The 71,456-nt window shown below is 43.2% G+C and overlaps 3 protein-coding genes across 4 annotated transcripts in view; 2 read left to right on the top strand and 1 right to left on the bottom strand.

The window, feature by feature from the left end:
- The first annotated feature begins 32,802 nt into the window (after window positions 1–32,802).
- On the top strand, window positions 32,803–43,273 carry LOC311029146 (myosin-6-like). Its single transcript, XM_084034116.1, has 38 exons — window positions 32,803–32,817; window positions 33,066–33,277; window positions 33,360–33,503; window positions 33,596–33,752; window positions 33,861–33,888; window positions 33,968–34,073; window positions 34,157–34,249; window positions 34,455–34,518; window positions 34,612–34,710; window positions 34,815–34,918; window positions 34,999–35,137; window positions 35,258–35,376; window positions 35,471–35,620; window positions 35,699–35,869; window positions 35,974–36,283; window positions 36,394–36,461; window positions 36,541–36,746; window positions 36,971–37,094; window positions 37,183–37,319; window positions 37,419–37,674; window positions 37,763–38,005; window positions 38,501–38,677; window positions 38,762–38,907; window positions 38,995–39,085; window positions 39,177–39,566; window positions 39,783–39,909; window positions 40,033–40,151; window positions 40,236–40,432; window positions 40,670–40,853; window positions 40,961–41,126; window positions 41,219–41,343; window positions 41,433–41,741; window positions 41,824–42,027; window positions 42,112–42,408; window positions 42,485–42,589; window positions 42,682–42,777; window positions 42,876–43,010; window positions 43,123–43,273. Exons 2-38 carry the CDS (start codon window positions 33,074–33,076, stop codon window positions 43,141–43,143), a joined length of 5,811 nt encoding a protein of 1,936 aa, XP_083890242.1. The 5' UTR covers window positions 32,803–32,817; window positions 33,066–33,073; the 3' UTR covers window positions 43,144–43,273.
- A 5,474-nt stretch (window positions 43,274–48,747) lies between these two features.
- LOC311029053 (uncharacterized protein) lies at window positions 48,748–59,694 on the bottom strand. 2 transcript variants are annotated; one of them, XR_014598841.1, is made up of 5 exons: window positions 59,495–59,687; window positions 55,202–55,323; window positions 54,894–55,080; window positions 53,276–53,321; window positions 48,748–52,627 (listed from the first exon to the last, which is right to left on the bottom strand). XR_014598841.1 is itself a non-coding variant. In XM_084033928.1 (4 exons), the coding sequence occupies exons 1-4, from the start codon at window positions 59,587–59,589 to the stop codon at window positions 52,624–52,626; spliced, it is 408 nt and encodes a 135-aa protein (XP_083890054.1). In that variant the 5' UTR covers window positions 59,590–59,694; the 3' UTR covers window positions 48,748–52,623. The 2 variants fall into 2 exon arrangements, 1 of the variants encoding a protein (XP_083890054.1); XM_084033928.1 differs by lacking the exon at window positions 53,276–53,321 and having other exon boundaries at window positions 59,495–59,694.
- A 2,303-nt stretch (window positions 59,695–61,997) lies between these two features.
- The window catches only part of LOC311029193 (receptor activity-modifying protein 3), a 25,476-nt gene continuing 16,017 nt past the window's right edge, over window positions 61,998–71,456 (top strand). Inside the window, exon 1 of the mRNA XM_084034202.1 lies at window positions 61,998–62,308. Coding sequence (XP_083890328.1) covers window positions 62,257–62,308 — 52 coding nt within the window. The 5' untranslated portion in view covers window positions 61,998–62,256. The remainder of the gene's footprint in view (window positions 62,309–71,456) is intronic.

The following is a 71,456-nucleotide window of genomic DNA, read 5'->3' as shown; positions in this document are numbered from 1 at the left end:
TGTCAAGCATTAGGACCAAGCGGAAAACGTCCGCTCAAGCTGAAGCCTGTTTCCCTTAGTTTATACCGCCCACAAGCTCCTCGATTGGCTCTGCCGTTTCTTGTGTGATTGGCTGTGCCCGCTGTCACTCCATATTGCACACCGACGATCTGCTAGTCTGCGGTCAGGAGTCCTACAGGAGTCCGCTACTATGCGTTGGGAGTTTGTTCTGCCTGGTTCACTTCAGCTAGAAGGATTGTAATATCAGAGGTTTCATTTACATTAACGTTTGAATCGGTGTCCATTTGTGTATGTGTGTGCGCGCGTATGTGTGTTTGGTAATTAGACGCAGCCAGGATGTCTAAAAAAAGAGAAGTGGACATAAGAGACTTCTTTAGAAGTCAAAGTCTAAGTTACTCAAAGAAATGCGTTACACCCATCCTGCAACACCTTCACTGGCTCCCAATAAAGCAGCAAATCCACTTCATGATCCTCCTCATCATTTACAAAGCTCTCAATAATCTGATCAATAAAATGTATTATTATTGTTGTTATTACTATTGGATTAGAATTGAGTGATAATGTTTTGCTACATGCTTTACAACCAGTCAAACCAAAAAAGGGAATAGTCGACTTAAAAGTAGCATTAGAAAACTAGAAGAACTACTAGAAAACAGAGTGAACTGAAAGAGTTAGTTTTATTTAAAATACTTGTGTCCCCCCCACCTTTGAAATCAAAATTTCGTCCTTGGGCAGAGGGTCCTCCTCTCTTACAAAACTGCTGTCCCAATCCTGCGCCACCAACAGACTTAAGAACTCGTTCGTCGCCCTGGCCATCAGACTATACAACAGCTCTCAGTGATGGCAGGAGGCACAATAGACAATGGATACTTGGTCACTTTATAGTTGTAATATAGTTTATAGTTGTGTAAAATAAAACATTTCTAGTCACTTTCTATTTTATATAGCTTTTGTATAGTTTCTAATGTATGTTTTGCTACCGGATGCTTGAATTTCCTTCGGGATCAATAAAGTATCTATCTCTTGAGAGCTTCCATAAGCATCAGTGCTGTTTCACCCCAGGCAAGTTGAAATACTAATCATTTTAAATATTTTGTTAATGGCATCTGTTACACCCCACCCTTTGGGAGCCCTTTGGGGTGAACAACAAACCACCATTGACCCCAATAAAAAACAAAAAGACACCTCTTAAAACCATACTCCACAGGATTTAATAACAGCCAAATGCAACGTACACATGGCCGGTATTCCACAAGACGTGACAAAAACTGCACACGAAAAAAGGCAGCAAGACCGGCAGCGTCTGCACAAAAGGCCTCCCTTCTGCTGCCGGCACTGACGCTTTTAAAGATCTTCCTCCCAGGACAGTACACCTCGTTGTGGGATTAGGCTCACCTGCAGCCACTGGAGGGGAAGGAGGGACAAGAACACAGGGAAACATACAGCCGTAACACCTCCACCCTTAAAACAAATAATAAATATTTTGTCACAACAACGAATTACCACTATAACATTTATTAATTGAAATTAAATGTACTTTTAGACTACTACATTTAGTGTTACCTACTTAGGCTGTATGTTTGAGTGGAGTGCATATATCAAAAGCCTTCTTATATCAGTAGTTGAGACTAATCAAACAATTTCACTCAAGTCGGGAACCAAGTGTTGCTCGGAGTACCAGTACCAAAACATACTGCCAGCTTCAACATGAGGAAAAGATAAAAAAGATCAAACTTCGGATCAAGTGTGGACAAGATCTTATCACATACACGAAAAGGGCCAACTAAAATTGCTGCCAGTATTGGCAGCAACCACACCAGTAGCCAAACACGTGGAAACTCCTCCTACTCGGTACAAGATGGCTACAACCATGAGGTGGAACAGGTAAACCACAAAACACAAAGTTGCATTTCCTAGCACACAAAACAGTAAAACAGGTGACCAACCCAAAAGTTGAGTGCAACAGCCACAGAGCTAAAGGATCACAACAAGTAGCCCAGCTACAAAATGTGCTGCCATACTCAGCCGTCTCACCGTCTCTGTTAAGCTGTGTATTAAGTCTAAACATCTGTAGATAAAAGCATCTGCTAAATAATAATAATAATAATAATTAATTATTAATTGAATGACTAAATGTAAATGCATGTTGTCTTAACATTCCTTTTTTTTTTGTGTCACCAATACTTTGTCTTACCAGGGTGGAGATGTAATGCTCTGCATACACAAATGTATATGCTTGAGGGGGTGTCCAGATGGAACATTAATCAGGCTCAGCAGGCTCTGAATATGAGTGTTACGTCACACACACGGATCTATGATGTTCGTCTTATGTCCAGTGTGAACGCCCTCAGTAACAAAGTTTTGGGGAGTGCACTTCTGCCAGAGTTTCAGCCCCCAGGAAAACCTACTGGTAAGATTCTCATGGCAACAAAAGAACCGATGTTGGACAATATTCTATTAATGACCAAGCTGCCAGATCATGATGGTTACACCTCTGTTCACTCACTCTACTTCAATTTCTACTTCTATTTTTCCTGGTGACTACTAATGGCAGGTGAGCTTATTGCGGTGGAATACTTGCTGGCCCAGTCCAACAGAGATCTGCTGAGTGCGCCTGCAAATGTCAACCAGCCAGAGGTACCGGAGGAAGTTCAGGAGGATGAGGATGAATGTCCTGATGTGACAATACCTCAGGCCACTGATATTCTTATCCAGTCTACCTCTCAGGTAATGATTATGTGATAGCCCTTTGATAATCTATCAGAACATTTTCACTGTAAATCTAATTTGCGGAGGGCAATTCCTTTGTGTTACATGGGCACAACAAAGTTCACCTCATTGTACCCTCATTGTAACCCTCTCACTCACTCCTTACAAATAATTCCTTTAGGAACCTACAGTTGCATCTCAGAGTCCTGTCAGCTCCCCATTTGAGGACAGTGGGCCTATGACTTCAACTCCGGTAAAGTGGCTAATGTCTGACCATTAGAAATGCTTGTTCCTTCACTGTGTGACAAAGTGGGTGAGACCACACCATTTGTCCAGTTACATTTAATTTCTATTTGAGTTAGTATGCTTGTGTAGTTTGTAGGGGTGTAACGGTTCACCAAAACCACGATTCGGTTCGATTTCGGTTTTTGACTCACGGTTCAGGTCAAACCTCGGTTTTTAAAAACATACTGAAAAACCTTTTGGAAAACTTCCAGAAAAAATGTCTGGATTTTATTAAAGGATATATCAAGAACATGAACATTAGTTATATTAACAAGTATAACACTTCTCTTTAAACAAGTCCACAACAAAAACTTTTTTTTTTAAAAACACTTCTATTAATCTCTTAAGGAATACAAAAAATAAACATTTGTCTTAAGACCAGTCTACATTGTCTAAATAAAGTAAAAATGAAAAACTTCTTACACCAGTCTGAGGTATAACAAAAATAAATAAAAAGCACTTCTCTTAAAGTGTAGGTCCAGAGTGAAATGGACCCTAGGTAATTTCCACCAAGACCTCCAGCCAAACACCCCCTCGGAAGCATTTTTAGCGATGGTCAGCATTGGTCAAGATAGCGCGATCAGCCGAACGGCTTCGTAATAGCGCTATGGTACTTACAGTATATCTCGTAAATTTCCCCACTAATAATGCATGGAATGTTACCAAACTTCTGCAGTAGTACACATAGGGTCTGTACTCACAAAACGAGGCATTTTAAAGTTTGTGAGTACATCAGGAGTTTATTTAAAAAGAACACTTGCCTGATAGCTTCTACTGCTAAAGCTACGCTGTTTGCATAGACGGCACCGTGTTTACACAGCTTCTTCTTCGTTGGTGTTTAATGGCAGTCGCCATTTACCCAGCTGTTTCCGTGACGCGAGTTTCACGCCAGCGTATGAAAAAGTTTTGCCGATTTTTTTATAAATGCTTGTATTATCATGTCAACACTTGTCGACCTGATAATATAAGCATTTATGAAAAAAAAATTAAGCGAAACCTTTTCATACTCTCGCATGAAACTCGCGTCACAGAAAGAGCCAGGTATACGCCGACTGCTATTATACACCAACGAAGAAGAAGCTGTGTAAACACGGGGGATCTGCTAGCTCAGGTTTATTAGCCATCTTGCAGAAATGAAACTAACCTGAGTGACCTGACACACGTGTGCGGTCGGGGCGGGGATGAACCGAGGTTCGGGAAGATAGAATGAGTTTCTGAACCTAAGTCCTCTGAACCGAGGTTTTCCGTTTCGGTTCAGAACCGTTACACCCCTAGTAGTTTGTTTAATCAGTATTCCATTCAGTATTCCTTTGTTCAATATTATGCAGACACAGATGTGTGTGTGAGAAAGCTTCGATGGATTCCCATTGCGTGATGAATGAAGGTTAATAATATTGATGCTTAGAAGATGTTTCAGGAGGGAAAGGAGGCTTCCCTGCTGCTTGGGTGAGTCCGGGTGGATTCCTGTCTTGAGGGCCCAGCATGCAGGGGAAGTCAGTGAAGTGTGTGTTGGAGAGAGAGGACAGCAGGTGTGCAGGAGAGTGCACAGTGTGTCTCACTTTAAGATTGAGTTGACTTTTTTTTCAGTTAAGCTGAGTTAACTGAGTTATGTGTGTGACGGCCCTGCTAGCTGTGTGTGTGTGTGTGTGTGTATGTGTGTGTCTCTCTCTCTCCTCTAATCATCTGGTTGTGTCCAAGGTTCAGCTGATGCAGCCTGATCTGGGGCACCTGGGCCCGGTGATTACAACAGGAAATAAAAGGCCCAGCTTCCTGGAGCTCGCTCTCTTGATTTCTCTTCTCTGCTGACACCAGAAGCCCTGTTACGCTTTTGCTTGCTGTTTATTTTGCACCACAACACTCTTTACACATTTTACACACATCCACCTGCACACCACTGATGTTACTGATTTCCACACCCCATATTTGTATTTAGTTTGCACTTTATAATGGTTTTGTGTAATAAATCACTTAAATTATTGGCATTTCGTGTTGCTTCCCAGTGTTTTGTCATGACCTAGAGCCAGGTTTATGACAAAGTGGGGGCTCGTCCGGTGTGACGGCCCTGCTAGCTGTGTGTGTGTGTGTGTGTGTGTGTGTGTGTGTGTCTCTCTCTCTCTCTCCTCTAATCATCTGGTTGTGTCCAAGGTTCAGCTGATGCAGCCTGATCTGGGGCATCTGGGCCCGGTGATTACAACAGGAAATAAAAGGCCCAGCTTCCTGGAGCTCGCTCTCTTGATTTCTCTTCTCTGCTGACACCAGAAGCCCTGTTACGCTTTTGCTTGCTGTTTATTTTGCACCACAACACTCTTTACACATTTTACACACATCCACATGCACACCACTGATGTTACTGATTTCCACACCCCATATTTGTATTTAGTTTGCACTTTATAATGGTTTTGTGTAATAAATCACTTAAATTATTGGCATTTTGTGTTGCTTCCCAGTGTTTTGTCATGACCTAGAGCCAGGTTTATGACAAAGTGGGGGCTCGTGTGGCTTTATGATCCCGTTTTTGCCATGTAAACTAATTGAAACATTTGTGGGTTGGTTCAGATAGCAGTTTTCTGGACTATGGTATAGTCGCGCATGTTGCTTTGTTTTTGGCAACACTTTGGCGCTTTGACACTCTGCTAAAAGTGAGTATTTGAACGTAGCCTGTGTTTGGAGTATATTATTTTGGCTAGAATTGTTTAGTGTCGGGTTTGATTTTGTAAATTGGCACGGTAACCGGCTGGTGCGTGCGTGCGTAAAGCTGCTGTTACGCGCTGGTGGCGCATGCGGTTTCTTTGTTCAATTTGTTTCGGCGGTGAACATTGTTTTGCTCAGTCATGAACGTGGTGACTGAGGGGAATAACACGGTGCTTTGGGCTGACTTAACAGGGTAAGTTGGTAGATTCAGTTCTGGATGACTGGAATTTGTGAAACTAAGTTTTGTGATTTGTTATTGGGGCTGTATGGTGAGTTTAATCTTAAACGCCAGACGTTGTTTTGTGCTGTAAACAGGTGAGCAAGTAGAGAGATGTTTTTGTTGTGCGTAACTATTGTAAATGGTGCGGATTTTCCCTGGTAGGCTGTAGCGGCGTTTCCCTTGGATTCGTCGGGGGGATATGTGTAGTGCTGTGGCCAAAGCGGTTGAAGCATTTGCTTGGGAGCACATCCGTGGACTCCAGTTAGGTGGCTAGCTTGCTAGTCGCTTGGCTGATCCAGCGGGCTTGAGTGCATAAGTACCCTCTGCAAGTAGCTGCATGAAGACTAGGTGGGAGCTTAGTTAGTGGGTTTCTTTGTGTGCAGATAGTGGGAAAATCTAAGCCGACTGAGGGTCCGCCCTCACGTTACGCACGGTGAAGTGTCACTGCTTGCCTCGTCCTCTTTCAGCGTGAGCAGTTGTGGGATTTGGTAAGTCAAAATGTCAGAAATTGAGGCTTTTATTGCTGCTCCATCTGAGGACGCATTAGAGAAATGTACTAAGGAACAGTTACTTAAGATTGCTGAGCACTATTCTGTAGCTGTGGCGGATAAACGTCTAAAAGAAACTGTTAAATTTACGTTGAAATCAGCCTTGGTGGAAATGGGGATTATGACAGATCAGAAAGTTAACACAGCTTTATCTATACAGACACAAGGGTTGACCTTTGAACAACAGAAGGAGCTTCTCATGATGCAGATGGGTCATGAGAAGTGGAAACAAGAGCTGGAAGTTAAAAAACAACTTGAGTTAGAGGTGATTCGCCAGCAGACCGAGAAGGCGAAGCTAGCGTCACGTCTGTCTGAAAGTAGAGAGGAAAGTGGTTATTATTCTGATCCGAGTGTGCGTCGTTTTGATATGAATAATCTGCGGTTGCTGCCACCGTTTAATGAAAAAGATCCAGATACCTTCTTTACTTTGTTCGAGCGCGCTGCAAAGACTAGGAATTGGCCTGATGTAGATTGTGCTTTGATGTTGCAGTGTGTCCTGACGGGGAAAGCGCAGGAGGCTTATTTGTCTCTGAGTCTTGATGACAGCTCTAGCTACGACAAGATAAAATCAGCTGTGCTTAAGGCGTATGAGCTCGTGCCAGAAGCTTATCGTCAGCGTTTTAGATCTTGGGAGAAAAGAAGTGGTCAAACATACGTTGAATTTGCACAAGACCTGACACTTCATTTTAAACGCTGGTTGACTGCACTTGACATTACTACTTTTGACAAACTTTGTGAGTTAGTTGTTTTGGAGCAGTTTAAAAATTTGCTTCCTAGCCATGTCTCCACGTACATCAATGACAGAAAAGACATCACTGCTGCTGAGGCTGCTGTATCAGCAGATGAATACGTGTTGCTCCATAAGGGCAATTTCAGAGAACGCACTGTGCGTGATGACGCGGGTTGGCGAGAAAAGAAAACTACTGTTGCTCCATTTGAACACTCACGGCCATGGAAAAATAATGCGGTAAAGTTCGATCCGAAAGTACCACGAAACAAGTCTGACAAGACTGGACCCTGTAATTATTGTCATGAGTTGGGTCACTGGAAAACTGATTGTCCGGTGTTGCACTCGAGAGCTAAGGGGAAATCCTACGTTAAACCTGCGGCGTTCGCTACGCCTGTTGGTTTACCTGATGCTCTTTCCACTGATGCTTGTGAGCCGGATGTTTTAGCTGCATATGCTCCTTTTATCAGAGACGGTTTTGTGTCTTTGAAAGGAAGTGATGTTAAAGTACCGAAAAAGATACTGAGAGATACAGGTGCTTACGACTCTTATATTGTGGACTCTGTTTTGCCGTTATCGTCTGACACTGATACTGGTGACCGTTTACTCAGTCGTGGGATGGGTTTAACAGTTTTGCCTATTCCTTTACATAAAATGGTTATTGACTGTGAGCTTGTGCAGGGTGAAGTGGCTGTAGGAGTGCGGCCGGCATTGCCAATTGATGGAGTTGACTTCATTTTGGGCAACGGCTTGGCTGGAAGCTGGGTGTGGGCTGACACTCCTCCCTCACCTGTGGTTACCTTTTGTCCAGTTGATGCTGTCCCTGGCGAGAGCTCCGATGTTCTTGCAGCCTGTGCGGTTACACGCACAATGACGAAGTCAGAGGGGTTGCCTGACAGGGGTGATGACGTCAGCTTGGAGGTTCCCTCACTGTCAGATTTTCCGTTGTCTGTCTCTCAAGCGGTCTTGTTGAAGGAACAGAAAAATGATTCCTCCTTGACGGAAATGTTCAGCCGTGTTGTGTCCACTTCTGAGATAAATAACACAGCCACTGGTTATTTTTTGCAAAATGGTGTACTCTTCAGAAAATGGATTTCCTTGTGCGGTGATTTTGTGGGAAATGCCGTGTTTCAGTTGGTGGTGCCTGAAAAATTTCGTCACCTGGTGCTAAAAGTTGCACATGATGAATGTGGACATTTTGGGGTCAGAAAAACATATTTGAACATCTTGAAACATTTTTTTTGGCCTCGCGTAAAAAGAGACGTGTCATCGTATATAAAAACATGCCATGTGTGTCAGTTGACAGGTAAGCCAAACCAAGGCATTAAACCAGCGCCACTGCAACCAATCCCTGCTGTAAGTGAACCTTTTCAGCATCTGATAGTGGATTGTGTGGGACCGTTGCCGTGCTCTAAGTCCGGTTGTAAGTATGTCCTGACGGTAATGTGTCAAAGCACCAGATATCCTGCCGCATATCCTTTGAGGTCCATAACCACAAAGTCTGCTGTGAAGGCGTTGACTCAATTTATCTCCGTTTTTGGCATCCCGAAGGTTGTGCAGAGCGATAAAGGCTCTAATTTTACGTCGCACATGTTTGCACAAGTGTTAAAAGTTTTGCGCATTCAACATAACCAGTCCTCAGCTTACCACGCACAGAGCCAGGGTGCGTTGGAAAGGTTCCACCAGACTCTGAAATCTCTTCTGCGGGGGTATTGTACCGAGTTAGATAGGGACTGGGAAGAGGGGCTCCCGTGGCTAATGCTGGCTGCGAGGGAAGCTGTACAGGAGAGTACAGGCTTCAGTCCAAATTATCTGGTTTTTGGACATTCTGTGCAAGGGCCTTTGTCAGTACTCAAAGATGGCTGGGTGGATGCAGAGCCGCCGAAAAATTTGATTGACTTTGTGAATGGGTTTAGACATAGATTATTTGTGGCTGGTGGGATGGCAAGCGAGAAATTGCGGGCGTCTCAGAGCAAAATGAAAAAGACATATGACCGTCGTTCAGAACGTCGCGTTTTTGCTCCAGGAGACCAGGTCCTTGCGCTTATGCCTCTGGTAGGGTCGCCGTTTCAGGCAAAATATATAGGCCCTTACACTGTTGCAGAAAAACATTCGGACTTGAATTATGTAATTAAAACACCAGGGCGTAAAAAATCAACACAACTCTGTCATGTTAATTTGCTGAAACCGTATTACCTGAGGGTAACTGATGCAGACGTGGGGAACGATGATAATGAGTGTGTTCGACCAGTTTTGGCCGTTAGTTCTGTGCCTGTTGTGCATGAGGGAGACGGAGTGCCGGAGCCAGATGAAACTTTACTGTATGGGCGGTTGAAGAATTCAGAATCTCTTGGTAACTTGGAAATGCTGCTCTCTCATTTGTCTGACTCTAAATGCACTGAACCGTCTGAATTGATCCGAAAATTTCCATGTTTATTTGGTGACATTCCTTCTCGTACCAGCTGGATAGAACATGACATCGATGTCGGAGATGCGCGGCCGATCAAACAACAGTTCTATCGCATGCCACAGGAGAAGCGCAAGTATTTGGAGTCCGAGATTGAATATATGCTTCACAATGATATTGCTGTGCCGTCTTCGTCCAGTTGGGCCTCTCCATGCATTTTGGTGCCTAAACCAGATAAAACGCAGAGGTTCTGTACAGATCTGAGGAAGGTGAATGCTGTCACAAAAGCTGATTCCTTTCCTTTACCTCGAATGGATGATTGTATAGATCAGGTAGGGTCGGCTAAATTCGTTAGCAAATTTGATTTGCTTAAGGGTTATTGGCAGGTGCCACTGTCCGAGCGCGCACAGGAGATATCTTCATTTGTAACTCCTTCTGGTCTGTATTCGTATACCGTTATGCCGTTTGGTTTAAGGAATGCGCCAGCTACGTTCCAGCGGCTAATGAACCGTGTTGTGGCCGGTTTGGAGGGTTGTTCTGTTTATTTGGACGACTTGGTGATTTTTAGTGACACTTGGCATTCGCATCTGCAGCGTATCCGTGCACTATTTGAGAGGTTGGCTGAGGCGCAGCTTACCATAAATCTGGCTAAGTGCGAGTTTGCGAGAGCAACAGTGACATACCTAGGCCGTGTGGTGGGTCAAGGTCATGTTGCCCCAGTCCAGGCTAAAGTTGTAGCGGTGGCCAAGTATCCTCAGCCTACCACAAAGAAAGAAGTACAGCGTTTCTTGGGCTTAGTAGGATACTATAGGAGTTTTTGTAAAAACTTTTCTTCTGTTGTGTGCCCTTTAACTGAGCTGTTGAAGGCAAAGGCGAAGTTTGTTTGGTCGTCTGAATGTCAGTTAGCCTTTGACAACATTAAAAACTTGTTGTGTTCTTCTCCGGTGTTACTAGCTCCACGCTTTGACCGACCATTTATGCTGCAGGTAGATGCCAGTCAGGTGGGTGCAGGTGCCGTCTTGCTTCAGGGTGATGGGGAAAAAAAGGTGGTGAGACCAGTCAGCTTCTTTTCGAAGAAGTTTAACGCATATCAATTAAACTATTCGGTCATAGAGAAAGAGGCATTAGCACTGATTTGGGCCCTGCAACATTTCCGGGTATATTTAGCAGGAGGAGAACTGCTAACTGTTTATACTGATCATAATCCACTGACGTTCTTACAGTCAATTAGAGGTCCAAATCAGAGACTGGTAAGATGGTCGTTGTTTTTGCAGGCCTATGACCTTGACATCAGGCACATTAAAGGAAAGGACAACGTCATCGCTGACGCTTTGTCACGTGCTCCTCTGCACTAATGGTTGTACTTGTATGCTTTGAGCGTACAGTATAAGTTTATGCTCACTCGTATATGCTCACTCGTAGATCAGGCTGCATCAGCTGATGCAGCCTGATCTGGGGCACCTGGGCCCGGTGATTACAACAGGAAATAAAAGGCCCAGCTTCCTGGAGCTCGCTCTCTTGATTTCTCTTCTCTGCTGACACCAGAAGCCCTGTTACGCTTTTGCTTGCTGTTTATTTTGCACCACAACACTCTTTACACATTTTACACACATCCACCTGCACACCACTGATGTAACTGATTTCCACACCCCATATTTGTATTTAGTTTGCACTTTATAATGGTTTTGTGTAATAAATCACTTAAATTATTGGCATTTCGTGTTGCTTCCCAGTGTTTTGTAGAGCCAGGTTTATGACATGTGATACTTTTTGTAAATATCTTTTTTTTGTTTTGTTCACTGTGCATTTTGGTGGCACCCTTTGGAAAAAAGAAATCTCAATTTTGATATTGAACCCTGTTTTGGGAGTCTGCCTCCTACACTCCATTCACTCAGGCGAGCCCTACCACACACTGTTTCTCTTAAATTAGTTATACAAACTTTTATTGTTTTCATTTCATGTGACAGGATAGTCGGTGTGATCCCAGAGGCATTCCGGGATGGGAGGCAGTAGATGCCTTGGCAGGGTACCTTGTCTGCCTCAACCGCGTTTATATTTTTGTTGAGTATATATATATATATATATATATATATATATATATATATATATATACTCAACAAAAATATAAACGCAACACTTTTGTTTTTTCTCCCATTTTTCATGAGATGGACTTAAAGATCTAAAATTCATTCCAGATACACAATATTACCATTTCTCTCAAACATTGTTCACAAATCAGTCTAAATGTGTGATAGTGAGCACTTCTGCTTTGCTGAGATAATCCATCCCACCTCACAGGTGTGCCACATCAAGATGCTGATCTGACATCATGATTAGTGCACAGGTGTGCCTTAGACTGTCCACAATAAAAGGCCACCCTGAAATGTGCATTTTTTTTTGCTTTATTGGGGGTCTGGGGACTCAGAACCAGTCAGTATCTGGTGTGACCACCATTTTCCTCATGCAGTGCAACACATCTTCTTCGCATAGAGTTTATCAGATTGTCAATTGTGGCCTGTGGAATGTTGGTCCACTCCTCTTCAATGGCTGTGCGAAGTTGCTGGATATTAGTGGGAACTGGTACACGCTGTCGTATACGCCGGTCAAGCACATCCCAAACATGCTCAATGGGTGACATGTCCGGTGAGTATGCTGGCCATGCAAGAACTGGGACATTTTCAGCTTCCAATAATTGTGTACAGATCCTTGCAACATGGGGCCGTGCATTATCTTGCTGAAACATGAGGTGATGTTCATGATGTATGGCACAACAATGGGCCTCAGGATCTCATCACGGTATCTCTGTGCATTCAAAATGCCATCAATAAAATGCACCTGTGTTCTTCGTCCATAACAGATGCCTGCCCATACCATAACCCCACCACCACCATGGGCCACTCGATCCACAACATTGACATCAGCAAAGCGCTCACCCACACGACGCCACACACACTGTCTGCCATCTGCCCTGAACAATGTAAACCGAGATTCATCCGTGAAGAGAACACCTCTCCAACGTGCCAGACGCCATCGAATGTGAGCATTTGGCCACTCAAGTCTGTTACGGCGACGAGCTGGAGTCAGGTCAAGACCCCGATGAGGACGACGAGCATGCAGTTGAGCTTCCCTGAGACGGTTTCTGACAGTTTGTGCAGAAATTGTTTGGTTATGCAAACCAATTGTTTCAGCAGCTGTCTGAGTGGCTGGTCTCAGACGATCTTGGAGGTGAACCTGCTGGATGTGGAGGTCCTGGGCTGATGTGGTTACACGTGGTCTGCGGTTGTGAGGCCGGTTGGATGTACTGCCATATTCTCTGAAACGTCTTTGGAGACGGCTTATGGTGGAGAAATGAACATTCAATGCACGAGCAACAGATCTGGTTGACATTCCTGCTGTCAGCATGCCAATTGCACGCTCCCTCAATGCTTGTGGCATCTGTGGCATTTTGCTGTGAGACAAAACTGCACATTTCAGAGTGGCCTTTTATTGTGGGCAGTATAAGGTACACCTGTGCACTAATCATGATGTCAGATCAGCATCTTGATGTGGCACACCTGTGAGGTGGGATGGATTATCTCAGCAAAGCAGAAGTGCTCACTATCACACATTTAGACAGATTTGTGAACAATGTTTGAGAGAAATGGTAATATTGTGTATCTGGAATGAATTTTAGATCTTTAAGTCCATCTCATGAAAAATGGGAGCAAAAACAAAAGTGTTGCGTTTATATTTTTGTTGTGTATATATATATATATATATATATATATATGTTTACAGTACACACACAGTGAAGGTTATGTCATCTTGTTTTTTCGTAGATTGTTCATGGTTCATGGCCAGGCTGCCCATAGACCTGACTACACCAGGGTTTCTAAGTGTGTTGCACTCAAACTCTTCAAGGAGTACAAGGAAGCCAGAAATAGGCCAAAGGACACCAAGGGAAGAACATTTGCAATTCCTCAGTACATTGTAATGACGTATAGTCATATCAAACAATTGATTGAGGATTGCAAAGAAATCATTCAAAGCAGCAACCTGGTACTGGTGAATATAAATAACACCACAGTCTCCTCCTGGTAAGTGTATTTTTACAGCTTCATATACACATCAAAATGAAAATGTTTAGATTCATAGGAACATAATACATACATTTAAAAAAAATAATGACTGGAAAACTCTTCTGATCTCCCCCCATAGGCTACAGGATCGACAGAAGAGGGCCGACCGCGATTCTCCGCTTCAAGGGGTGGAGCTTCCTCAGAAGGTCCACATGGCAGAGGAATCCCTCCTGGAGGCCCTGGACCTACCTTCTGAGCTTGTTCCACATTGGCATGCAGATCTGGAGTTCCAGGAACCTGAAAACCATGAGGGTGAGGCGGTGATTAGGCGACGTCAAACAAAGGTGTCCAGAGAAGACACTGGAGGAGATGAAAGCTGGCCTGTTCCTTTACCCGCTTCATCTGACCTGGACTATTGCGAGCAGGGTCAACTGGGCTGGTCCCCAGACCAATCACCGCCAACACCAGAGTCTCAAAATCAGGGCTGGGCTTCTTACCAACAGCCTCCACACTCAGGCCTGGTCAGGGTCCTCATACCAGCTGCCTCCAGCATCTCACACTCAGGGCTGGTCCTCAAACCTGCCACCACCACCACCTCCAGCAGCTCACTCCCAGGGCTGGTCCTCAAACCCGCCGCCACCACCACCTCCAGCAGCAGCTCACTCTCAGGGCTGGTCCTCAAACCCGCTGTCACCACCACCTCCAGCAGTTCACTCCCAGGGCTGGTCCTCAAACCTGCTGCCACCAGTGCCAGCTTTTCAATCGCTGGGGGACTTTCTTGACCAACCACCACCAGGTCCACCACCTCAATCTCATGACAGGCCTTCTTTTCAGCAAGATCTAGCGTCCCACAATCGCTACCGGGAATGGAGATTGCAAAAGGCAGCCCTTGAGGATCAGGAGCGAGAGATGAGAGGTGAGCCCCCAAAGAAGCGACAAAGAAAAGAAAGCTACCACTATGACTGCAAAATATGTGGTAAGGCAAAAAGCAAACTCACTGGCCACACACAGCTACGGGGGAAATGGTACTGTCCAGCATCTGGACAGACCATTGAAGAGTGGAAAAGCTCCTTGTAAAAATGTAAATAACGTGTGAAACGTATTTTTTGTTAAGATTTTTTTATTTATTTGATTAGTGTTAAGTTGTCATTTTAAGTGTTACATCAGTGTTCATCGAAGTTTGCCTTTAAATGTATAGTAAAAGTGTAAAAATATAGTTGCATTTTGCAGCTTTAAAAAAAAATAAAGTTCAAGCAGTTGCAAGTTGGCAACATGTCAAAAGAAAAGAAAGGGGGTAAAAAAAAAAAAAAAACACAACTCTTGTGGTGTAACAGCAACACAGCCATCCTTTGGGTGTGTCTCCAAAACTCTGCAGCACGAGTGTTAACTAAGATCAGAAAGAGAGCTCACATCACACCAATTTTAAAGTCTCTGCACTGGCTACCTGTCTGCTTCAGGATTTATTTTAAGATCCTTTTATTCGTTTTTAAAGCTCTTAATGGCCTTGGCCCAACTTATTTATCAGATTTGCTTTTATCGTATGAACCCTCCAGGGCCCTCCGGTCCTCTGATCACGGCCTTTTAACCATCCCAAAAGTGAGAACAAAAACTCACGGCGAGGCCGCCTTTCAATACCGCGGTCCACGTTTGTGGAACAGCCTACCAGAGGACCTGAGGGCACTGGAGAATGTTGATACTTTTAAGAGCAACCTTAAGACCTACCTTTTTAGGCTGGCTTTTAGCTGAATTCTATTTATTTATTGTTTTTTATCCTGCTTAAACCTGGTTTTATTCTCTTTATCTATTCACTTCCTATTCATTTATTTATTTTAATAAATCTTGTTTTACTTTATTTATGATTATTTATTTTCTGACTTTGAAACCTCTTTTTTTTCTCTCTTAGTTAGTTTTAGAGTTTTAATATTTTATCTTTATTTTATTTATTTTACTGCCTCTAGTGTCTCCTCAGTGAAATACATCGATGATAGCGTTTCCTCAGTTCCTCAGTTCTGCAATACCTGTTGTTAATGCCCTGTTTCTTTTATCACTATTTAGTTTTTTATTATTACTCACTTATGTGTCACGTGTGTGTGTGCGTGTGTGTGTGCATGCGTGTGTGTGCGTGGTGGGGTGGGATGGAGGGGGGGCTGTTTTAACTGTTGCTGCTGCTGCTTTTAATTTCTGTAAAGCACTTTGTGTTACATGAACATGTATGAAAAGCGCTCTACAAATAAAGTTTGATTGATTGATTGATTTGGGTGGAAGATTCCAGGTGCAAATCCTGGCAAGAGGGTGCATCTTGTTGTTATTTAATAAAAAAATGATAGTAGAGTATCAATAATAATGGAATAACAGAATAAATAAATACTTAATAGAACAATAACAGAGAAATAAATACTTATTTTTGTGACAAAACATCTGATAGCATGAGAATTTAAGCTGAATTTTGTCTTTTCTTCTCTTTTCTTTTTCTCTTCCCCCCCCCTTTCTTTTTTTTCTTTCCCCCCTTTCCCCTCTTTCTTTTTTTTCTTTCCCCCACCTAGCAGTCCCTTTTGCCCCATCCTTCCTCGAATTATTATTTACATGTCACCAATATCACTCTATGCACTGTCATGAATCTACTTGGATCCCTAAGTTACATTCCTCCAGTGGGAATAGCTCTCAATCATCCAATGTCAATGCGTATGTCTTCATAAATGGCCTTAAACAAAAAATGGACGGGACATTACAATTTAAAAAACTGCGTGGTTGAATTTACAATGGCTGAGCACATGCTTCGGGAGAACTTGCTGGATGCTCATTCTTCCACAATTCTCCGTAATCTTTCAACAGTAGTTCTTCTTTTCAGCCAGTGATGTGAGTTGATCCAATGATCAAATTTTATCATGGTTTTTAAATGAGTCTCTCCTCAACTGGAACCAAAGTCTTGTGGAGAATGCGGGCATCGATCCCGCTACCTCTCACATGCTAAGCGAGCGCTCTACCATTTGAGCTAATTCCCCTCTGCCAAGATGTAACCAGTGGCCCGATCTTCCTTACATCCTTCTCCCCAAGACGCCACACTCTTCCAAACTTTCCAGGCTGATGTCAAGTCCCTGGGAGATGGCCTGGATCGGACATGATATAAAGGAAACATGTAACACCTGACGAGGTGGCCGAGAAACATTCATTCCTACAATTTTCGAGAAACATTCATCTCTCTGGTAGGAGTTGAACTCGCAAAACCTCTGTCAAGCGCATGAACGTCACATCACCAGTCACAGTAGAAATGTGCCTTCAGACGTTGGAAAATGTCAACATGAGTCACAACGAATCTGGACTCCCTCACATGTGGTTAAATGTTGATAGTAGCTGTTTGTGACTTAACCACCGACTTTGAGGCTCTGAGTTAGGCCACTTTAATGTTGTTTATGTTGTATGTTTATGTTGCCTTCCTTGAGTGTGAGCTAGGGGTAGCTGATGGGCAGAGGAGTGTTCCAGGGGTGCCTGAAGAAAAGAAGCCCAGTCTCCCCCACCTGTGTGTGGAATGGCACATGGTACAGGTGTTCTGGTACTGTGTCGCTGGCGGATTTTTGCCTCACCCTCATGGTTCTCAGGCTCCTCAAACTCCAAAAGAGTGTGTCCATGCTGAACTGGCTGTGATGGTAGGTCACGAGCCCCCAGGAGGGATTCTTTAGCCACGGCAATCTGCTGTGGAAGCTGCACGCCCTGGAGTAAAGAATCCCGTTCACTTCTCTTTTGGCGATCATGCAGCCTGCAGAGACAGAAAAAAAAAAAAAAAACAAGATTACATTTGTCAGTGTGTTAATTGTTTAAAATGTTCAAGTATCCAATTCAATTTATGAATATATTAAAGATGAACTAACAAGGAGGACACTGTGGTGTTGTTAATCGTTACCAGTACCAGGTCACTCCTGTCAATGATCTCTCTGCAGTCCTCAAGTAGTTGCTTAATATGAGAGTACGCCATGACAATGGATTGGGGTATGGGAAATGTCTTCCCTTTGTTGTCCTTTTGCCTATTTCTGGCTTCCTTGTACTCTTTGTACAGCTTGAGAGCAACACACTCTGCCTGAGCATGAACCATGAACAACCTGCAAACAGATGACCAGATCACATAGTGTTCATCATATATGCCCGTTCACATATTGACATAAATGTACCAATACAAATTCTAAAGAATACAGCTATATGAGATGTAGATACCTCTCAGCTGCTTGCTGGCCGGGAGCAGAGCCACTGCGCTTCCGTGAAGCTCTCCCAAGGTCCTGGCAAAGTTGTCTTCTTGCTCTTGAGGGTGTATCTGGTGGGGGTCTGGTCAGAGACATTTAAAAATGCGTACAACCTCAAAATCTCTGCCACTTCAGCGTTTGAGGGTGCAGTTATTGTTCGGTTGAGCCCAACCAGGTACCCTGCCAAGGCATCAACTGCCTCTCATCCAGCAACCCCTCTGGCATCACACCTAGTGTCCTGTTACAAGAATTTAACCAATAAAACCGATTTTAAACATCTGATAATATCAAGAAGCCCACATTTCTAATGGTGAAACATTATACACTTTACCAGAGCTGGAGTGACGAGCCCACTCTCCTCAAATGGGGTGAGGACAGGCCTAGCATCACTCTCCTCAATTGGGGAGTGGATGCGACTTACAGAGGCATCTCTCTCCTCAGATGGGGAGTGGACGGGCCTAGCAGAGGCATCTCTCTCCTCAGATGAGGAGTGGACGGGCCTAGCAGAGGCATCTTTCTCCTCAGATGAGGAGTGGACGGGCCTAGACTTCTACAACTTGGTCCTGGATGTCTCAGTCATACAAAGTGCTTGCGCTGACTGGTTCAAATTCCACCTCGACACACCCTCAAGCATGTACATTTGAGTGTGCAATGCATTGCACCTCCACCCTGATGAGACAAAAACAGGATCACCGATTACAACAAATTGCAATATGTCAACATTCAATAGCAAATTATACCATGTGTGTGAGGTTTTAACATGCCAGGAATGAAAGCACACTGGTGCTTATGAAAGCTTTCGAGAGAGGAGGACCCTCTGCCCCATCTTAAGACATCTAGTGTCTTGTCTCCTTTCTCCAGCCCTGACCCAATGTTCATGTAAAGCTGCACTCCTGGTGGATCCTGGATGCAGGCAAGGTGCTTTTGCTATACCTCCCACACTCGAGACATGTGCTTGTGATTGATGAGGTGCAGCCCAGTGCCGTCCACAAGCTGCCACATGGAGTCGAGAAGACTTTTGATGAGGGAACGGGTCTCCTCCACTCCCCGGGTTTTCCTACGGCAGTGCTTGGCTAGCTCTTTAGAGCTGATGCTCGCCAACACCTGGGCATCCGTTGGCTCAGGGCCCTGATGTTTCCGCTTCAGCTCTCCATGCTTGGCCTCTTTCAGACAACAGACGTCCTGCATATCCCACTCAAAGATGCAACTGGACAATTTTGAGCAGAACGTACCATACAGTGGATGGTGTTCCGTGGTGAGACCTCTGGTAAATCGCCTCATGAAGTGGAACACATCCAACCGCACAGTGGACGTCCATGGCCGAAACCAATGGAGAACTGGGCCCACTCCTGTGCAAATTCACAAGATCATAAATCATTTTTTTTTTTTTTGTAGTCAAACTGTCACCAACTGCCTTAATTTGGCAAAAACATCAACACAAATTACAGGTAACCCACCTTTGTCACTGCAACAGTCTCTATCCACATAGATGGCGTCTGGTTGTGGCTCACCAGCATCCCTGTACCGTTGGACGATACCTTGGCACAGGTCATCCAGCCCAGCCCCCTCACCGGTTGTCAGGACAGAGTTGAGTACCTGACCATACTCGTTCCCCACATTTGTCATCTATGTTGCGGTGCCCTCAATCCCCCCAGCCAGTTTTTTGGTCACCTATATTATAACAAAAGTATATACACATCATTAGCACATGTATTCTTATCCAACCCTAAAAGAATAAATGAGCTCAAGCTTATATTGTACTAGGAATGGTGAAGGAGGACCCAAATGCAGTAAAAAACAAGGATTTATTTAAATAATAAGCTAACAAAAAAACAATGTCAAACAACTCAGAGACCAAACAGGCAAAAACACTATGAAAGAACAAAATTATACAAAGCGTAGACAAAAAAAAAAAAAAACTTACAAACAATAATCCAAGGCATAGACCAGAAGACATGGGCCGGACAGAGCAGGTGAACACGCAACAGGAATAACACAGGACAATCAAACAAAGACAGAACAGAAACACACAGAGTAAATACACAGGGCTGATTAGGTTAAACGACAGACAGGTGTGGAGACACAAGGGCAGGCTATGGTGATTGGAGAGAACTAGAGGCAAGGCTGACGAGACAATTAGACAGAAGGACTACAAAATAAAACAGGAAACCAACACTACAAGAACCCACAGTCATGATGTTAGGAGTGGTCCTTAAATCAACGCACACTCATGTTCTCAGTGTCACATGTTGCCTTTATTGAAGCACGACCACATCAAGATCTTCAATAAATTCGGCTTCAAACAAAGCATTTCGTAGGGTTTCGTAGTGTGCGGTTGAACATTGTTTGCCCTTCCGCTCCCGTGAGCACCTGTTCTAAATCAAAGGGCATCCCCGCCTACAGATCACGTAAAATGGCCTCATTTATATAGCGCTTTTCTCCAAAGCGCTTTACAGTAATGACTGACATTCACCCATTCACACACACATTCACACACTAACGGCGGAGTCAACCACGCAGGGCGACAGCCAGCTCGTCAGGAGCAATTAAGGTGAGGTGTCTTGCTCAGGGACACCAGGCACTCAGCTAGGAGGAGCCGGGGATCAAACCGGCAATCTTGTGGTTGCCAGCCAACCCGCTCTATCTCCTGAGCTAAACCCCCCCACGTCACACTATCAGACTCCGATCATCATAATTATTATAATACCACCAAAAAAAAAAACCTCAACACAATACATTCCAACACATGATCAGCATAATTCACATCAGAAAATACATGATGTCTCAACATAATTGTGAATAAATAAGGCGAATCTGCGTACATGTCCCTTTTTGTCAGGAAAAGTATCTGTGATGCGTCCCATTGGCCAGGAGTTGCGTGGTGAGCTTTCATCAATGATCAGCACTATGTCTCCAGGCTTCAGATTTCTTTTGACCTCATTCCATTTCTGTCTCTCCTGCATCAATGGAAGGTATTCCCGTGTCCAACGTTTCCAAAATAGGTCTGATATGTATTGGACCTGTTTCCATCTCCTTCTGGAATAGGTGTCCTCTTTACTGAAGAGTCCAGGTGGAAGAGTGGGCATTCCTTTCATTTGAAGCAGGTGGTTAGGTGTTAAAGGTTCCGGGTCTTTCGCATCTTCGGATACTACTGTGATTGGACGGTCATTGATGATTGCCTCCACCTCGCACAGAGCCATTTGGAGACTTTCGTCATCCATTGTTTGTTTCTTTGTGATTGAATAGAGGATCTTTTTGATTATTCGGATGAGGCGCTCCCACACACCTCCGTGATGAGAACCATAGGGAGGATTGAATGTCCACTTGATACCTTCAGCGTGAATCAAATGCTGGATCTTATTAAGGTTAAGTTGAGCAAGGGCTTCTCGAAGATCGCGTTCTGTTCCAACAAAATTTGTTCCGTTGTCAGAGACAATCTCCTTCACTTGGCCTCTTCTGCAGATAAATCTCCGGAGTGCAGAAATACAGGAGTCTGTATTCAGGGAGTAGGCCATTTCCAGGTGTACGGCTCTACTGGCAAGGTACGTAAACAAGGCCCCATACCTCTTCACTCTGTTGCGGCCACTCTTGACTTCAATGGGTCCAAAGTAGTCTAACCCAGTATGGGTAAAGGGTGGCAAATCAGGTGTTATACGAATTAGAGGTAGGTTGGCCATCTTTTGTTTCATTGCAGTAAAATGCCATCGCCTGCAGAGTATACAATCGCGGGTTATCTTTCTTGCAGCCGAATTGGCTTTGATGATCCAGTATTTTTTCCGGAGTTTGGAGAGCATTTGGTTTCGTCCACAATGATCCACCAAGGTGTGGGTGTGGTTCAACAGTAGTGTTGAGAAGTGGTTGTCATTGGGCAGAATGGCTGGATGTTTGGTCTCCTCTGGCATTGCCAACTTACTCAGTCTGCCTCCTACTCCCAGGGTTCCATTCTGGAGGATAGGGTCTAGTTTGTAGATCCTACTGCTCCTTTCCACATATTGGCCTTTTTGTAAAGAAGTCACCTCTTCTCGGAAGGAATGCTGTTGGATGTAGGACACGAGGGATGTCTCAGCCTCTGCAAGATCATCCACAGACAGTTTTTGTCCAGCAAGGTCTGATTTAACAGATGTGTCCAGAGAGTGACTTGCTCCCTTCTATAGGCTCAAGTGTCTCAGACTTCCTTTGAATTTCAAGAGCCAGGCTGCTGATCTGATCAATTTGTCCCATGATGAGAAGTGCTCAATAAAGCGAGTCAAAGGGCATTGATCCTGCAGAGCAGTTGTAGCGAAAATCACAGCCATGTTCTTGATCTCTGGGTCACTGTTGGAGAGTACGAGTGGTACTTCAGGAAGCATCGGCCAGTTGGTTTCAGGTTGCATCAGGAAGTCTGGACCCTTTCAGCCAATGTCCTTCCCTTAGGAAAGTCTCAACTCTCATACCTCTTGATGCACTGTCTGCAGGGTTAAGTGCAGTCTTTATGTGGCGCCATTGAGATTTGTGTGTCAGATCTCGAATAGTAGTCACTCGGTTGGCCACATAGGTCTGAAATCTCCGGGTGTCATTCAGGATGTATTTCAAAACAGAGGTGCTGTCCGTCCAAAAGACAGAGTCTGTGAGGTTTAACTCGAGCTCTTTCTTCAGCATTCTGTCGATCCGAGAAGCAAGGACAGTGGCTGCAAGCTCTAGCCTTTGGATTGTCACTACTTTCAAAGGCGCAACTCTTGCTTTCCCCATCACAAAGGCAATGCGAGGTTGTCCGCTGCTACTTGTCAGTTTCAGGTAACTAGCTGTACCATAACCTCGCTCACTAGCATCACTGAAGTGGTGCAATTGTGCACCAGAGACCTCAAAATTTGGTGGCTTAAAGCATCTCTTGGCCTTAAAGTTGGAAAGCAGGTCAAGATCTTTCAGCCACTCCTTCCATTTCTCTGCAAAGGCAGTTGGAACTTCTTCATCCCATCCACAGTTTAGCTTGTACAGTTCCTGAAGTATTCCTTTCCCTGTCAGCATGACTGGCGCTAGAAACCCAAGAGGATCATAAACCGAGTTCAGTACTGACAGGATACTCCTGCGGCTAACTGATGGTTGTTTCAGAGTGATCATCAAGAAGAATGTGTCAGACTCTATATCCCATTGCATGCCAAGTGCTCTCGCTACGGGCAGCTTGTCTTTATCAAGGTCCAGATTTTTCACCTCTTTTGCTCTCTCTTCTGCCGGAAAAGGACAGAACGACTGTTACTGGTCCATTTGGTGAGCTTGAATCCACCCGAGGCGCATGCTGATTTCAGCTCCTGTACCAGACAGATCGCTTGTTTTTCACTGGGGACAGATTTGAGACAGTCGTCCACATAGAAATTGTGACGGATGGTGTTGAGGGCTTCAGTGCTACATTTCCCTTCATTGTCATCAGCCGTCCGTTTCAGTGCAAAATTGGCACAGCTCGGGGATGAGACTGCTCCAAAAAGATGCACCATCATTCGGAACTCTGCCAGCGGTTGCTCGGTGTCACCACCGGGCCACCACAGGAATCTAAGGAAGTCTACGTCCTCTTCAGGAATCCTTACTTGATGGAACATTCCTTCAATGTCCCTGTTATGACTGTAGTCATTTTGTGAGTTTGTGCACTGTGCTTGCTTTATTTCTCCCACTGATTTTTTTATGCAAATAGGTGTGTGCTGTGCCCGTGTCCTGATTGGTGGAGTGGTTCCAGGCTTTGCACTCGATTGGCTGTGTCTCAAGCCCAGCTGATATTTAAAGAGCCAAGATGGCGGACGCCGGGGGCGGCAGGCATTTCCTCATCCTCCTCCTCTCCCAACCGGCCACACTTATGCATCAGTTTTGTTGTTGAGTAGTCTTTTGTTTGTTTGAGTAGTTTTGTTTCTTTCGAGTAGTAAGGGTGGACTGCCAGTTTTGTTAACATCGTTTTCTCCTGTTTATTTAGTTAGGGAGGTAAGTTTTGTGTCATTTATGTTTTCCTCAGTTTATTAGGTAAGAGTTACTTCCCAGACAGGAACCGTTATGTTTGTTGTTTTGGCCTTGGTCCACCCTGAAGCATATCGCTAGTTGTATTTATACTTAACTGGTTTTGTCATCATCTTTAGTTTGTAAATAAATAATTTTCTTATTATTCTCATAGTATTGTGTTTGTGGTCACTTGGGACTTGGGGAAGATGGGGGCCTTTTCGTGTGGTGTCCTAGACCCCCAGACTGGGACATAACATGATTGGGGGGCTCATCTTGTCTTGCTTCGTATTCGGGTAGGTTCGGTGAGTATTGTTTTCTTCTGGTTGGCAGTTTGTTTTGTGTGTGGGGGGAAATTATGGAGTTTTCGCTGGATGATTTTGTGACCAGTCCATCTTTTCCAAAAATTGAAAAATGTAAAAAAGCTGATCTGTTGATTGTAGCACATTTCTACAGTGTGCAGGTGTCTTACAGTGCCAAGAAAGCAGAGATCAAGCAGTTGCTGTGTGCCAAGTTGGTGGAGCAGGGCGTCCTACCTAAACCGGCTGTTGATGCGGCTGGCACTGCGGTTGACGCGGGAGGTGACGCACTGGTGGCAGAGGTGAAAGCGGCGGAGGTTGCTTCCATGCTCGCTGCTGGTGGGGAGCTTGGACCGGTCACAGATCCGCTCGTGGGTGGTGGCATGACCACCGAGGATCTCCGCATAGCCCTCAAAATAAAAGAGGTAGAGACTACAAATAAACAGCTAGAGGTGCAAGCCATGCATCTGCGTGTCAGGGTGCTTGAGCTGGAGAAAGCAGCCCCTGTAGCCTCTTCCCCTGTGTCTCCTTTTGGCCATAGCTCTGTTTCTGCTCCTGCTTTTAACATTAGTAAGCACATTGCTTTAGTCCCTCCGTTTCGTGAGTCCGAGGTGGCCTCGTATTTCAGCGCTTTCGAGCGAATCGCTGCCGCCCTTAGTTGGCCCAAAGAGTTCTGGTCACTTCTTCTGCAATGTAAACTGGTGGGGAAGGCCCAGGAGGTCTGTGCCAGTCTTTCTATTGAGGATGGTCTTGACTATAATATCTTAAAAAAGACTGTGCTGCGGGCTTATGAGCTTGTCCCGGAAGCTTATCGCCAAAAATTTAGAAATGGTGAGAAAACTGCCAACCAGACGTACGTTGAGTTTGTGCGTGACAAGAGCGTTTTGTTCGACAAATGGTGCAAGGCGTGTAATGTTAAATCTGTGGCGGAAATGAGAGAGCTCATTTTGCTAGAGGAATTTAAAAAGTGTTTGCCGGAATGAATCGTTGTTTATTTGAACGAACAAAAAGTTGCGTCGGTAACAAAAGCCGCCGTGTTGGCTGATGAATTCCTCATAAAAACGTGTTTTCTATGCCGACGGCCCCTCGCGGTTAAAATGTAATGCCTGAGCGTCGAAACCGATCCCCAAGGCTGATGCGTAAAAGCTCTTCACCAGCTACGGGTGAGAGCCGTGAGTGTTTTTACTGCCATGAGTCAGGCCACTTGATCGCTGTCTGTCCGGTTCTTAAGAAAAAAGGGCAACTTAAAAATGGTAAATCTCCCGCAGGTGTGGGGTTTGTTAACACCGCATCCCCTCCTGTGCGTCACGCTGAGCTGTTACCTGAACCAGAGGCAAACGCGGAAATTGACCCTCGTTTCCAGCCGTTTGTTTCCTACAGGTTTGTTTCATTAACCGGCGAAGAATCTAGTAAAGTACCGGTGACAATTCTCCATGATACCGCCGCCTATCATTCATTCATGCTGGCTAGTGTCCTACCGCTTTCGAATGAGACTTTGTGTTTTTCTGATTTGTTAGTGTGGGGAATCAAAATGAGTGAACTTAACGCCCCACTTCACATGGTCCATTTGCATTCACCGCTCGTCACTGGACATGTGAAAGTTGCCGTGCTCCCACAGTTTCCGATCAGTGGCATTTCGTTTATTTTGGGTAATGATTTGGCCGGAGGAAATGTGTTTCCTCTGCCCGAAGTCATTAATAATCCCATTTCGGTTGCGTCTGTTCTCTGTCCTGCCTCTGATTCCGTTGATGTGTCTGTGCCAAATGTGTTCCCAGTGTGCCCAGTGTGGATTATGTCAGTTCCTTTCGTGAGCGTCTCAATCATGTTTGTCAGTTAGCTCGTGAAAATTTGGCTCAAAGCCAATCCAAAATGAAGCGTCGTTATGAGAAAAAGTCAAATCAAGTGATGGGTTGGCAGAAAAAAGTGGTTTAATGCCGGCCGCTCGTTTGAGGAATTCGGAGATGTTGAGTAACCTAGAAGGTTTCTTGTCTCATCTGTCTGTTTCGGCCCGTGCAGATATTACAGCTTTGATCGAGGATAATTTGTTGCTTTTCTCTGACCATCCGTGCCAAACGTCTGTCCTGCTTCATGATATCGATGTGGAGGGCCACAGTTCCATTAAGCAGCACGCATATCGTGTTAATCCAACTAAACGATCCCTGATGCAGCAGGAGGTGAGCTATCTGGTGGAACATGGTTTAGCTGTTCCCAGTACTAGTGCGTGGAGCTCACCCTGTGTCCTGGTTCCAAAACCCGATAACACCACTCGTTTTTGTAATGACTATAGAAAAGTCAATTCGGTAACAAAACCCGACTCTTTTCCGCTCCCCAGGATGGAAGACTGTATCGATCGTGTAGGCTCCGCCGAATTTGTGACGAAGCTGGACCTGTTAAAAGGTTACTGGCATGTTCCTTTAACCCATCGGGCCTCCGAAATATCAGCTTTTGTCACACCCGACGCTTTTCTCCAGTACAGTTATGCCATTCGGGCTGCGTAATGCTCCTGCTACGTTTCAACGCTTGATGCATAGAGTGTTATCTGGCGTCGATAACTGCGAAGCTTTTTTAGATGATGTCGTTGCTTATTCCTCCTCCTGGTCCAGTCATTTGCACACGCTGTCCCTTATTTTCAGCCGTCTCCGCGATGCCTCGCTCACATTAAACCTGGCGAAATGTGAATTCGGCAAGGCCACCGTTACTTATTTAGGTAAACAAGTAGGTCAGGGGCAGGTGCGTCTGCTAGCCGAAAAAGTGCAGACGGTTATTGATTTTCCAGCTTACATGCCATGGACAAGTCTCCCAGCAAATATACCCTGAAATCTAAAAAGAAGACTTTGCCGGGGCCATGGAGAGCTTCCAGGAAACGGAGTGGCTCTGCACCTGGTAAACAAGTAACTGAAAGGTTAACTGACCTATAGTGGAACATGTTGTACTTAACTCATTATACGCCTCACCAATCAAATTTGCAGACTGGAATTGTCCAATGTACAATATTAATTACATTGGCTTTTTCTTTCAGACTATACATGACCCATGGTCAGGCTGCCCAGAGACCCGATACCAACAGAGTTTCAGAATGCGTTTCCTTCAGGCTTCTGAAAGAGTATCAGCTGGCAAGAAATAGGCCAAAAGACTGCAAGGGTAAAACTTTGCCTATTCCACAGTCAATTGTGCAAACTTACTGCCATGTGAAACAACTGCTTGAAGACAGCCAGATGATACAGGACCAGACTAATTTGGTTACCATAAACAACACCACAGCATCTTCTTGGTGAGAGATTTTTTTGGCGTCCAACATTCATTTGACCAGCTTCACTTGATAAATATAAATATTGTTGGAATGAAGTAAACCAAACTAAACTATTAAACTATTAAAAAAAATATATATACAAAAGATTGTTGGCCAAAGTTTGCAAGCTGTACTCAATGTTCCTTTTATAAATCACAGGATCACCTACAAGTGTGCGTACCTGAATCCCGCCCTGTACACGCCCTCATTTTACTATGTTAATGAGCCGGCATGGAATCATTTCCGTGTGGTGAATCACGGCGACAGGTCAGAAAAAAGCTGGAACCAACAGAGGCTCGTACCACCAGCCCCATACCCTGGCGGGTTCTTGGTGATACCACCCTTCAGCCTCATATCATTATACAACATCTCCAGCATCAAAATCATCGGATCAGTCCTTGGGAGACTTCAATCCTAATAGAAAATGGAGACAGCAAAAGGCAGCGCTTGAAGACCAGGAGCATGTGGCAAGAGGGGAGCCACCAAAAAAACAACAATTTAAAGAGGGCTAACATTATCAGTGTGGTACTTGTGGTCAGTCCAAAAATAAGAGCACTGGCCATACCCAGTTGAGAGGAAGTGGTACTGTCCAGCATCAGGACAGACAATCCTGCAATGGAGAGAGACTCTTGACAAGCAGTTTAGTTATCTGTAGAATCAGGCAAATTACCTCTTAGTTTGTGGTTATTAAGCAGGGTTTCCCCCTCTTAGTCTAGCAGTTTATTGATCATGTTGCTCAAAGTTGAGTTATATTTACGTGTATGCTGTTTTGATTGTGCCTAAGTGGCACTGATGTCAAACATTGTTCTGTTACTGTATTTTACCTTTTTCAAAGTCAAAATCTCTTTTTTTCAAATGTCCTATATGCTGCCTTGAGGTGACATGTTCACTGCAACATTTTTGGTTGTAAAGGATTCTTCGGCTCTGGATAAAATATTTAGCCTGCAGTTTCATTAATATTCTTAGTACAGAAAGTGTGACAGTAAAGTTGTGTCACACCTTCCTATAATTTACATTGAGGAAGATTTATTCTGCCCTCTGGCCACTAATTTTTCAGAATCCAGACATCTCAATGCAGCGACAGCATGACATAAGTGGCCGTTAGCATCAGCTAACCGTCCGTCTTTGTGTGCAGACAAAGCAACGCAGCAGGAGAGATGTTAAGACAGCTGAGAATGAGTCTCACACCAGATTGGTATGTTCCACCCTGGTAGCAGAAGAATGCCCTCAAGGTTAGAGCGGCGCTCCAAACATGAGGTGCGGAGCTGTGAAAGTTAGAGTGCAGGGCAAGATCATATATAGGTTGTCATACTTTCTCCAGTCACAAAGACCACGTTATCACCTGGTGGAGGGTCTCTGATATTTCCCTGAAGCACTTGACAGCTTTCTTGACCTTTACCCCCTCACATAATAAATTTAAGAGCTGCAGCACTGAACTCAGCACCTTGTTATTTACATTGAGACTGCTCGTTGTAATTCAGAAGTCAGCTTGAAATATTTGGTGTATTTTGTAGTCAGAAGTCTCACTTGAAGACTTCTGTGTACCAAAAACCTCAGCTGTACTTTGAGTTTTGTGCCAGTATGCAAATGTTAACATGTATGTCATACCTTCCACACAGTCCTGCTTATCTGTTCTCATCTTGTTCTTACAAAATAACACTCTCTTTTTTCATATTTTTTCAGAAGTTATTGCCTAAATGTTGCTAGACAGACATATCAGTCGGCTGACTCGAAAGGTGACAGCGGAAAAAGACGATGTCAGAGGCCAACTCTTCATACAGCAGCTGAGAATAGGACTGCAGACAGGGGGAACTATGTGAAGGCCAATTAGACGACTCAGGGCATCAAGTGTTGAAAAGCTCTTGTTATGCAACACAGGGGTCTTGGAGGAGCAGATACCATCTCCAGTTAGGCCTGAGACACATTTTCACCTTGTAGACAGCTTTACACCTCGCATGGTGCAGACGTAGCTGGTTTGATCCCCGTGTTGACTGGAGCCACTTGTAAATCCAAACATCGTCCACACTCTTCAAGTGGATCTTAGCACAAGATGTTAGTTTATGTTGTCAAAAGATGGTAGTAGATTAAGTTTAGATGAGTATTTTGGTTCGAGAACTAAACCCAATTTAACAGCAGCTATTAAATCAAGGCAGCTGACTTGAGAGCTGTTGACAGGGATTACTTTGTATTATCTTGACCTGAATAGCTGATGAAATATTGTGTTAGCTTGTCTTTTAATCAGACTTGCATTTTAATCAAATGAAAAGAAAATAAAGCTTCCCCCCCAAACACACACACACACACTCACACACACACACACACACACACACACACACACACACACACACACACACACACACACACACACACACACACACACACACACACACACACACACACAATGGGTGGCAGGGACAAAGAGTGCTTTTAATTGACGTTAAAACAATTTCACAGGGTTATCTTTGTCCTCAAGGGTAAATGGAAGGAAACACTGTCCGGCCAACAAGGAGTGTGGAGTTACACTCTGAAGTGGCAGTTAGTGCCAATATATAGGGTGATGACCTGCATACTGAATAACAGCTGCAACTGTCATGATGTTCACACTAAACATTTATTGTCTTATCCTCTCAATCTTAACGCCATGGGAAAAAGAAGAAAGAAAAACACAAAAAAGATGTTTGCAAAATGCCAATTCATCTATTCAGAGACTCCAAATATTCAATTATTATTATTTTGACAAATTTACAGGGTTGGAATTGTGGGAAGAAATGTTCAGCAGCCGATTACCGAACACATCCTCTCTTTTGGTCAAACAGTGTTTTTAATGGACAGAACTGCAGAAGTCCCAGTGCAGGATGTGTCCGCTGAAGATTAATATCTGGTATGTGAGCATGAGACCAAGCCAGTAAGTGTGAGGGTGCGAGTGTCACTTTACCTTTTGATCATGCCAAAGACATTTGTAGCAGCTTTGTGAACGTCATGTGGTTATCTCTGAGCTCAAGGACAAAAAGAAGGAGACAATGGGCCATAAACACCTCTCACCGCTCTGGCTTGTTGTCAAAGTAGTTTTCGGTATTACGCTTCCAAAAAGTGTGGGGACTTGTAAGAGATTTGAAAAATAATGGTGAAAATCAATGTGGCAGTAATCCATGTTGTCCCTGTGTGTCAACTCCTTTTGGGAAACACACTTATTTGCTTTCTATGAGTTTGATGATAACACTCAGTATGATGGACATGAAGCTACAATCAGCAGGGAGCAGGGAGAGCTGTTTTGCCTTGTTTCCGGTCTTTATGTGAAGCTAAGCTAATCGTCTGCTTGCTGTAGCTTCATAACCTACAGAGATGAAACTCTCAACAAATTTCCCTGAATGTCACCACATTTTTAAACTCTTTAACACCCTATAAGCACAGGGCTATTGTGGCAAAACAAAAGTACATTTTTACAGTTTGATTAACAATTTGAGCCATCAGACTGGAGTTGAAGTTTAAGTGAGATTTTATCCAGTTACTATTATCATAGTATCCAGTTTCAAGCTTTTTTGAAGGCAATACAAAGCTCAATCATTGTCAGATGATCATCATTGTCTCAAATGATTTAATAATATATATAATAATAATATAAATTCATATATATATATCCATCCATCCATCCATTTTCTACCGCTTATCCTGTATTTAGGGTCACGGGGGGGCTGGAGCCAATCCCAGCTGTCATTGGGCGAAGGCAGGGTACACCCTGGACAGGACGCCAGTCTATCACAGGGCCATATATATATATAAATATAAATATATATATATATATATATAAATATATATAATTTATTTTTATTAATTAGTTTTGCTATTTGATAAACAAACAGAAATCAGAATGTTTCAGATACAGATTTTGCATTCATGTGCAGAAATAGAGATGACTAATAGATAATAGACAGCTCCTTAAAACATTATACAAGACATAATACTACTAAGCATCATTTATGAAATTGGCGCTAAACAGATTGTTAATGAATCCTTCAAAATAAAATGGATTTCTAATCTAATAAAGAAAATTAACACATAAACCCCAAAACAACTATGAGCCATGACATGCCTTAACCAGCTGCCTCATCCGTCTCAGTACCAACTTGAACAAAAGACCAGTAAGGAGTCTCACAGCGCACCAATATGGGTGATGACACGAAAGGACACAAGACAGCTGGGAATGACAGCCTCGGCATTGTCCTTGACATGATGAGGAATGGTACACTGGGTGTAGACAACCAACTGTCAAGACCTACAAGGTCTGAAGTTGAAAGTGTGAAGCTGTTAAAGTCAAAAGGGCTTTTGTGCTTCTTGAGGAGGTCTTCAGGTGGTCCACTCAATAAACACCTGATTTAAGGATGTCCCGCGTTAACGTGAGAGTTATTACAAGCATCGGCATGTTGCCACTTATAATGTGTACATGGGGGACTTGATAAGTGTTCCTTATGACCTGTATTTATTTACAGTATGGCCACTGAGGCCTTTGGAAGCAGGCAGCTGTCCAACCTTTGTTATAAATGGAGGGTGGTTGGCTGATGTCCACTGGGATGGAAACAAGGGCCAGCAGACGGAATCCAAGTCAAACATTCACAAGTTTATCTTTGTCCTCCATGATAATAGAAGACAGACAATAGCTTGTAGACAATGATAGTGTCAGACCGACATGTGCAATAGTCTTTAGTTTAAAAAAGTATAATGAAAATGTTTAAAAAGTATAATGAAACTCAGACTTTTATGTAATTAATATCCTCTGTTTATTCCTTTTTAAATGCATCAGTAATCACTTTTGACCAGATGCATTGATTACATTATGTGTCACAATTACCCAGGTGAAATTAATTCATGCATAACATTTGCTTAGCACAATAAAATACAAGACATTTGCAAATGATTCAAACTGTATGGGTGTCCCTATATAATGATTATAACATCAACTTCATATATCAGCTAAAATATGTTTTATCTTTTAGAATTAGTAAACTTCTCAGTGAATTGAAGGACACAACGAAAATAGAAGCAGATCCAAGACCGGCTCATCAGTTTCAATTCACTGGCCAATGGTTGCATGAGTTATTGTTGTCCACACCTGTATCTCCAAATACAGATCTTACTTTTTTTGATCAGCGTCCTTTGTTTTCTTGCTCTCCACTAATAGGTTGGCTGGGTGTCAGAGCTCTGCCTCCTGGATGGATATAAAGAGGGGTTCACAAAGAGGAGGCAGGACGGGGACACAGCATCTGCACGTAAGTAGACACACATTTCACACAAGACTTCTATTCACCATCACATTAGGCGTTGAAAATTACTCTTTTGTTGTTTCTTTCTAGACACACAGCACCTAATCAATTAAGGGAGAGAGAGAGAGAGAAGAAACTGGTAAATAGCTGCATGCTGTTTGTTTTCAAAATAAAATCAACGTATAAAAATGAATACACTCAAACTAACATTATTTTGTCTGCTGGTAGTTTCTGAAGCATTTCTTTGAATTATATGCAAATAGAAATAAACACAGCTGATATTGTTGTTTATCATAGATCATATGTAATGGCAAATACTAAACCATAGAATTGCTACTTCAGGGACCATGTAATCAAAATTCTTCAAACCATGTTCTTGGTTCGCAGCTTTCAAGATGTCAGGCGACGCCCTCATGGCGGAGTTTGGTCCCGCCGCTTCCTTCCTGAGAAAGTCAGATAAGGAGCGTCTGGAGGCCCAGACTCGAATCTTTGACATAAAGAGGGAGTGTTTTGTGCCCGACCCTGAGGTGGAGTACGTTAAAGCCAAAGTCACCAGCAGAGAGGGCAACAAAGCCACTGTTGAAACTGAGTTTGGAAAAGTATGTCTGATATTTACTGTGACTGTATCCTTTAAATGACAACAGATTGAACTGAGATATGCTCTACGGTAAATCTTTGCAGACTGTAACCCATAAGGAGGAAGATATCCACCCTCAGAACCCGCCAAAGTTCGATAAAATTGAGGACATGGCGATGTTCACCTTCCTCCATGAACCTGCTGTGCTGTTTAACCTCAAAGAGCGCTACGCAGCGTGGATGATCTATGTGAGTAGTGAACACAGATGTGCTGTTCTTCCCACTGCGTGAAATCTTCAGTCCAAGAAAGAAAGACGTTCTTCATGTGTCTTTGTCCGCAGACCTACTCAGGGCTGTTCTGTGTGACCGTCAACCCCTACAAGTGGCTGCCAGTGTACGATCAGGCAGTGGTCAATGCATACAGAGGAAAGAAGAGGACAGAAGCTCCTCCTCACATCTACTCCATCTCTGACAACGCCTATCAGTACATGCTAGCAGGTATCTGCAGCTCTTTCCTCTCACCTCCGATGTAGCACTTTGTTACAACATCTCTCTGACAACATCCAAACATTTATAGATAACAGAATATTGTCTAAAATCTTGCAGACAGAGAAAACCAGTCTGTCCTTATCACGTAAGTAATTCTTAAACGTCTCATCTGATTATGTTTCATCTTCATGACTTGTTCAGTTCACATTTGCTTTCATCCATAGTGGAGAATCTGGTGCAGGAAAGACTGTGAACACCAAGAGAGTCATCCAGTACTTTGCCAGCATCGCAGCCGCTACTGGCAAGAAGGATGCTGCTCAGGAGAAAAAGGTTGGTTTAATGTTATGATACAAAAATACAATGAGCATAAATTAAGTTTTCTGTCCTAAATTTTGCATCTATTGAATCTTTAGGGTACCCTAGAGGATCAAATCATCCAGGCCAACCCTGCTCTGGAGGCATTTGGGAATGCAAAGACCATCAGAAATGACAACTCTTCCAGATTTGTGAGCTTTCTTATTACTCATTTTTATTAAACAGGTGCTGCTATTGAGCCTAACAAACCGAGATTTCCTCCCTGTTGATGCTTTAATCTCAGACCAGCTCACAGTTACAAAATTCCAGAGTAGTAAAACGAAATCTGTGACTTTTTCTTTAAGTCACATTTTTTTTATTGGTTCGATCTTAATGTACTTTTCTCCCCTCTCACAGGGTAAATTCATCCGAATCCACTTTGGTGTGAGTGGAAAGTTGTCTTCTGCTGACATTGAGACATGTAAGCAGAGTGTGACGAGGACATTTCCATTGTGCCGTTCAATCACCTGGGAGAATGTGAACTATTAACACCCCTCATTGTCACTTTTGTCAGATCTGCTGGAAAAATCCCGTGTCACTTATCAGCTCAAGGCAGAGAGAGACTACCACATCTTCTATCAGATTCTGTCCCAAAAGAAACCAGAGCTGCTGGGTGAGCACAGGATGAAATATAGAAGAGAGTTGAACTTAAAGAAACGTCTCACACACACACACACACACACACACACTTTGACTGAAATGATGTTTCTTTGACAGATATGCTGCTGATCACCAACAACCCCTTTGACTACGCCTTCATTTCCCAAGGAGAGACAACTGTAGCCTCCATTGATGATGCAGACGAGCTGATAGCCACTGATGTAAGTGAAACAGAAGGCTTGTTAAAAACTCCAACATGAAGTTTTACAACTAACTCAAATGCTTTTTTTTGTTGTTTTAGGAAGCTTTCGACGTCCTGGGTTTCACTCAAGAGGAGAAGAACGGCATCTACAAGATGATTGGTGCCATCATGCATTACGGAAACATGAAGTTCAAACAGAAGCAGAGGGAAGAGCAAGCAGAGTCTGACGGCACAGAGGGTAAAGGATCATCTACAGCTTACTTTCATTCTCGTAAACAAGAGTAGAACTGCCACCCTTTCATGACTTTTGACAAAGAACAATCTAGTAAAGTCTTCTCTTGAACAAAATCCATTACAGATACAGACAAAGTTGCGTATTTGATGGGTTTGAACTCTGCTGACCTCATCAAGGGCCTGTGTCACCCAAGAGTGAAAGTAGGAAACGAGTGGGTTACCAAAGGTCAAAATGTGCAGCAGGTGAGTTGAAAGTGGGCGCCACTGAAAAATTTCTGGGCTTGCAGAAAAACGCAAGTTAAAAAGTTTATGTTAACGATATTATGCAATTATCTAGGTGAACTACTCCATTGGTGCGCTGGCCAAGTCAGTGTACGAGAAAATGTTTTTGTGGATGGTGGTGAGAATCAACCACTCCCTGGAAACCAAGCAACCTCGCCAGTACTTCATCGGTGTGCTGGACATTGCTGGATTTGAGATCTTTGACGTGAGTAAAGGTTTTAGACTTGAGACTTGAGTATAAAATATACTTTCTCTAACTTCTCTCACTGAATGCTCTTCCCAGTTCAACACATTTGAGCAACTGTGCATCAACTACACAAATGAGAAGCTGCAGCAGTTCTTCAACCACCACATGTTTGTGCTGGAACAAGAAGAGTACAAAAAAGAGGGCATTGTGTGGGAGTTCATTGACTTTGGAATGGACTTGGCGGCCTGCATTGAGCTCATTGAGAAGGTTGGTGCAGAGTTAAATTGGATTTCAGAATTCAAATAACAAACCTAAGCAATTATTTGTCACAAGATTACAAGCAATTCATTGTAATCAATTCCTTCCTTCAGCCCATGGGAATCATGTCCATCCTTGAAGAGGAGTGCATGTTCCCCAAAGCCAGCGATGCAACATTTAAAGCCAAACTGTATGACAATCATCTGGGCAAAAGTCCCAACTTCCAGAAGCCCAGGGTAGTTAAGGGGAAACCAGAGGCTCATTTCTCCCTGGTTCACTATGCTGGTACTGTTGATTACAATATCGGTAACTGGCTGGTGAAGAACAAGGACCCACTGAATGAGACTGTGGTCGGACTGTTTCAAAAGTCAAACCTGAAGTTACTGGGTGTCCTGTTTGCCGGGTATGCTGGTGCAGATTCAGGTAAGGGATCTTTGACCACCCCGATTATTCACCTGAGAATTACGTTGAATATTGACAAGGAAGAAAATGACAATTACACTTAAATATCTGCAACTTCCATTTGAAACAAGATGCTGGGGGAAAGAAGGGAGGAAAGAAGAAAGGTTCCTCCTTCCAGACTGTATCTGCACTGCACAGGGTAAAATACGTCAAAGATTTGGTGTAAGTCCTAAATTTGCTATATGGGACCTATTCATATTTATTGTCTTTAATTACAGGAGAACTTGAACAAACTGATGACCAATCTCAGGTCAACACACCCGCACTTTGTACGCTGCCTCATCCCCAATGAGACCAAGACTCCCGGGGCGATGGAAAATCCTCTGGTCATGCATCAGCTGCGCTGTAACGGTGTGCTGGAAGGTATCAGAATCTGTAGGAAGGGATTCCCAAATCGGATCCAGTATGGAGACTTCAAACAAAGGCAAGAAAAACAAAGTTTATTTGCTCTTTCACAAATCTTGCAATGCTCTGTTCCAGTCCCTGTGTCCGCCAGACCCCAGAAGAAGGCTGGGCATGCCGTAAACCAACCAGATTAGGAACATGATCTTGAGTGGTTCAGCTTGTGATATGTACTCTATTTGTTGTTGTAATTTACTTTCAAATTCATTCAATGATCATGATGACGTTATGGTTGTACCATTTCAGATATCGCATCCTAAACCCTAATGCTATCCCCGAGGGACAGTTCATTGACAATAAGAAAGGAGCAGAAAAGCTTTTGGGCTCTTTGGATATTGACCACGAGCAGTATAAACTGGGACACACAAAGGTTGGTTATGTTTACAAAGTGGAGGGTTGAAGGCTGGGTAAAAATAATTGTGCCAGGAAGGCACATGATGAAAAACTGTCAATTTCAGGTGTTCTTCAAAGCTGGTCTGCTTGGTACCCTTGAGGAGATGAGAGACGATCGTCTCTCTCTCATCATCACAGGAATTCAAGCGAGATCTAGAGGAGTACTCGCCAGAATTGAGTTCCAGAAAATTGTTGAGCGCAGGTTGGTGCTTCACATTTAACATTTGCTGAAAAAAACAAAAAGGAAAAGGCAAGACAAGGTACAGAAAAATGTATTCAAAGTTACTGATTTTGTCAACAGGGATTCCTTACTGGTGATCCAGTGGAACGTGCGAGCTTTCATGGGGGTCAAGAATTGGCCCTGGATGAAGATGTACTTCAAGATCAAACCTCTGCTGAAATCAGCTGAGACTGAGAAGGAGATGGCAAACATGAAGGAGGAGTTTTTGAAGCTCAAAGAGGCTTTTGCTAAATCTGAGGCCCGCAGAAAAGAACTGGAGGAAAAAATGGTCACCCTTCTCCAAGAGAAGAACGACCTGCAGCTCCACATTCAATCTGTAAGAGCAGCCATTCTGTTTACCTGACACAGCAATTTACTTACAAAAAAATGTGATGATTAACTTTTGTCAAATCTACTGTTTGCAGGAACAAGACAATCTTTCAGATGCTGAGGAGCGCTGTGAGGGTCTGATCAAGAGTAAGATCCAGCTGGAGGCCAAAGCCAAAGAGCTGACAGAGAGATTGGAAGATGAAGAAGAGATGAATTCAGAATTGACTGCAAAGAAGAGAAAGCTGGAGGATGAGTGTTCAGAACTCAAGAAGGACATTGATGATCTGGAGCTGACTCTGGCTAAAGTGGAAAAGGAAAAGCATGCCACAGAGAACAAGGTGCAGCAGATGGTTTCAAAGTTTCACAAGCAGCTTTATTTGAGAAATGAAAGACGATAGTCCAGGGATTATGAGGGAGCAGGGTCAGCAGAGACGGCTCAGCTGTTGCCTGGGAAGCAGACTCGCAAGGCACTAGGCAAGGCAGGAAAAAAACAAGATTAAAGAGTTCTGGCAAGCACAAGGATTAAACTAACTGACACTAGAGTAACTGGCCATAGCATTCGTATCATGTTGGCAAACTGAACAATTTGGCGAATACTTTAGGAGCTGTATGAGTGGACTACACTCATGGTTTCACTTTCAACCACAGGAGGCAACTGTTTTCAGCAAAAAGGCTGTTGTTCAGAGTGTGGAAGGTTGCAAATTCCATTATAGGCTATACCTGCCCACACAAGTGGATACAATCAGTAAATAAAGAAGAGCTATTGTAGGTTTCAAGACCAGTTACGAATGAAGATTGTTTCTATATTCCTGATCTGCAATCTCTTTTTTAAGGTTAAAAACCTGACTGAAGAGATGGCAGCTTTGGATGAAATCATTGCTAAGTTGACCAAAGAGAAGAAAGCTCTTCAAGAGGCTCATCAGCAAACACTGGATGACCTGCAGACTGAGGAGGACAAAGTCAACTGTCTGACCAAGGCCAAAACCAAGCTGGAGCAGCAAGTCGATGATGTGAGTACAATGGTATTTGTGACTAAATCTCAAGTTCTGGAGGCACAGTTCATGCAGCAATGTAAGAAATGGTTTGTGTGATAGCTTGAAGGATCGTTGGAGCAAGAGAAGAAAGTGAGAATGGATCTGGAAAGAGCCAAGAGAAAATTGGAAGGGGATTTAAAGTTAACCCAAGAAAATTTGATGGACCTGGAGAATGACAAGCAGCAGCTGGAGGAAAAACTCAAAAAGTAAAACTTCTTATACAACCAAAACACAATGGACATTGCGCAACAACAGTTGATTACTAATGTGGATCATTATTTCATCAAATGTAGGAAAGACTTTGAAATCAGCCAGCAGCTAAGTAAGATTGAGGATGAACAGGCCATGAGTGCTCAACTCCAGAAGAAACTGAAGGAGTTGCAGGTAACAGCACAAACAGGTTCTATCTGTTGGGCTATCATCTCTTCATCATGTTTATAATTTGAATGACAATCATCTGATGAATTTCATGAAGGCTCGCATTGAAGAGCTAGAGGAAGAGCTGGAGGCAGAGCGAGCTGCCCGGGCCAAGGTGGAGAAACAGAGGGCTGACTTGGCCAGAGAGCTGGAGGAGATCAGCGAGAGGCTGGAGGAGGCCGGAGGAGCCACCTCCGCCCAGATTGAGATGAACAAGAAGAGGGAGGCTGAGTATCAGAAAATGCGCAGGGACCTTGAAGAGGCCACGCTACAGCATGAAGCCACCGCCGCTGCACTCAGAAAGAAGAACGCGGACAGCGTGGCTGACCTGGGAGAGCAGATTGACAACTTGCAAAGGGTCAAGCAGAAGCTGGAGAAAGAAAAGAGCGAGCTCAGACTGGAGCTGGATGATGTGGTGTCCAACATGGAGACGGTTGCCAAAATGAAAGTAGGTTTAATGAACACATTCTTTCACATTTCATGAAATATGCTGAATTGGCGTTCTTACAGTTGAGTTTGAAAAGAAAAATGCTACCACTTATGTGTGCAGTAATTATAAACCTAGGAGCTTCTTCTATTTCTTGAAGACAGAAAATACTAATACGTAATTCTTGGATTTTATACATGTTATGACTGTATATTAATCATTAATAATTTTACTTAGACCAACATGGAGAAAATGTGTCGCACTCTGGAGGATCAAATGACGGAATACAAGACAAAATCGGAGGAAGGCCAGCGGGCCATCAATGACTTCATAATGCAAAAAGCAAAGCTTCAAACAGAAAATGGTAATCGGTTTAAGTGGCGTTTTTTCCTGTCTCTAATGCATGACTACTAGCAATGCACCCCAGAAGATTAGTACATGCAGTATGACATTGCAACTTGTTGTACAAACTTATTTTATTTTACAGGTGAGTTTGCCAGGCAGCTGGATGAGAAGAACTCTTTGATCTCTCAGCTGACCAGAGGGAAGCAGTCTTACACTCAGCAGATTGAAGACCTCAAGAGACAACTCGAGGAGGAAGTTAAGGTACAGTAGTTCTTTAAGAGCTAATGCTTTTAAAATACGGAGCCCAGCATCCACAGGAAAAATGACTTGTTTCTTTATCAAAAGGCCAAGAATGCACTTGCCCATGCAGTGCAGTCCTCTCGCCATGACTGCGATTTGTTGCGGGAGCAGTTTGAGGAGGAGCAGGAGGCCAAAGCTGAGCTTCAACGCAGCATGTCCAAGGCAAACTCTGAGGTGGCTCAGTGGAGAACCAAGTACGAAACTGATGCCATCCAGAGAACAGAGGAGCTGGAAGAGGCAAAGTAAGGATTCGTCAACCCAGCTTCCTAAAATGTACCATAATGAAACGTTTTTGTCATTATGTATGTAACGAGTAGAAATATCCAAAACGGACGCTAGAAGGGTAGGAAAAGGGTCATAGTCTGAAGCTCAGGACCACTGAACAAGCGTTGGTATTCGACGAGTTGGGAGTGAGAATTTGTTGATATCCCCATTTTATCTGTAAGGTGATGAGTTGATACTTTTATTTTTGCTATTAGGAAAAAGCTAGCTCAGCGCTTGCAGGATGCAGAAGAAGCTGTTGAAGCTGCAAATGCTAAAGGTTCCTCCCTGGAGAAAACCAAACACAGGCTTCAGGGTGAGATTGAGGATCTCATGGTGGATGTGGAGAGATCTAATGCTGCTGCTGCAGCTCTGGACAAGAAACAAAGAAACTTTGACAAGGTACTTACATATTAAAAAGACAAAGACTCATTCCAGTTAGGTATACTGTAGAACAGAATAATGTTCTGAATGTATAACTCGAGTGTGTGTATAATTAACTGAAATAGGTCTTGGCTGAGTGGAAGCAGAAATATGAGGAGTCCCAGACAGAGCTCGAAAGTTCCCAGAAAGAGGCTCGTTCCCTCAGCACGGAGATCTTCAAACTGAAGAACTCCTATGAGGAATCTCTGGATCACCTGGAGACCATGAAACGAGAAAACAAGAATCTTCAAGGTAGGAAGATTAAAACATGATTCCACATTTAAACACTGAATACAGAGGGAAGATCGTGTCAATATTAAAATGAATGAATATGTACAAAACAGAGGAAATATCTGACTTGACGGAGCAGCTTGGTGAGGGAGGAAAGAGCATCCACGAGCTGGAGAAGATCCGTAAACAGCTGGAACAGGAGAAGGCCGAGATACAATCTGCTCTGGAGGAAGCTGAGGTGAGCAATGTTAATGCTGTCTGATGTACGTGCCTGTAATTAACTTTCTGATGCTTAAAAGATAAACTGGTATTTGCTGTTTTTAACAGGGTTCCCTCGAGCATGAAGAGAGTAAGATCCTCCGAGCACAGCTCGAGTTCAACCAGGTGAAAGCTGACATTGAGCGGAAGCTGACGGAGAAAGATGAGGAGATGGAGCAGGCCAAGCGTAACCATCAGAGAGTGGTGGACACTCTGCAAAGCTCCCTGGAGGCTGAGACACGCAGCAGAAATGAGGCTCTCAGGGTGAAAAAGAAAATGGAGGGAGACCTCAATGAGATGGAGATCCAGCTGAGTTTGGCCAACAGACAGGCAGCCGAGGCTCTGAAGCAGCTCAAGGGAGTTCATGCTCACCTGAAGGTCCGATAGAGCATATGCATGTTTCCTCTCTTCTTTTCATGAATGAAAGGATTTTAAGATTTCCAAACATCTCTCTGAATAGGATGCACAGCTGCAGCTGGATGATGCTCTCCGTGGCAATGATGATCTTAAGGAGAACATCACCATTGTGGAGAGACGTAACAACCTGCTGCAGGCTGAACTCGACGAGCTGAGGTCTGTGGTGGAGCAGACTGAGAGATGTCGTAAACTGGCTGAGCAGGAGCTGCTGGACGTCACTGAGCGGGTTCAGCTGCTGCACTCTCAGGTCTGTTAAATCATTATGTCATGGTATTTCAGTATATTAACGTTGAATGCTATATATAAGTGACCAGTATAAAATTCTGTGCAGAACACCAGCCTGCTGAACCAGAAGAAGAAGCTGGAGAATGACACAGCTCAGCTTCAGAACGAGGTGGAAGAGGCGGTGCAGGAGTGCAGAAATGCTGAGGAGAAGGCGAAGAAGGCCATTACTGATGCTGCCATGATGGCAGAGGAGCTAAAGAAGGAACAGGACACCAGCGCCCACTTGGAGCGCATGAAGAAAAACATGGAACAAACCATCAAAGACCTGCAGCACCGCCTGGATGAGGCAGAGCAAATAGCCATGAAAGGTGGCAAGAAGCAGATCCAGAAGCTGGAGGCCAGGGTGAGTATTTCTAACTTCCCCATGGTGCCTTGCAATACAATACAATGTATCTCCATTCATATCTGTTCATTTCAAGGTGAGAGAGTTGGAAAACGAGGTGGATATGGAGCAAAAGAGGAGCAGTGACGCAGTGAAAGGTATCCGCAAGTACGAGAGGCGCATCAAGGAGCTCACCTACCAGGTACATGCTACAATGACCCTGTGACAGACATTCACCGAAAAATCAGAGCTTATGCTTTAACAAACTTAATGTCTTGTGGACTCATTTAACAGACGGAGGAGGACAAAAAGAATCTGAGCCGTCTGCAGGACCTGGTGGATAAGCTGCAACTGAAAGTTAAATCCTACAAACGAACTGCAGAGGAGGCTGTAAGCAAAAATACTGCACCTTCATTTCGTGAAATGTGGTTTATTTGTCTCTCTATGAGCCGGCTCAATGCCAATTTTCCACCTTCTTGATTCATTAGGAGGAACAGTCCAATGCAAATCTGGGCAAGTTGCGCAAGTTGCAGCATGAATTTGAGGAAGCAGAGGAGAGGGCCGACATTGCAGAGTCTCAGGTCAACAAGCTGAGAGTAAAGAGCCGTGACATCGGTGCTAAGGTAAACAAGCATTAAGAGTAATGCAACTTTTAATTAATAACTTCCTTGGAATCATGCAATGCAGAATAAGTACCTTTTAATGATTTGTATCTAACACTTTTCCTTCGTACAGAAAGCACATGATGAAGAGTGAAGCCTCCAGCGGGTTCCCCTAAGCATATACAGTAATTGTATTGTAGTGTTTTAGTTTCTTAATTCTCCATGCAACATGAGAGGAATAAAGAATGCCTGAATGCACCACTGTGTTCATGTTCCCCTTATTTGAAAACTTAAATGAAATGACTTGTGAACTACACTACAAAGACAAAAAGGAGAAAGTAGGTGGTGGATCTGTGAGTTGGCATCTGTAATAAAAACTTGTGCAGCAACAGTATCCAAACCGTGAGTTGTTTTTCATATTACGACATGAAAAAAGCCATTGCTCTCTGTCTTTGCTCAAAGCAGCTGCAAGCGGTTGAGACCACTGATGACACTTATTAAGCTGCATACATTGGTAAAAACTAGATGAATTTTAGAGTCAGAAATGGTCCAACTGACTATAAAGAGTTGTACATGATGGGTTTTAACGTTTCATCTGAGCATGCTTGCAAAATGTTGCTCAATGTATTTCACTCTATAATCAAAACTTTTGCCAGGATGAAAGGTCATATGACCAGTGGAATTAATCCTCATAGGTGGTGACTTTCTCCAGTTAATAGTATTTCTCATAACTACAGTACACTCAGCCACCACTAGATGGTCAAATAGATCCACTAACAAATGAAAAGCCTGTTACAGCCCTTATACACTCACTGGCCACTTTATTAGGTACAACTGTCCAACTGCTCGTTAACGCAAATTTCTAATCAGCTAATCACATGGCAGCAACTCAATGCATTTAGGCATGTAGACATGGTCAACGACGATCTGCTGCAGTTCAAACTGAGCATCAGAATGGGGAATAAAGGTGATTTAAGTGACTTTGAACGTGGCATGGTTGTTGGTGCCAGACGGGCTAGTCTGAGTATTTCAGAAACTGCTGATCTACTGGGATTTTCACGCACAACCATCTCTAGGGTTTACAGAAAATGGTCAGAAAAAGAGAAAATATCCAGTGAGCGGCAGTTCTGTGGGCGCAAATGCCTTGTTGATGCCAGAGGTCAGAGGAGAATGGCCAGACTGGTTTGAGCTGATAGAAAGGCAACAGTAACTCAAATAACCACTCGTTACAACCAAGGTATGCAGAAGAGCATCTCTGAACGCACAACACGTCGAACCTTGAGGTGGATGGGCTGAGTGATTTTATAGATTTTTTTAGCCACGAGTATCGATACATTAAGTCCCATTCAAATCCCCCTAGCACTCTGCTCGCTGCGCCGAGAGACGGCCGCGCAGGATCGCGATGCTTCGCGTCTGGTCTGAACTGCACTATCGGTTAACAAAAGGCGCCGAAAGGAAGCGTGCTTCGTTCGCGGTGCTTCAGCGGCCGCCCGGTTCACGCCGGCATGACGCCATGTTCACACCAGCTGCTGCAAAGCGTCACGGCCACATGATCCGCTGCCCCCCAGTTCAGACCAGGCGCGTATTTCTCCGCGACGGTCGACAAGCGCTTCTGCTCAGCTGTTATTCATTCAGAGCTATTTTTTTCATCGTGGGTAAGTAAATAACCTCATGAAATTAATAAGCCATATTACTGTAGACACCCAAAACCCCACCCCCCGCACCGTAGCCAGCCCACTCCGTTGCTCTGTGTATGTGTGTGCGTGTGTGTGTGCTTTGTAAGTTACAGTTTGCACTTCAATAAATTTAACTTATTTTCTCACCACATATTTGATTTATTTTGTCCAGCATTTGCAAGCTGGAGACTCTCTGTCCAGTCAGAGCCATATATTGTGTAATTGATTCTTTCAGTTGATATTAATTCAATCCAAGTAAATGGAACACTCACAAGATGTCACCAAAATCACACTGTACCTTTTAAATCTTTCAGAAAATGATGTAAGTGTATCGAATTATATCGAGTCGTATCGAATCGTATCGTTGACTGAATATCGTGATTTGTATCGTATCGTGAGCTGAATATCGTATATCGTATCGTATCGTGAGATTAGTGTATCGCTACAGCCCTAGGATGGGCTACAGCAGCAGAAGACCACACCGGGTGCCACTCCTATCAGCTAAGAACAGGAAACTGAGGCTACAATTCGCACAGGCTCACCAAAATTGGACAATATAAGATTGGAAAAACGTTGCCTGGTCTGATGAGTCTCGATTTCTGCTGCGACATTCTGATGGTAGGGTCAGAATTTGGCGTCAACAACATGAAAGCATGGATCCATCCTGCCTTGTATCAACGGTTCAGGCTGGTGGTGGTGGTGTAATGGTGTGGGGGATATTTTCTTAGCACACTTTGGGCCCATTAGTACCAATTGAGCATCGTGTCAACGCCACAGCCTACCGAGCCTACAGAGTATTGTTGCTGACCATGTCCATCCCTTTATGACCAGTGTACCCATCTTCTGATGGCTACTTCCAGCAGGATAACGCGCCATGTCATAAAGCGCCAATCATCTCAGACTGGTTTCTTGAACATGACAATGAGTTCACTGTACTTAAATGGCCTCCACAGTCACCAGATCTCATAGAGCACCTTTGGGATGTGGTGGAACGGGACATTTGCATCATGGATGTGCAGCCGACAAATCTGCAGCAATATTGACATGATGCTATCATGTCAATATGGACCAAACTCTCTGAGGAATGTTTCCAGTACCTTGTTGAATCCATACCACGAAGGATTAAGGCAGTTCTGAAGGCAAAAGGGGGTCCAACCCGGTACTAGCAAGGTGTACCTAATAAAGTGGCAGGTGAGTGTATATTGCTGCTTGTCGTCTGTGTAGCTGTACAAAATACAAGATAAGCTCTTTGTCAGCCTCTCTTATCAGTTTAGTGCCATTAAATGAATCCCAGGTAACCCAGTTGTGAGGCTGCTGGCTGGAGCAAGTGTTGCAGGATAACCAGTGCAGTGCTCGTCTTATGATGACACAGGATGGAAAAACACACTCAAAATAATTGCTCTGAAGACTATGACACATGAAGTGAAGCAGCCATGCCTTTCCCAGTTGATGTCATGGCTAATAATACGAAGCAGATTGTATTGTCTCTGTGTGAATGTCTCTGGTAAAAACCATTCAGCGAAGGGAAAGACGAGAACACAAAGTACTTTGCCAGCAAACATACACACGCAGCAATGATTTTACATCTCAGTCCACCCAGTCTAATGGATGTTTTATCGAACCATCACCATAACAGTTTGTGTGTTGCCACAGCCAAGAACAAAAAGGGAACACCCACTTGAATAATGTGAAAACTGTTGAAGCCCCACCTAACACACGGTATTTAAAGTAGATAGCATCCAGCATAGCATTGTGATTAATATGGTCATTGAGAACCTCCCTGCAGAGTGGAATGTGGCCCCGGGCACCAAATCTTCTGTTTGTCGTGCCAATACTCAGCATACCTTTTCACTTTTCATGGCATGTAAACACTGCGATGGGAAAACATGCTGGTTAAGGCTTAATCATCAAGCAGCAGCAAGAGTGTAAACATAAACACTAAATTAACACAAACAAAACATCAGTTATTGTTGGAATTAATACATTTATTTATAAAATATATATATTAAACACTTTCACTGTGCAAATAAGAGCAAGCACTGTATAAAACACTATGTTTGACATCAAATGTTAACATACAGTATGATTACATGTCATCTTAGAATTAAAAAATAAACAACCTTTTACAACACAACTTTTACATTTTCAATAAATTTGTTTTTATGCTAGCAACATTCACAACAATGTATTTAAATCTTCAAAAACATGGAAGAAAACAGACCTTAAACAGAAGTATCACATGAAAGCAGATTTATCAACATTACCTCAGCAGCTCTTGTTAATAAGCAGGATGAAATGCAAATCTAAAGATAAGCCTTATGTCTGATACTTAAAGCAACTACACAGACGTATATCCCTCACTGATGCCATGCAACTGTCCAACCTATAGATATTAAACAATGCAGATTGCTGATCTGCAGTTATATACAGTAAACTGTACATATATACTATAATCCTTAGAACTATGCTGATGATATCATGCTTGCTCATTTGATGACTTTTTCACATGACAGCACAACCACCACTTTTGAAAAGGACATCATGCAGACATAAAAACTGTCCCTATTGACCTCACGTCTCCTTGGTGACATTAAGAGAGCAGACAAGCAGAGGAGGTCACTTTACATACTAGCTGTTAGTCCACCTTCCTTTTATAGATAATGAAGTTCAGGATCACAGACACTTGACAGAAGGTAGGATTTATAACAGTAAATTCTGCTATCACAATTCTGTCTCTTTTTCTTTGTCTTCCCCTGTGTCTAAGTAGTATTCATCATCAGTTGTTGTGTCTGAGTCACTGTCTGAAGACTCCTCAAAGGTGCTCAGGCTGGATACATAGCCCCTGGAGGGAAGAAGCCCTCTGGGGGACAGGCTGTCCACTTGCTGTGACACTCCTGATGAACTGGGAAAGTTAGGGGAGGAAAGGCTGGGAGGTTTGGACATGCGTCTGGACACTGGTGACAGAGGAGGTGTTGGAGGAGGTGTTGGAGGACCCTCTGTATCCCAAGAAAAGTGACAAGTGTTCATGTTAGGGCTCCGAAGTCGGGCAGAGTGGGAGGTTGTGGTAGTAACAGGTGGACAAGCGGAGACTTCTGAGCTCCAATTTGCCAAGCACCTGGTCAGTGATCGAGGAAGAGACCTCGATCGCATTTTACCAGGGTCACTGGTATACGATAGTTGACGATCCTTACCAGACTGGAAATCATATTCTGTTGTCCAATTAGGAGTAACAGACCACTGATCCAAGTCCTTGCTAGTGAACCCACATGTCAAGGCAGATTCAGAGAGGTCACCCACACTCATGAACCTGGATCCAGTGGAAATGCGCCCAGGCCCTGAGGGTCGACTGGACAGTACCGAACTTACAGAAAACGACCTCCCAGGCTCAATGCCATACTTTAAGTTTGCATAGGAGGATACCAAGCATTCTTTGTCCTGTACTGGACATGGGCTTGGAGGACCAGTGGATGCCCGGCTTCTTCTTGAACCCCCCAGGCTGATTCCCTCTCCCGGCTCACATGATGAGGGGGATTCTCTGCGACGATGTAGTTTTGGGCTATAGAAGACACTGTCGTCTATAACATCTGGTGAGGTAAATGGTGAGACGGGGGAAAGAGCATTGAAGGGGGAGAAGGGGCTCCTAGGACTGGATGCAGACTTAAGTAACAGATTAGGATAATCAGCAGAGTTAGGGCTCCTTCCAGGACTGGGATCTCTACTGGGATCTCGACAGGAGAGGAATGGCTTTGTTTGTTTATAATCTGCCCTGTTGTCTTTGTAAAAGTCCAATTGGTGTGTTGTTGGGCTGTGGATTGTCAAATGAGGTTGATTTTGATATTCCATGTGTTCCACACAGGCATTTTGCTCATCTTGGTCAGTTTCTGGATTTGATTTGTCTGACCAAATGCAAAGCTGATCTCCTGCCATCGTGCTCTCAGCAGCTGAGGGTGGTATGAGAGAGTATTTGTTTTGTTCCCATCTATTGGTACCCTCTGTTCCCTTTTCACTGTTCTTCATCACCACCGCTTCTTCCTGCACTTGGTGGTCTAGTTTTGGGGTTCTCTTAACAGTGATGTCACTGACACTTGATCCACTCAAAGAAGATGTTTGGGAGGCTCGCTTCCATTTCCATGGAAACAATACATCATCATCAGACCGTCTGGTGCTAAATGTTTGTTTCAGTCTGTTCAGGACCTGGTCCACTTTGTTATTAGTCTTGGTAGCCCTCTCGGAGTCTGACCTTGACAAACCAGAGTTTGGTGTGCTGACACTTTTCTTCAGTGCAAACCGGCTTTTCTTTGAACTTTGTTCATTGTTGCTCTCCACTGAAAAAAATCTGCTTTTGCTCAGTACACTCTCCTTCATTCTTCTTTTAGAGCTCTCCCCAGGGGGCTGACTCTCTGTTGAGCTGCTGCCACTGGAGCTCTGATCTGAATGGCTTTGTGGTTCTCTTGTAACTTCCTTACTTTGTACTCTGTGTGACTGTGGGCTTAATGTGGTCTCCATGGAAACCTGTGTGTTTGCAGTATGTTGCAAAGACTTAGGTGCAGTCTTCTTTGGAGCAGCTGTACCTGCATTTACTTTAGATTTAATGCTGTAAACCAGTGTCTCAGTTACATATTTTGAGGAGGAGTCGTGTGCCTCATCAAATCTGTTTGTAACAAGTAATATCTCACCATTCTGGGGATCTTGGCTGTTGTTTTTGTTGTGATTATTGTTGACTTGATCAGATTCTGAAATGCTACAATTTTTACTTCCTTGTGTGTCAGCTCTTTTTTGGAAAGAGAACGATAGGGGCTGAGGTAGGCTCATAGGTGACAGAGGGGATTTGGATGTGGGAAAAGTCCTGGCTGCAACTGGATCATTACATATGGAGAGATGTGGAGTATAATTGGACTGAGACTGTTGGAAGAGGGGTGATCTGGGTACTATAGTCTTAGCTTCTCCATGTGTTGATCTGGTAGACATGAGGGTGGAGTATGGTGGGGAGCTATATCGAAGCTTATAACCACTTGAAAAGTCAGAAGGGAGGGAGAGAGCAGCAGAAGAATGACACTGTAGTGTGCCAGACTCCACTGATAGTGTCCTCTCCTGTCTGGGTGTGGTTAAGTCCCGTCGTCCATGGTCAAAGATTGTTGTCTCGCTATGTCTTTGCTTGGACCTCTCTCGCTCTGTAGATGTTAAATCAGCAGCATCAGATGACAAGGATCGACACTTTCCTTGTTTCACCACCTGTATGCTGGAGGTCTTAGGTGTAGGGGAGCAAAGAGGAGATGTGTTTGTGGTTGGACTGCTTAATCTTTGAAAAGAAAAGATGGATGGAACTTTGATGCTTTTTGGGGACACGGAGCACATTGGGACCAGAGATGGCTCAGGATTCTCGACTGTGATGGGCTCAGAATGCTTCAGATCCACTGAGTCCTCCCATGTTACTCGTCTCACTTTCTTTCCCCCTACACGGGGGCGCAGTTTCTTTGGGTCGCTTTCTGGGCTGCTTGAGAATGTCCTTTCCTCCTTAGGACTGGCAGTGGCCGAGTAGTTAGGGTCAGTAATGATAGGGCTGGCAGTCGGGGTTAAGAGAGAAGAAACAGTGGTTAGAGAAGATGCAATGGCAGGGGTGACAGGAGGAGTAAGGAGGGGTGTGCTGGGGACAGTAGTGGCTGCAGGATGGCTGCCAGTGATAAAAGAATAGCTGGGGGAAGCAGTAGATACAGGACTGTAGTTTGTTTTAGAGGAAGCACTGACTGTGGGATTCAGCACTGACTGTGGGATTCTGTGGGACACAGTCTTAGGGTGAAAAGGCTTTTGAACAGAAGCATAGCTTCTTTCAAAGGCAAGTGGTGTTGCATTGGCTGTGAATTTGGGTGTATGGGATGAAGGGTATGTTGAAGCATGGATATTGGTCTGTGAAACATTAATGTTTGGTGTTAGGGGGAGACCAGAGGTAGTTTTAAGGAAAGGAGCTTGACTAGTGTTGGTGTTAGCAAGAGAAAGAGATGGTTTGGTAGACTTTTGAGAGTCCTTGTTTTGTGAAGATGTGGGGGTCCTGTTGGTTTTGGATGTACAATAATTATTATTGTAATTGCTGCTGCTCTCGGTGGGTTCATTTGAGCTCTTGGGATTTAACAAAGTAGGTGGCAATTCAGTTACATTTACTGTAAATGAACTATTATTTGCATCATGCCTGCTGAGCTCTTTAGGATGACTCAGTGTTGTTTGCTCTGTTGCTCTGCTTATTTTAGAACTAAACAAAACATCTGGCAAACTATGAGGCTTTTGTGGTTCTCTGCTCTTTAAATTGGAGACATATTGCTGTTTGACAAGCTGGCCTGATCCGTGGTCAGGTGAATCCTCAGCATTTCTTTGTTTGAAGATGCGAGTTCCCCCCTGTGTCTTCATAATAAGGTTCATGTTACCTTTGCGAACAGAGTCTGTGGTGTTATTGTTGTCTCTGTTATTTGGGATTTGACTACTAAATCTCTTGTTGTCAGTTGGACTTGGAGATGCCAAGTCTCTATTATCATTGTAGGGTGGAACTAAGGGTGTGATTGATTTTTCTTTGATGCTCATTGTGTCATTGAGGGTTAGAGGGGAACTGCCTTCTTGGCTAACTTGTTTCCACCAGGAAGTGGATGTTAGAGTGGTCCTTCTAGGGAGGGAACCGGTATTTAGGAGGGCAGATCGGTCATATGGGGAATGTCTTGGTGAAGAAGCATAGCTCTCTGACAATACATCTGTACCTTTATCTGAACTCCTGCAATTATCTTGCCCTTGTGATTGTCCTCGAATTGGAAATTCCTGTTTGAAACATGAAACACTGGACTGGGTCCTATTCGTTGTTGGATGTTGTTGGGAAAAGGGTCCGTCTTTGTCCGTGGGTGATGCCGAAAAGAACCGTGTTTCAAACGTGTTCCTTTCTCTTTGATTGGAGGATGATGGGGAAAGGATAGGCCCTGTTTCAGTTGTCCTATAAGAACTGGACGACAGGGAGAGGAGGGGCTTTGACCTCTCTTGGCCATTATTATTTAGAAAGGTTTGAGAATGATGTGTTGTGAATAATTGTCCATCTCGATCACTTGGTGAACTGCCCAGAGACGAAGGATTTATCTCAGAGAAGGTGGAGGCTGCATTAGAGCTCCTGCCATTTGAGTTGAATCTTCTTAAAGACAGAAGCAGACTGCTGGTGATTGGTTTTGAACTTGACACTCCACCCTGATGACCAGTTTGTGGATTTCTCTGTTCATGTGGGTCAAGAGAGAGGGGAGAGAAGGGTGATGCAGCTGTGGATACAGGGCTTACAGCACCTGCGTCCATTTTGCTATTGCCCAGCCTTCCAGCATTTACATCCAAAGAGACCGTCTGGATCATTTTCCTCTTTGATTCATAGTCCAAGCTTGCCGGACCACTCTTAGATGACCAGCCCACTGTATTCCTCCTGGTACCCAGAAATGGCACCCTAAATTGGGCTTGTGATCCATCGTTCAGTGACTTGTCCACAGTGTCCTGAAAGCGCTCATGTGCACGGTTTGCCGCAGTGTTTGTCACGTCTTGTAAACTCCCCTGGGCTTCAGAATTGCCAGTTCCCTCTGGTCTTTTGGTCCGTCTTAGACGGCTATTCCAGTGTGGGGCAAGAACCGTTACCACAGAGGAAGACAACATGGTTCTAGTAGGGTCGGATAGATAAGTTGGATGTTCTTTTATATCTTCTTCTAACTTAACTGATCTAGTGCCAGTCCTTGGTTGCGGCCCACATGGAAGTATGTGCAAGCCATTACAATCATGTGGTCCAAACTCCCCATTTGAGAAACTGTGAGTTATGCTCAAGTCCTTGGTAGCCTCCAGTTCATTGCAAACAACTGTGATAACCTCTTCTTTCTTCTTGGTTGGAAATGGTATCCTTTCAGAAAACTGGTCACTGGTCACCGTTATAGAGGCGTCTAGTGGTGACGCATGTCCATTCACCTGTTAAAAGAAAAATAATTATTACACTAAAAACACTTTAACATGATTCAATGTGATCCCACACTAGATTTTTGTATTATAACCACAGATCAGCTATGTTAAGTGGTATCATTAAAGCCTAACTTCTTTTCATATATCAATGTCATATCATACCAATGCAAATTACTTTGCAACCAAGTAAAATGCTTTTTGGCATTTACAGTAAGTAACGCAACAGTAGCCTGCTATTTGAATTGCAAATTGTGTGCTGGTAGAGGCCAGAGCTCTGTTAAAGCTGCTGTTCCCATGGTGCAACTATTTGAGAGATTCAGACCTGGACAAACAGGTTATTTTGAAAGACGTGAGACTTCCAAGGACACACACACACAAAAGCACACACACCCTGTCCCTTCTAACGCCTAATGCCGTCTGCAACGACAGGCAATGTCCCTTGTTATTGTTTCACAGATAATTACTTCATGTGGATTCCCATGAACTGCAATGGCTTTTAAACTGTTGTCTTAGCTACTGTAAATATTGATTTGCTGTGAATATTTAGGACTGATTGGGAATGAAAGTTGTAATTTATCTGTTTTGATGGCATTCTACATGATTCAGGCATGAGAACATTATGATATTAATGAGATTAAGATTATGGCAATTTTTTACCTGACAGGTGCTGTTCTCAGTCTCAGCCCTCCGTATTTCAGTTAAGCTGTCAGAACAGGAGAGAGAAAACATGAGGCATACTAGATAGGAATACACCACTCACTTAACTGTAGATTGGACATAATGGTATGCAAAAATTCATATGAACACTGACGATGGCTTCTTTCAGGAAACTGATCTAATCTGATATGATGAATATGGTTGCTGTAGAACTTTTATTATATACTTGTTGCATAATTGGAGGGAGGAAATATACGTTATTATTGTTATTGCTGGATGTTATGCACATCAAAAATGAAGGAAAAGAAAATAAACTTTCACTGATGTATAATGGCCAACTTTTTATTTGTTTGAGAATCATAATGAAGCCTGATAAAAGAAGAAATAAAACTAAAAGTAAAATCTTGGCCTTGGCTTGATGTTTGACATGTTTGAGCTTGGTTAGGTTTCACATGGCAAGGCACTTGCATTAAGACCGACCAGCTAAAAACATCATGAACATGATGAACGGGGTGTGAAAAGTAATTGTTTTATAATTTGATTACCGATAATATGTAAAGTAAAAGCTAAAAAAAAAAAAGCTACCAACCTCAGAAATAAAATGAATAATATAAGTGGTATCTTGTCTGCTTTAAAATCATCACATTTCACATGGACACGCCCAGTCTACCTGTCCTCTACTGTTTTTGTGTGAAACATTCAAGAGATTAGATGTCTCACATTTGTACAGTGCAATGCTGATCAGCAGGATAGTTCGCATTCCTCCTCTCGTCCCTCTTTCCCTCTCAGTTTACGGAATCGTTTTCTCACCATCACATGTGCACTGAGGTTACACCCCATAAGCATTTATGAAAGCACTAACAAGGCATTTTTGTGTTAGACATGATGACACTTGATCACACATGAACATGCTGTACACACACACACATCACAGACACGATAACACTGTAAATGTCATGCTGGAAGAGGTGTGGTCTCTTGAACCAATAAAGCAAGGTTGATGAATGGCATCTATTGATACAGCTATTGTAATCTCTGGCACACATTGCATCACATATAGACATGCAAATATATGCTCAAGGGAAAAAAGTGCAGTACATGCACATAAAAAACCTTTGCCACCAAAGACAATGTCAAGGGCAATTATTATGTCATATCAGATTATGGAGATGGTTCAGTTCCCTCAGGATAAGTCCAACCTTAAATGACCTCCAAAGGTCTTTTGACTGACTTGAGGAAGTACTGTCACGCAGAAAATCAGTCTGACCAGGAATTTGAGGTCACATAACTAGGTGCACTTCCTTGTTTATACAAGGAGTTGACCCTTCCAGATGGTGTCACATTCTTAAGCGTGCAGACAGGGTTCAGTGGTTCAGTTACTGTTTGACTAGACGTTAGAGAGGACTTGTGATTTCAGTGAGCAGAGACCTCAGAAACAGCTGCAGGGACATTGGTCTGTACAGTTTCATACCAACACCTCACTGTTGGAAATGTTTAGGGAATGGCAAAACACGTTTAAGCTAATAAGCAGCTAATAAATACATCATGGGTGTTACAAATCAACACTCAACTTCATTAATACTTGTCTCAGGGTAAAGCTATTCCTTGCTTTGCTTACCTGCGCAGACAGGGGTCTAAATTCTTCTTGAGTCTCTTCTCTGACTTATCAGGTCCATGATGTCTGGAGAGTCTGAAGAGGAGGGAGGAGGTGAATCTGGGTCCAATGGGGTTCTGGGTCTGGACCGTTGACTCGCCACAGTGAGCTGCCTCTTCCTTTCTTAGTCTGTCAGCCCTTAATATTATTGCTGTAATAGATGCAGAACAGGGGGTTACGCTCCGGTCCCTTTTTTAATCGGTTAAGAGAATAGTGAAGAGTACAATAATAAATGTGGTGGTTTGTTTCGTGTGTGTGTGCATGCAAGTCACCTTTGTGTGTTTCTTCCTGTCTGATGGCTGATGGGTGACACTGATGTCCGGTTGGAGTTTCAGCACCATCATCACGATTCTCCTGCTTGAACTTTTCAGCGAACGTTTCATCCTGCTCTCCCCTAAAAAAACAAAACAGAGAAGTTGAGGGAATTCATTTACATTAATTATAACAATTGACTAATCAATTAAGACTTTTACTTCAGTGGTTTCTTGCATGTTATGTTGCATGCCCACAAAACAGTCAAGCTTAAATGTTAAGCATCTCATTTCTTGCAAAGCATTAAGTTTGTGGCCTTCCAGGCCCAAGCAGGGCTGATATATTTCTGTAGAATACTTTTAATCATTAATGATTTTCTCCATACAATGTCAGAAAATAGAGAAGAATATATTGCTCCAACACAAGTTAACATAAAATTAAATTTAGTGCTAAGATAGGAGAAACAGCCATGCTTTCCGTGATCATATCAGTTCCACAGTGCTGGACTGATAGGCTGTAGTTATATAACAGCTCTACTCTGCTCACTCCACACTTTCTCTTACAACCAGAGCTAACACTCCCACTCACACACTCACTAAAACATGCACACCCAAGTTTACTGCTGCAACTCAACGCTGAACCCACGCTACGGTGCCAACAGCTGAGCACGGTGGCGACACCAGAACAAAGATGAGGCGGTTATCAAAAGGAATGTGCGTGTCACAACAACCTTTGTCCATTAAACATGACAAATTAAATGTCACAGTGTGTTCCAGGATCCCTCCCTCTAGTGTTTCTGCAACCTGTGATACTTCAAGTGATCACAAAGTGAAGCATTTCGATTTTTCTTTTTTAAAAACAAGGACTATATCTGCCTCTCCCTCTCCACCTTGCCTTCAGGGGCTCCTCATTGGCCTCATTAGTGCTTGATCTCCGTTTGGCTATTGTTTAAGCCTGACATGACATGACATGACATGAAAGAGGGAGAAGCAGGGAGGAATATAAGGAGGGAGGATCATGCTCATAACAGAGAATTCAATGCCACGCCGACACGCCTTCCCGGTGGATGGTACTGAGTGTTTTTAATCCTACCTCTCCCCGAGGCAGCAGAAGAATCACGTCATTACAGACACCAGCATTAGTGCATGTAACCCTGTAGGTCACCATGAAGGAAGAGATGACTGAGCGTGAGGAGCTGCTGTTTAGACAGCATTCCTGCAAACTGAGTTGGCGTAGTTTACATACATAGTGTTTGGTGTCAGCGCGTCTGAAGTGGGTTATAAATTGGATTGCATTCCCGGAAGCGTTTCACTGTATGGCTGCAGCTTAACGATTATTTTCACTGTAAGTGAATCGGCGGTGGAATCTGTTGATTATTTTAAGATTAATGGTTCAGCCCACAAAAGGAAAATATTGAAAGTGCCCATCACAAATCTCTTCATCTTCGGTTTGCTTGTTTTGTAAAACCAACAGCATGAAACCCAAATATATTCCTTTAATGATTATATAAGAGCAGCAACATTACATGTTTTGAGAAGGATTTTTCCTAGAAAAATAATTATCAAAATTGCTGCTGATTTCTTTCTTCCGTCAAATCAATTCTATCAACTAATTGAGTAGCTTTTTCAGTCCGAACAGCATCACATTGTCTGTTGTCGATCTGCTGCTGCAAATGTGGATACATACAAGACATGGTGGACCAAATTAGACAAAACAAGCTATTCATGGTTGTATGCGTCAACCTAAGCTCTGGGAAATGTTCATTATTTCCTGAAATTACATAAACCATAAAGATAAATCCATTGATGGAGAAAATAATCAGCTGTATAATCAATATCAGTTGCAGCCATACTGTTTCGTTAGTATTTTTGAGTTTACATAGCAATTCTTACACAACAACACAAATTGTAACAGTTGGGTGTCAAGAGGATTCAGGTTGGTGGGAAACTCGCTGCATGCCATTAGCGGTCTGGTCATGTGACCAAAATACGAGCTGTCAGCATCACAACAATTTATAATTCTATTAGAGTTGTGATTCTTCTTCCTAACATAAACGTGAATATTTATTTCTCCATTTATAAGGCTGCAATTAAAGAATATTCTCATTATTTGTCTACATTAATCCATGAATCATTTGGTCGAAAAATAAAAAAAAATCCAGATTAATAGTGACAGTTCACAAGTCACAATTTCAGACTCCAAATTGACACAAATTGTTTAATTTATCTGACCAACAGTCCAAACCCCCAAAAAGATTTAATTTACCTTCACAGAATCCACCAAATAGTTTTACTTTAGAGTATAGCTGGAACCAGTGAATTTGACATAACACTTAATTCAGCTCTATTTGTATATATATATATATTTTTATATTATAATATCATGTTATCAATTTACCTAAGTTACTCATCAAGCATTGCACATACGATGAACTACTAAACAAACTCCTGCAGTACAAATATTACCAGTTGGAAATCACCAACAGACTTGATCAGCATAAAAATCAATCAACAAGAACTTTGATAATTGATTAATGATGTCAGTCTGACTATCAATTATATTAATAAAAGAAAATAACTGTTGGTCTCAACTAGTTCAGGGCCTAGTTTTTCCAAATGCGTTGTGGTTTAAGGACACTCTTTTTTCAGGGCTGCATGGTGCTCTAGTGTTTGGCGCTGTCACAACAAGAGGGGCCGGGCTGGACTCTGGGTTCAGGCAGCCTGTGTGGAGATTGAAGCCGGGCTACGACAGTCTGAAGACATGCAGGTTAGGTTAATTGAGGACTCTAAATTGCCTGTAGGTGTGAATGTGAGCGTAACTGCTTGTCTATGTGTCAGCCCTGTTACACACTGGTGGCCTGTACAGCTCCCATTACAGATAACAAATGGATTTTGATTTACGTTTTTAAGGGTTAAATTAAAAGCTTACAGGCATTAGAGCCAATAATGACTTCTAATCCCATGCCTGCAAACAACCTGCAACCTCCAGTCAACCGTGCAGCCATGGAGCACATTATCCCAACTGTGTGAATATGCCTGTTTGTTGTGATGATGTGCGAGCTGCTGAATAATTGTTGTCTTTGTCAGGCTCTTTGGGCTGCTCCATTATGCTAAGCGTGGCTCGTACAAGTATGTTGGTGTATTCCTCACCGGAGGTCAGGCTGGCTGTGGGTGTGTGCCCACAACTGCCAGCTAACACTTACATAACCACATGGATGCAGCCTTAACTTAAGTGTGGGTGTGTACTCAACGCTGACTAAAGCATGCAATGTTCTGCAAAATGATTAACACCCTGAACTCCTTTCCCAGATTCACCCAAAGACAACTTAATGACTTTGCTGTGACTACGTGAGTGGTAACAAAAAGGAGACTTGTTCTGCTTGCTCCCACGCCTTTGGTGTCTATCACACTTCCAGGGAAGGGTTTATTTATTTGGCCTATAGATGGGAACACAGTTCAGAGGGTATTAGCAGGAGGATGTGTGCAGATAATCAACAGAGGAAGGGCTTTGGACATGCACAGGCAGAAGAAGCGGGTATTCATGGCAGCAGTTCTGTTGAACTGCAGGATTGGATGTGCATGTATGAGCTCGCCTGCTCAGCCACTAAAACGGAACTGAAACACATCAACCTGATGATGCTGGTTTACAGTGTTAGTTTAGTGTGTGACAAATGATGCATGGTTGGTATACATTCAATACACGAGAGGCCTGCATAATAACCACAGTGTGAGTCCTGCCTTCAGAATCCGCTTGGAAACAATCTCTAAAATTGAACTCGAGTGATCACAACAAACCGAATTCAACCATCTGTCAACGTACGTAAACCAAGACCGAGAGGAACACACGTTAAGGACAAATCGTTCGCAGCTACTTTCCATCAACAGCACGTTTGTATTTGTAGAACAAATTAACCAGTAAAACGGATTTTCTTCCAGTTCGCTCCCGACTTGTCCCCGCCTCCATCTGCTGTCAAACGCAGCATGGTGGCCCGTGTCGGTCGGCGAGCCGACTGGGGAGGGAAACGTTCAAATTAAAGGAAAAGCTTAGTGCCGAATTAACTCAAAGTGGGTCATGAATCGTGAGTCGTTTCGGTTTGACTGCGAGAGACGTGGATGTTCCCGGACACGAGTTGGGACATTAGACGCACTAAAATATATACGCAGTTCGGCGCGGATACAAAATAAAGTCTCCAGCAAGCAAACGGGAACGTAAAAACTGCGTAGCCACATTTAACATGTCGACAAGAAGCACAATAAATACATGATAGTTACTAAGCGGTCGGTAAAATCCCCTTTAGAGACGTGTTCACCTACCTGGTTGAGCTCCGCGCTGCTGTCCCGTGCGGAGGCGCTGCTCTCTCTCCTCCTACAACTCTGAGCTCCAACTCGACTGCGTCACTTGTTGACATCCTATTTGAACCGCTCCAGTGAGGCTACGTTACTGAGGCCGACGAGACGACGCATCTTAAAAATGTAGCGTGGAATTTACAGCAGCCGAATCCGCAAACAGCCCACTTAATGTCAATGTGTCAGCGTGGAGGTGAAAGTTCAACACCTCCTGGCTGCCAAGGTGAGCGGAACAAGTGCGGACATGGCATGACTGCTGGCTGCGTCCCTTTCCAGAAAAGTCCCCCACTTCGGTCAGTTCCTTCCCAGGACACGTCGGCTGCCTGGTGCCTTGTGTCCTTCTGCAATGCCTTGTACACATCACTTGTGCTGATTGTCTCTTAAAAATATATATAGCCCTTTTTTTTCAGATTTATTTTGTGCAAAATCTTAAATACGAACTCTTATAAATTACAAGATGCACATAAAAATAAATAAATATGGCCAGTGGTGCTTTCAAACTTTTAAGAAACAGTTAATTCCAACAATTCCTCAGACTTCAAAACAACATCAGATTTCTTTTTTTTCTTTTTTATCATGCATGGCATCTAAAGCCGGGCTGCACGGTGGTGTAGTGGGTAGCACTCTCGCCTCACAGCAAGAGGGTCCTGGGTTCAATTCCCGGGTTGGCCCGGGGTCCTTCTGTGTGGAGTTTGCATGTTCTCCCTGTGTAAGCGTGGGATCTCTCCGGGTTCTCTGGCTTCCTTCCACAGTCCAAAGACATGCAGGATGGGGATAGGTTCATTGATGACTCTAAATTGCCCGTAGGTGTGAATGGTTGTCTGTCTCTACATGTCGGCCCTGCGATAGACTGGCGTCTTGTCCAGGGTGTTCCCTGCCTTCGCTCAATGACAGCTGGGATCGGCTCCAGTCCCCCTGCGACTGATGGATGGATGGCATCTAAAGCCAATGTCAAAAGAGGTGTGCATTTTGCTTTTTCTTTTTCTTAACAAGTAAGTGGTGCATAATTCTGAAGTCCAATTGTGTGTCTCATAATTGAGATCTCATGACAAGGTTGTATTTCTTGCTTAAAAAAAACAAACATGCTGGAACATATTTGGGTCCATCACTTCCACACCCTCCACCAACTGCCAGAAGCTTTGGCTCACGTTCTGCTGGAAGACAGTGACTTTGAAGTTTATTTCTGCTGGTATAAAGAAAGGATTCTCAACTCTCCCTTCATCAGCAAGGATGCATTCTTAATGCTAAAATGAAGGCCAAAATACAACATATAGAGTTTGTGTTTGTCTCCATAGCACATTGGATTTAATAGGCTCTACAGGTAAATAGTTTACTGTGCAAAAAATCAAGACAGGGCAAAAAACTAACTTTAATAACCCATAATTAGCTGCCATAGATCACTTAGACAAGATGAAGGTTGGGAAATTGGTTACAAATAAAATCAGACTGTTTCCACAGTCTTAATCAAATCTAATGGGTGTCTTACGAAGTTACATTGACAACAATTTCTTTGTTGAGCTGTTGAGCGAAACTGACACAAAGATGCAATTCTGCACTGAAAAGACTATGACTTTGAACTTTTTAAGATATCTATTTGACTTGTCTAACCCTGACTGCTGACGCCTCATATCAACTTCACATCAACAGAATGAGGACGGTGGATTTGGTCCCACCTCACCTTCATTGGAAGCAGTTGGGGATCTCTTAATGTCTGAAAGGACACATGCACCTGACTACCAGTAAGGACTGACTTATAATAATAGTTAACCTATTCTTTAATGATATATAAAGTGTTTTTATGCTAAACATTGGTGGATAATAAGAGGCCCAGACTTTTTATTTAATGTGCGTTTAAATGAACTGGACTGTTCAATTGGTGTCACTGAAAGGTTTTATGATTTCCTGTACTGAAGGCAGACTGAGCTCGTCTGCTGGTGTAAATTCAAAGGAAACCAGAAGAGGTCAGGGTTGTTCAACAGAAGAAAAAACCCTGCAACCAACAACCGTTCAGATTAAAGTGATTTCATAAATCACACATAATAATTAGGCTATAACGTTTATGACGTTTTATGTTTTATTGCAGTATAATTTACAATGAAATATTTTTTTTGCGTTATCCCCTTTTTATTAAAAACGTACAATAAATGATTTTAGGCCCCCAAAAAATCCCTACGACGAATGTTTGATATATTCATTTTAGTTGTGTGTGTTCAGACGTCTGTTATAATAAGTAAAACACTTTTTATCGGCGCTGCTGCTGTTGGGTCTATCGTACAGTTTATAAGTCAAATTTCTCCAATCGATGCTGAGGATGAAGAGGATTCAGTGTGCGCAGTTACTCAGTAAACCTAATCCAGTGCCGGTGCTTCGGAGGGACTCCCCTCCTCCCTCCTCCCTCCTCCCCCTCCCTCCTCCCACAGAGGATGCAGGACAGCGTGGTGTGGTCCTGAGCTCTGACTCCTGACTGCAGAGAGAAGTGGTCGTGATCATCACGAGGACAGTCAGAAATCACGCTCTGGGATCAGATTTATTTTTCTTTTGTTTCAAGCCCCCTGGCTTTCCCCCCCTCTTTCAAATCCTCCGCTAATTTCCCTTTGACTCACGAAAGCATGACAGAGCGCGGACTTGCACAATTGGGATGGTTTTAATAATGGCTCGCTTTAAACGTACATTTCCACGGAGCTGCAGTTGAGGTTTCATTCAAAGTCCGACTGGGTTCTCGCAGCGTGATGGATACAAATGAGTTCGCAGTACTGAAACTTTTTGTTGTTGGGATGTTGGGTGAGTATCATTGATCTTTCTTTCTTTTTCTTTTTTTCTTAATTGATGATGTTACCGGTAGAAATGTCACAGCATCACAAAAAGATACCGGCTGTTTGAACAGTTTCTGCCCACTTCCTCACTGTAGTCATACAGAACAGCCTTCAGTAATGTAATGCTATATGGATTACTGTGCATTGCCCTCGTTGTGTCTATCCCATCATGTGCCGCTCAGCCTCAGTCAGGTTGCAAAGTGTACATCATAGCCGAAGGATTGCTAAGAAGTATCAGGAACATCAATTAAATCTCTTAGCACATGCATTGAAAGGGGGAATATACAGCACTGCAGCATGTCATCATGCCCCAGTGGACAGACCTGACCTATATCGTGGCCAATAGGACTTCCTGGATCTGGCTCATTAGCTGGTGGTGCAAGGATGAAATCATGTATGAAATCATGTTTCATGTGTGTGTGACTGAATGAATCCACTGAAACGTTCACACTGTTGTCATGATTGGGATGTATGTGTTCCATATCGTCACCACTGATGCTGGGGGTTAATTGAGACAAGGCAAAGCTGTTGGGATCCAAAGTGCAGTTATCTCTGTAGTAGTAGTAGTAGTAGTAGTAGTAGTAGTAGTAGTAGTAGTAGTAGTAACAGTGTTAGCCGAGTAGAGGCAGCACTATAGGCCAATATGACTCAGTGATGAAGAGGAGTTCAGATATTGAGCTGATGACAGGAGCTGATTAAATAGGCTGAGTGCTCTTAGTGAGCTGATACTGGTGTCGGTGCCACCTGGTCTGACACTAATAGAAATTACCTGGCTTTCTACCATGTGAGCCAGGTGATATAGGATTTCAATGTCAAGCTCTGTGCTTCAGATGGACTTCAAACTGAGGTGCTTAAGCAGAGGACTGATGCTGTTTACCCAGTTCCTCCGGAGCACTAAACCTAAAGGTGCATGAACAACGAAAGCACACATTTTAGGTATTTTTGTGATTTCAAAGAGTTTTATAGATAGTAGCATGTGGTCGATGTTCAGCCAAGACCTTCAGCCTGGACTCCCCTGGATCTCTGCCACAAGCTGTGGCCCGACACCATTGTCAAGCAGAAAACCAGCTTAGATTGTGGCTTAAAGCACGTTATATGCTCACTCTCTCGTAATGGAAAACTTAAAAAAAAAGATGTATGTGTGCTCATCTATATTTTGGGAGTCCAAAAATGAATTATTTGACTGCAGCTGCTATCAGAGCACTGAGAGGTTACATCCCCATGCTGCAAAGACACGCAGCTGTGGTTTCCTGATAACTCTATAATGAGCATGTCTAGACTAAAAGAGTTTCCCATTCTGAGAAGAAGGAAAGAAGAAAGGTGGAGACTAGATGCAGCACGTTCAAAGAGAATCGTTCTTCCAGTTTAAGGTCAGTGTCGTTGATGCAGCAGGAACTGGAGTATAAGGTCCCCATCTGCAGTGCAGAAAAAAAAAAACAGCGATTCCCACTGACTGTGAAGCATCTGCTCAGCCCAATAAACAGCTATTTGTACAGTTTCACAGCAAGACAAAATGCCTTGGGGTACTTCTGTTCCGCTGCCATCTGAAAAATAACACTCTTGTGAATTCTTTTGGTAAAATGCTATAGACTTTGTGGCGAGATGTCAGCGTGCTGAGCTCAGTGCAGTGCGTATGGCTGATGTCCATATGTCTCTGTACACATGGATGTTGTTATATGCTGGTGTTTATCACCTGCACATTCCAGGAATGAAATGCTTTCAAGTTTAGTGATTAAGGCAAATGATTTGTTACTTATAAAAAAGAGTGAGGCATTGCTTTGAGTAAGACGTTAGGGAAAGAGCAGGTAGTGTCTCAACACAAATTCTGGTTTTGCCAAAGTGCAACTTGCATGAGCAATGTGATCGGAAGAAAAGTTGTTTTGATTACTTAATTTAAAGGATGAATCTGGTGTTTTTCACCATAAAAAGACCAAATCCAACAATGATTAATGATACAAGCAAGTATATGACATGCTCCTGCATTACCACCAACACACACACTTTATTTTTCACTCCGCCCCACACGCAATGTCATGCTGCCATAAATAAATCCGCCACTGAAAGTAGGCCCCTACAAATGCACTGTTGACTCCTATTTGATCAACATTTATACACATATGTTAATGCATATATGCAATCTATCTATAATTTTGTCATCTTAATTTAAAGTGTAATTTGGTGATGTACACATTGGTTGTCTGCCTATACCGGAAGAGCGATGCCTCCTCTGATGCTCTTCTTCAGGTTCATTGAATTTTTCCCTTTAAAGGGAGTTGCGTTTTTCTGTTTCGTCATCAAGGGTCTAAGTATTGAAGGTATCATGTGATGCACAGAAAGTAAAGCCCCTCCAGGCAAATTTGGGATATTGGCTATTAAATCACCAAATTATCAATATGTAATTCAACAAGTATTACATTTTTTTTTTTTTAGATACATGGTTTTCACAGCACAGAATGTACTTGTTTTATTCGGCTATGGGCTTGTTTAGCATTAAGATGTCCACATCACTGTCACTGATGAAACGACATTTAGAGTTGAAACCATTGCAAAGCCTTTTACAGATCAAATGTGTTGCTGATTGACACCTTGGGTGTTTCTCCATATAGCTCAACTGCGGAGGAAGCATCTTAAGAGCATTATTAATCTTTCAGTTGCCTGTTAAAGATTCATGCGCCAGAAGGGTCTCGATCTTTGTCCGTTGGCTCATCCTGCTCACATCAAAGTCTAATACTCAAAGTCACAGAGTGTGTTTGGTCAGCAGATTGCAGAGGCGTTTTATATAGTTCATGTTCCATGACAGTAAATTGAATATCTTTGGGGTGTGGACTGTTAGTTGGGTAAAATCAACCATTCAAATATGTCAAATTTGGTCGAGTGGAATTTACATTGTTTTCATGATAAACCAAATGATCATTTGATCACTTGAGAAACTAAGTAAGAAACTCCACGCAGTCAATTCTACTGTTTATGTTATTTATCTATAAAGCATCTGGCTTTGTTTATCACTCGCATGACATCATACTACTTAAATGTGAATAAAAGACATTCCCTTGAATGACAGCTCAAATAGTCCGAAGAAGAAGAATGAGGCCCAACCAAGCGCTCGTTATCCAATTTCATTTGCAGAAGACGTTGTGGTGGAAATCGTTGTATGATTACCTGGTGAGAAATAAGAATACTACTCCTAACAGAGCTTTGAGTAATTTATAAAGGAAAGAGTCCAAAACAGGCTCACGGTCGCTAAAGACAGACTGTAAACAGACAAACTCTAATAAGTCAAAGCCCTCGCAAACAGGGTGTCCAAGCGGACCGCGTCACCAACAGCTTCAGAGCAAACTATCTGGCCAGATGCAGACTCCTCAAGAGTCTGACCATTCTTCAGTCTTAAGAAGAGCTTTTTTTTTGTTGGTGATGCGTCATCAGGGAAGCATTGTTCCGTTGTTTGTGTAGACGGGGAACTTTGTCCAGGCTGTGGATGGACGAACCACTCATTGGTGTCTGTAGGTCCATGTTGACTTGCCAGCTGTACTGGTGTCAGGAGGTCCATTCTACAGCTCATGTAACATGTGACATAAGTGCAAGTACAGGTGACCTCATGACACTGGAATATTATGAGTCGAAGCTACTCAACCTACTAATTAACCTATAATAAACCACTAAATTAAAAACTCCCATCGCAGACGTTATGCACTGCTTCCTCAAAGGAGTGAGGGCGAAGTTGGAGGAGGATGAGTTGTTTCTTTATATCAGAGTGTGGGATCTGACAAAGGTGGATTTCTGCTAAAGGCCAGACAGATTTCATACCACAGAAGAGCACAGGTGGTAATGAGTGCCATTTAACTGATAATGGCAATGAATGATGATGGACTGAAAATGGGCTAATGATGGCAGGAGAGGCCCACGCTTAATGATCAGAACACCTTTAATTCATATCTTTGGTTGTGTGGCCAAAAAGCAATTTCCCACTGAAATTAGTTAAAATGACAACAGTGGACACGATGTAAAGACTTGGAGGTGTCGGACCAATCGAATGAGAAGAATCACATTCGTCTCACCAGCCGGCAAATCCTGTGCACCTCGTGGGAATCGATTGTTGGTCATTACCTTAAAGCATGCTGGGATTAAACTTTGATAAACACTCAAGCAGCCTTTTTACAATCAGAAACCGATGAGGGCTCATGTTGAGGTGTTAATGGAGTGTGAGGAGGAGAGCCTTTTAGTGACGTGTTCCCACCACACACAGTCTGAGAGATACTGCAACAGCTGTACGATGTTGTAAAAACATTACAAGGATTGCCCACTGGCAGGGTTCATGGTGAAAATACAGTAGTCGACAGAGTCGGCTGTAACGCATTAGGGACTGTGAGATGAAATTATTTGGAGGGAGGGGGCTTTAGATAACAGGGACGGTTAGGACAATGATGTCACTCGTCAGCGTTGACAATGGAAAAAACAAAATTGGGGTTATGGAGTTAGAACGCATCTACCAGACCTCTGTAGCTCACACCTGATCTTTATCAGAAGCTACATTAGCATAGCATGAGCATAAAACCGCTGAAACTCTGACCGAACTATCAGTGGCAGTGATGCGTTGTGGGTAATGTAGGTGCCAGGTTTTGACAAGGAAGAAGAATGTGGAATAAAAAGAACGAGCCTGGTCTGGTATGGTGGTAAATGCTGACTTTTATCTACTAACTCTTACATTCAGGAACGAGCTGGTTCTTCAGACTGCATTTATTCATGCAGTGTTTCCCCTAGAATTTTTTTCAGGCCCGGTGGTACCCACCGAAAAAACCCTAAACAGACAAGACGCGTGGGATGGTGTATTGGTGCAGTTGGATTAAGTCAGGTGGCACAGCAAGCAGTCTGTAATTCTGCAATTATTATATTTGCATTCAACATTTTTGTTCAACCTGAGTGTATTCAAGGTTTTCAAGGATTAAAGGAGAGAGTGACTTATTAAGGTGCCGGTTGATGGAAATGATCCAAAATTAGGGGCCGGAAAAATATGTCTGGAAAATGAGGAGCATCACATTAATAGCTACAGATAGTTTTATACGTTATAAAACATTATAACGACATATGAGTGCATATATTGTCTTATTTTATCAAGTAAAATATAAGTTATAGGTTTACTCAACAGCCTAATAGTTCATAGAAATTCAGGTAGAAATAGGTTAACTCAGAGTTCCACAGCTTATCAAAAAACAATCCTTATTTTATTAGGGCTGCCTATGGCTTGATGTTGTTTTTAAGGAGCGCCGTCTCTGCATATATTTCTCGACAACACTCGACCTGCATCAGCGAATGTGCGCACGAGCGGATCTGTGCGAGCAGGCAGCGCGAGGAAAGCGGATTTTGGACGGAGACACAGCGGCATTTTTCTTATAAATGCACCGGTCCGGTTCCGCTCACACCACGAGTCTGAAGAGTGCAACAGCTTGTCAAAATACAGTGTCAACTTTCCGTGTTTTCAAAGTAGAAAGCGACATTGTGGTGGTTTAACGAGGCAGAGCGGCATCAGAACAACATCAAGCGCGTAAAGTAGTACGCGAAGAAGAACGTAGCGGGAGCGCGCGGCGAGGATTGTTGCGGCCGCGCGTCTTGCGGAGCAAGTCTACTGTGCTGCGCGGAGGCGCTCCTAATGTAAATGATTATTGATTTATGAATGAATTGATAGGTGGCTTATTTTTGGCGTATTGATTTTTTTTTTGGTCTGGCGGCAGGTCTCCTTGGCCTGGCGGCCCGCCAGGCCTGTACAATGGTAGGGGAAACACTGTCATGCATAGACCTCGTTATTGATCTTACAAAGGTGAACGAGCAGCCAAATTAGCACGAGTCAGATTTCAATTTTGTTAGCTTGTATAATGGAGAGCAAAGAGAGCACAGACACTCCTACTAAAGGGTTTTTGAGTGATGCTACACTTCTCTCCGGTATTGGACTCCGACGAAGACGTCAACAAAGTTCTTGGATTCATTAATGATCTTTTAACACTCCCATCTGTCCTCACGCTCTCTGGCTTTCTGCATACCAAACTTTGTCTCCGTCCGTCTCCCTCTTCGCCTCCTCTGCTGCCTTCTCCCTTTGTCCCTTTTGTCTGTCATATGGGCAGACGAACAGCTTCTTGGCACAGCAACTGATAGAGGCAGAGGTCTTTGGCACTGTTCGCCATATAGCTGACCTTTTTTTGCTCAGTTCCTTTTGACAGAGAATCAGGTGATGAGATGTGGAAGGATTTGATCCATAAATGTGTCAGCTGTATCAGAGCTCAGTGGTCTCAACCTCCATGTGTCCGTCCATTTCTACATTACATCCCAGATGAGAATTTGGCGGGAGCTGGAGTGATTTCACCCCTTTGTGCTGGCTGTTGGATGAACTGATCGTGCCAAGGGTCTGTAATTAATGGACAGAACAAGTTGACATATTAATAACCGATCAGCTGTATGGGGGGGCCGCAAAACTCACAGGGGTACAGTGTTTACTGCTGTTGTGTTTCAATATGTGTGGACGTTTAGGAAAGAGTGCATGAATTGTAGGAGTCATTTTGGCCAAAGGAGGCAGAAAAGGAAAAAAAAATCAGGGGGCCTGCGTTTGACATTGAGCCCAGTCCGAATTTATTTCAACAGCTTATTTATCTGAGGAAAGAATGTGACCCGTTTCAATGAACCTCTAAATTTACAGATTTGACTGTGTAGCCATGCAACTGTGACTCCTCTCAGAAGCATTATTTTTAAAAAGCAGGTATTTAAAAAAAAACAAATCCCACATTTCTAAAATAGTTATTTAATGCCTGTCATTGTGTTATTCCAAAAAACAAATGTTTGCTTCTTGTTGAAGGCAAGCTAATTTTGTGGCTTTTGGATGTTTATGAATTATACACTTGTCTCAAGTTGAAGAAGAGCGTATGGGGACTGATGAAAGCCTGAATTGCATTGCCTCTAATGTTATTTTTCCAGTTAACTATCCTTTCATTGGGACTTAATGTGTGCTGATTCTGCCTATTCAGTGTGTTATAATTGCATCTGGGCTGCTTATCTGCCACCAACAGCCTGCACTGTGCATCTGCTAGCACTCAACTGTTTCATGCACATATGTTTTTTTTCACGCAAAAAAGAGCTAAAACTAATATTTATTTCACTCTTTTGTTTAGGTGCTCCACCATAGACACAATGTTGACAAAATGACGCTCAGTGCAGCCCCCAAACAAGCCATGATAGCTCATAGACAAATGGATTCTCTCCACAGGCTTGGCGGTAATTTTCCTCTCCACATGGTAAATGGACTGCATTTATATAGAGCCGTTATCCCAAAAGCCCTCCACAAAGCTTCATATTCACCCACGATGTCCTGTCGAACCACCAACCAGGCAATCACAAGCTGACCTGCTGCACCACCTGCCTTACATACATAAACAGTGTGACAGGTTAAAAAAATTGCATTTCTCTCCATTCCTATCACAGATTCCCTCTTTGCCGCCACAGGCATTTTATTTCTGTCTGTCTCCGTCATGGTCATCCAGCTCCCCGCCTCTTCTCCTCCCCCTCTTCCTGCTTTTGTTTGCCAAGTACCCTTTTCTGTTGGACATCTGTGTCATTCTCCAGTCTCCTCTTCCTCTCTGTCTTCCTTGACCCCTAGATCCCCCCCGACTGACAGAAACAGCCTGGATGCCTCCACTCAGGCCTGAGAGAAGGGAACATCCTCCCGGGTTTATCTTGCACTGCATGTAAAGAAGCGATACACTTCTTCATTCAATTTAATTTAATCCTTGAGAGGTCAGTTTGGGATTGAAAGGGACTCGGTGGCAACATGCTCGAAACCAAATAAGAATGAAGGATTTTGCCTTTAATGTTAAATACACCCTCTAGATTGACCTCTTATATTTCTCCTTCTTCTCAGTATGATGCTAGAGTTTTTGAATTCATTTCTGATTGCCTCACGTGGCACACCAGCTGCTTGCTGAATAACAATCACCCTTCAGTCCATCACAACATAAAAAAAAAAAGCACCTGGAGCACTTTTTGATGAAATGCTGGGATGAAGCATCCTTACGGGCTCACTTCTGCCAGAAAGAGACACTTTGTGGACACAGCTTGCATAGTGCTTTAAAAAAGCATCATTGCTCACTTGCATACCACCCACTGGAAAGCTTCTTAATCAGTACCTGACGACTGGGTGACCGAAATGCTGACTGTGGGAGCTGGTGGGGGTTGTGCTTTTATTGCTGTATCCTTGTCTGTCAGATTGAGATTGACAAGCTCACCATAGAAAGCTCATGGTGAAAAAAACAATGTCAAACAAATAGGGATAGCCTAATAGATAATAAAACAAGTTTAGTGTGGCGATATGTTGTCAAGATGCCATAGAAACACCTTTTCGAAGACATGCTCCCCAGCAGAAAAACACAGATATACCCTCCAGAGATATGAAACTGTGACTGTCACATGTCCCACACTGATCCTAGAGTTTGCTAAAAATACAGCTACTGTGCTGGAGCTTGAGGCTAAGTTAGGGGAATATAGAGAAAATTGAGTTTTTGTAAATAATGCTTAGTATTACAATGGTTTTATGAATAATTATCACAAAGCTGCAATCCATGTTTATATTAACAATAGATCAAATGACTGTGTAATGCAATATGAGTTGCTTGTAGTAATCTAATCAAGCACCAGCAGCAGCAGCAGCAGCAACAACAGCAGCAGCAGCAGCTGTTTTGAGCAAAAAAGGCTCAGATATAAGCTAAAAGGGACCTAAAGCTTTCATTTCCCCCTGTGGCCAATACTAATTCCCACAGTCTACACTGTCAACTGTTTTATTTGGAACCGTTTTCTGCATGTGGAAGATGATGGAGCTGGCCTTTTAAGAGTCCCTCATAAACCGTTTTAAAAAGAGTTTCACTCTCAAGGTGTTCTGAGAGTCTAAGATTTTATTAATGTGCCACTGAAGAGAGTTTTTTTTTTAAACCCACAATACATCGAATGCTGCCTCTGAGACTTTTCCACCCTGAGAGGAATATATATTCTGGGAAATAACAATGGAACATAATCATTTTGGATGACAGTTAAAAAAATATATAGGCTAGTGACACAAAGATGTCAGCACTTTTCTTAGTTAGTGC

Source organism: Eutrigla gurnardus (genome assembly GCF_963514095.1).
Source record: "Eutrigla gurnardus genome assembly, chromosome: 18".
NCBI classification, from domain to species: Eukaryota; Metazoa; Chordata; class Actinopteri; order Perciformes; family Triglidae; genus Eutrigla; species Eutrigla gurnardus.
The sequence above is the reverse complement of the archived record's forward strand: the minus strand, read 5'-3'. Positions and strand labels throughout refer to the sequence as shown.

Bases quoted from the DNA above. Each gene is read 5' to 3' on its own strand.
- LOC311029053 (XM_084033928.1), bottom strand. From the start codon at position 59,589: ATGTCAACAAGTGACGCAGTCGAGTTGGAGCTCAGAGTTGTAGGAGGA. The intron at 55,324-59,494 runs GTAGGTGAACAC...TTGTTTTTTTAG, and splicing joins GCAGCGCGGAGCTCAACCAG to GGGAGAGCAGGATGAAACGT. The intron at 55,081-55,201 runs GTGACTTGCATG...CATCTATTACAG, and splicing joins ACAGGAAGAAACACACAAAG to CAATAATATTAAGGGCTGAC.
- LOC311029146 (XM_084034116.1), top strand. From the start codon at position 33,074: ATGTCAGGCGACGCCCTCATGGCGGAGTTTGGTCCCGCCGCTTCCTTC. The intron at 38,006-38,500 runs GTGCAGCAGATG...CTCTTTTTTAAG, and splicing joins AGCATGCCACAGAGAACAAG to GTTAAAAACCTGACTGAAGA. The intron at 38,908-38,994 runs GTAAAACTTCTT...CATCAAATGTAG, and splicing joins CTGGAGGAAAAACTCAAAAA to GAAAGACTTTGAAATCAGCC.